The sequence below is a fragment of the Arachis hypogaea genome, chromosome 13, assembly GCF_003086295.3.
Source record: "Arachis hypogaea cultivar Tifrunner chromosome 13, arahy.Tifrunner.gnm2.J5K5, whole genome shotgun sequence".
Classification (NCBI taxonomy): Eukaryota; Viridiplantae; Streptophyta; class Magnoliopsida; order Fabales; family Fabaceae; genus Arachis; species Arachis hypogaea.
The window spans coordinates 22,483,124-22,555,212 of record NC_092048.1 but is presented as its reverse complement, the minus strand read 5'-3'; the positions used below and the strand labels follow the sequence as shown (position 1 = coordinate 22,555,212).

At 32.9% G+C, this 72,089-nt stretch overlaps 4 protein-coding genes, 1 non-coding gene and 1 pseudogene across 5 annotated transcripts; 5 read left to right on the top strand and 1 right to left on the bottom strand.

Annotated features, from left to right (window-relative positions):
- Window positions 1-13,657: 13,657 nt before the first annotated feature.
- On the bottom strand, window positions 13,658-19,743 carry LOC112732995 (probable serine/threonine-protein kinase At1g09600; annotated as a pseudogene).
- Window positions 19,744-31,455: 11,712 nt separating this feature from the next.
- LOC112737672 (uncharacterized) lies at window positions 31,456-32,550 on the top strand. Its single transcript, XM_025787662.3, has one exon. It carries the CDS (start codon window positions 31,635-31,637, stop codon window positions 32,184-32,186), a length of 552 nt encoding a protein of 183 aa, XP_025643447.1. The 5' UTR covers window positions 31,456-31,634; the 3' UTR covers window positions 32,187-32,550.
- A 21,578-nt stretch (window positions 32,551-54,128) lies between these two features.
- LOC112732994 (uncharacterized) lies at window positions 54,129-55,324 on the top strand. The gene is made up of 2 exons (XM_025781834.1): window positions 54,129-54,621; window positions 54,714-55,324. The coding sequence occupies exons 1-2, from the start codon at window positions 54,129-54,131 to the stop codon at window positions 55,322-55,324; spliced, it is 1,104 nt and encodes a 367-aa protein (XP_025637619.1).
- A 9-nt stretch (window positions 55,325-55,333) lies between these two features.
- LOC114924965 (uncharacterized) lies at window positions 55,334-56,005 on the top strand. The gene has a single exon (XM_029291205.2). It carries the CDS (start codon window positions 55,334-55,336, stop codon window positions 56,003-56,005), a length of 672 nt encoding a protein of 223 aa, XP_029147038.2.
- A 7,907-nt stretch (window positions 56,006-63,912) lies between these two features.
- On the top strand, window positions 63,913-67,939 carry LOC112737671 (mannan endo-1,4-beta-mannosidase 2). The gene is made up of 5 exons (XM_025787661.3): window positions 63,913-64,969; window positions 65,963-66,160; window positions 66,656-66,778; window positions 66,866-67,077; window positions 67,362-67,939. The coding sequence occupies exons 1-5, from the start codon at window positions 64,613-64,615 to the stop codon at window positions 67,753-67,755; spliced, it is 1,284 nt and encodes a 427-aa protein (XP_025643446.1). The 5' UTR covers window positions 63,913-64,612; the 3' UTR covers window positions 67,756-67,939.
- A 428-nt stretch (window positions 67,940-68,367) lies between these two features.
- Window positions 68,368-68,440, top strand: TRNAE-CUC (transfer RNA glutamic acid (anticodon CUC)). The gene has a single exon. It is a non-coding gene; the product is annotated as a tRNA-Glu (tRNA).
- The last annotated feature ends 3,649 nt before the right edge of the window (window positions 68,441-72,089 follow it).

Here is a 72,089-nt window from a genome sequence, read left to right as displayed (position 1 = left end):
ATAATAATTATAATAAATATATTTTTTCCTAAATTAGTATAATCATGTATTATTCATTAAATGTTAATTGTAATATAAATATAATAAAGATATTTTTCTAAAATAAATTTAGAAAAGAGAATAGTGCTTTTATTTTAGAAAAAAAAAATGAATTTATGAAAAATTGACACCTCACTTCAATTAATTAGAAAAAAATACAATTTTAGTATATTAAGTAGAAGTATATTATTATTATTATTATTATTATTATTATTATTATTATTATTATTATTATTATTATTATTATTATTATTATTATTATTATTATTATTACTAAAATAATTAAAAATATTTTCGATTGATAATTGATAAGTAGTTTAATAATGTATTAAATATGGATTTTATATAATTATAATGAAGATATTTTTCTAAATTAGTATAATTATGCATTATTCATTAAATGCATTCATTTTGGAGGGAAAATAAATTAATGAAGAATTCACACCTCACTCTCATTAGTTGAGAAAAAACCCAATTTTAATATATTAAGTAGATTATTATATAAATAGAAATACTTGCTAAGTATACATAAAAGAGGAGATATATAATTATATATAATATAATTGCTATATATATAACAAATATAAATTGTTATAATTATAGAGACTTACTATAATTATATTAAATTTAATTATGAATGTAAATAAATAAAAGTGATAATAATTAATTTATTTTTATTTTTTACATTTAATATTTACCGTAAATATAAAAAATATTGAGAAAAAAGTAGATACTGACTTTATTTTATTTTATTTTACGTTATGGATTTCTTTACTAAAATTAATAGAGGAAAAAAAATATTTATGATAATATATCAATCTCAATCACAATAAATAAGATGAATCGATTAAGCAACTAACAAATTTTATGGGTAAATATTATTTTCTATTTATGAAAAGAATGAGATAATAACCTGCATGCGTATATTAATATAGGAAGAATATATACTCACAGCTTTAAAATCTTCAAGAATCCTTCAAACCAAAAAATCCATCCTTTCATCCTCACGAGCATTGGACCACAGACAAGGTGATTGGTATGGCTTTGTCCTTAGAAAAGGAGCTCCGAAATATTTTTGAGTTGCAACGACTATCTATCCCCTCAACCATTAGTGGCTCTTGGATTCCCCCCTCAGTGGGTACCTTTAAGATTAATTGTGATGCTAGCTATCCTGGCAGTGGTGCTCGAGTTGGTTTTGCTTGTGTTAGCAGAGATTGGAAGGGAAGGTGGCAACGAGGCTGTCTGGGAACAATTGAGAGTCGTAGCATTTTGCAAGGAGAGTTGTTTGCTATTTGGAGAGGCTTTCTTTTAGCATGGGACTCGGGACAAAGAGACATTATATGTGAGACAGACTGTGTGGAGGCTTTTACTATTGTCAATAATTTACAAGATTGCTCTGGGTTTACTGATCCTTTGGTGTTAAAAATCCGAGATATCATGTCTTGGAAATGGCGTGCTGATCTTCGGTTGATATTGAGAGATGCAAATACAGTAGTAGACATCATGGCAAAGACTGCAATGAGGACTATTTCTCCCCAAGTGGAGCTTCCATTCCCTTGGAAGGAGTTTGAGAGTAGTATTCAGCGGGACTGCCTTTCTTAAGCAGTTTCTTGTTTTTTTTCTTTCTTAGTTTTTGTTTATTTTTCTTTTAAGTCACCAAAAAAAAAACCAAAAAATCCATCCTTTATTTTCATTAAATATTTATATTAATTCAATTAGACGAGTGTTTTAATAAAAAAAAATTATTATTATTATTATTATTATTGAATAATAACGATAATTATCGTTATTAATATTAAATTGGTTATTAATATATATATATATATATATATATATATATATATATATATATATTGAATTATCATTAATATTAAATTAGTTATTTATATATATTTATTGTTGCTTCTACAATCATACAATAATATTTCTTTTCATTTGTTAACTAATTATTAAACTTGGTTATTTATATTAAATATATTTAATGATTACTAAAAATTAATCATATAATTATCATTATTAATAACCAATTATTAATAACCAACTTATATTTTTCTAAAATATAATTTTCTATCTTTTTTATTATTATTATTATTATTATTATTATTATTATTATTATTATTATTATTATTATTATTATATAGGTCACCATTAAGATAATAATTTGTCACTAATAAAATTTTAGGATAATAAATAAAAAATAGAATTATATCAATATAATTAAAATCAATATAATTAAAATAGTTAAAAATATTTCTGATTGATAATTAGGTTACTAATGCATTAGTTATTGATTTTATATAATTATAATAGAGATATTTTTTAAATTAGTATAATTATAAATTATTCATTAAATGCTAAGTATAATATTGTTATATAATTATAATTAAGATAATTTTCTAAAATAAATTTAAAAGAGATTAGTATAATTATAATAAAGAGATTATCTTAAATTAGTATAATTATGTATCATTCATTAAATATTAATTATAATATAATTATATCAATTAAAGATAATTTTTAAAAATAAATTTAAAAGAGAGAAATAGTGCGATCATTTTGGAGGAAAAATGGATTCACGAGAAAATGACACATCACCATCATAAGTTAGGGGAAAACTCAGTTTTAGTAGATTAAGTAGATAGATTGATATAAATTATAATAAATTATATAACATTTAAAAAGAAAATAAAAATAAATAAAATAGATAGAAGACTACAATAAAATAAATTGAATGTGAGAGTTTTTTTTTTTACATTTCATATCACATCCGTTTCAATAATAATAAATAAATAAAAATACGTCAACTTGATATCTAAGAAAAAATGATGAGATAAAATCATAATACAGTTCTAAAGTAAAAGCTTAAATTAGAACATAATATCATTACACAACACATATTGAAAGTAATTTCACACTACAATATACCACAAACAGGTAAATAACTTAAATTTAAATACGAAATATTTTTTATTTATGCATACATGATAACACCATGGTCTATAAATACTTCATAGATAACATATCTTATATAGCTCCGAATGATGAGCACGAAAGTTAGAGAGTGTGGTAGTTTGTGTCCACGATAGTTGCCTTCTTGCAACGACGCCTCATAGGAAGAAAAAGAATTGTTGTAAAAGCTATCAAATGAAAGAGTAATTGGTAAACGAATGATATTTTCTTCTAGCATACATGGTCTTTTATAGTCTAAAATAAAAATGGAAGGAATTAAATTTTATATTTTTATATTAGGAATAGAATTTGATATTTATCCTAATAAAATTATTATTATTATCAATATAAATGGGTTAACAACTTGCTACTAATAAAATCATTGGATAATGAATAAGAATTAGAAGGATATCAATATAATTAAAATGAATATAATTAAAATGTTTAAAAATATTTTTGATTGATAATTAGTTTAATAATGTATTAAATATTGATTTTATATAATTATAATAAAAATATTTTTTTAAATTAGTATAATTATGTATTATTTATTAAAATAATTAAAAATATTTCTGATTAATAATTGATAGTAGTTTAATAATGCATTAAATATTAATTTTATATAATTATAATAAAGATATTTTTTAAAATTAGTATAATTATGCATTATTCATTAAATGCATTTATTTTGGAGGAAAAATGGGTTCACGAGAAGATGACACCTCACTTTCATTAGTTAAGGAAAAACTCAATTTTAGTATATTAAGTAGATTTTGTGAATGAAGAAAGCATTGTTAATTGTCGGGAAAAGTAATGTGATTAACACATCGACAAACAATAACCGGTTCATAACATGATTTATCTTTCGGGGTATAAGTTAGTACTTCTTTCAGTCCTTTGATATGCATTTGTTGAAATGTTTGAGGATAATTGAATTCTTTATATGTTTGACATTATTCTTGTATTTATATTTGATATATATAATTGCAATTTCAGTTGAGAGATAAAATATATATTTTAAATTTATTAAAAATTTAAAAAATATATATAAATTTTATTTTATTTTAATTTTATCATAAAAAAATTTTATTAATAACTAAATTTTTAAAAAATTTAAGTCTAGTTAAACAATAATGTTTGACAACTAAAAACCAATGATAAAATTTTGTGTCTAATTTATTTGTATTAAAAGTTATTTTTGTGAGATTATTGTTGAATTAATTTTAAATTTCTTGAAAAAATAGCTACCAAAAATATATGATACAAACTGAAAATTTGTGAGATAAAATTGAGTCTTCAAAATTATGATATGTTTTTATAAATTTGCAATTATTTTTAAAGTAAATAGACAAAAAGTACATATAAAAGAGTTTAGAGTGGACAAAAAGACACAAAAAAATTTGTAAATATTAAAGTACACATGAAAGATTATTTTTTAGGCTATATTTGTTTGTAAACACCGGACAATGAAACAAAGACATAAAGACACAAAATTATATTTGGCAAATGAGACATGAACATAGATATTGTGTCATAAGACACTAAATTAGTATATTTTATGTTATTCTTAACAGGAAAGACATAAAAATACTAATAAGAGATACAATTTATTTTTTCATTTTTCCTTTTTATTATTTCTAACAATTTTTCATAATTATATTTTTCTTCTTAATTTTTTTGTATGAAAAAAAAAGAGATATTAAACTTTTATAATTTATTCTTTTTTATATTTAGTTTATCATCAAATAAAATACAAAAATATTAATTTTTGTACTTTTATCTTTTATATTTTATTTTTAGATTCTTATCTTATTATGTTCTCAGAACCAAATACAATTTTATAGACAAAAATGTTATACCGTTAATAAATTTGTAAGACTTATGGTATATTTTTGTCCATTAAAAATAATTTTTAGAATAAACTTTGATATTTATTAATTTAAATGTGTACTTTGTCTACTCTAAATTTTTTTATTTATATTTTTGTCTATTTATTTTTTTTAAAGTAACCCCGAAATTTTTTACTAAATTTATGAGAATATGTGAGCATGATATATTTTAAGGGTTTTTCCCATATTAAATAATCAATTTTTATTTTTTTTTTATTGAAAGGTACAATGCATCATGGTATTATCCTATAAATTTTTGTGGTGTTAAATTTATTGCAACTTTTATAAATTTATGGCAACTTTTATACATTTTTGGTTAAAAAAAGTCGGAACAATTGTGAAAAAAAAAAGTTTCTATATTCCACAAAAGTATAAGTTCAATTGTGTAATAAAAATAATTTTTGTAAGTGATTTTCAATGAATATTCAATTATTTTTAAGTTGAACGTTTGTAGGAAGAAAGAAAAAACAAAATTTGTTTATGAACTTTTGCATTATAAATGATGGATTTAATTATGATGCATTGTCAATGTAAAATCATTTTAAATATATATCTAATCGCATAACGTTATATTAGAAAAAAAATTATTTTTTATATTGACCGAATGAATGGTCATCTAAAAAAACAATTGTGATTATACGAGTGTATAAAATATTTTATACTATCAGTGCATCAAAATTAAATTCTATAAATAATCTCTACTCTTTTTTCTAAAATTTCAACTTACAAACATTTCATAAGAGATTTAATCTCCATAAAGAATCAGTTGCTTGAATAAGTTGTACAGTTAGGTTATTATTTTTCACTATAAAAAAATATTGAATATTGTCGAATTTAGCGTCAGAAATTAGCGACAGATTTACCAGTGAATTTACTGACGAATTTGACAATAAATTTATCGGGTAAAAAAATTACTAACGGATTTAATTTTCTTATGGTAAATTCGCCGGTAATAATTGGAGGAAAAAATTGGCGCGATCATTACCATCGGATTTAGGGTAAAAAAAAATTCGATGGTAAGGTAATTAAATGAAACGCGCCGTTTTGGTCACAGACTGTACGTTACTGGTAAATTTTTCTACGGTAAATCTGCCGGTAAAATTGGCCCTTCGTATACATACATGTGATTCACCTAACCCTAGCCGTCACTCCCTCTCATTTTCAGTTCTTCCTAGTTTCATCTGATGAAACCTAAGGCAATAATTCTCTCCAGTAGTCCACCTCTTCTCTTACTGCCACCCGCCATCCGCCACCCTTCTCTCCCTTTGGCGTTCCATTCCCCTCGCCGTCTTCGTCGCGTCAGCGTTGTTGCCTTTGTCGCATCATGGTCGCCGTCTTCGTCATGTCAATGTTGTCGTCTTTGTCGCTCTTTATCTCCGTCCAGAAGGAGATTAGTCTTCGCCGTTGCAAATTTCAGGTGTGTATACGTATTGCTTTATTCCAACTTTCAAGTCCAAGATATTATGAATGTCTTGAACCCATTTGTCCGTTATAAATTATTCCTTCTTCTATACAGTATTGAAAATGTGTAGTATTGCTTGCTGTTCCTAATTGTTCAAATAGAAGATAGTTAATTACATAAGTTTGTTTTCCTTATTGCAGATGTTATGATGCTTTTCTTGTTGGGAATCAGTCATCTCTTTTCTCGTTGCAGTGAGTGGTATCATGGTGGTATCAGTCTAAAGGAATGTAATTATGTTCAAGATTTGTTTACTTCCAACAAGATGAAAGTAGTAAGATAAAAAATTTTATCCTAATTTTTAGTTTTGTTCTAATTTTCAGTTTGTTCTAATTTCCAGTTTGTTCTGATTTTCATCTTCTTATTTGTCGCAGAGAATCATGGTCCTTACTAGCGCTCTGTATCGAAAACTAGTTGATTTTTTCTTCTTTGATTATGTATTATAAATTTATAATGGAATTTGTATAGAAAAAAATCACGAGATTATGTTTTTAGATTATCATTAATATGTTTGGTATTTGGCTATGTTCGGTTGTTTTAAGAATGTTTGGTATTTGGCTATGTTTGGTTGTTTTTCATGGCTGCCATGTTGAACCTAGTCATATAATCTTTGAGGCTCTTATGTTGGCCTTGTTTGATGGTGCTAAGATAGCATGAGTTGTGCACATAAATCTTAGATGCTACAAAGTTGTTAACGAATAGGTCTGTGAACTCGTCAAAATTTCATATAGAACCTACAAGTAAACCAGAAAATCAGATCAAGGCAGCACCATCTAAAAAATAGAAAATGTACAACAAAGTACGGGATTGGATGCACCATTCATAAACATCATTGAATAAAACTTTGTGACATGGATGTTGGGGTCTCCAATTCCATCGTAGGGCTTCAATGTCGTCGGTAGAGTGATGTTTTGGGGCATCTGGAATTGCATTTTTTCTTTTGAGAAGGATTCATTCTTTTGATTATCCTTGAGGTAGTCACATTCTTAATCTCGGCGGCATGATTATCCTCATTGTCGTCTTCATCAGCATTCTTAGGGTCCTCCTCTTCACTTCTGCCATTTTGCTTTTCATTCAGCTGCTCGGTCACTCTTTGGACTTTGGCTTGGAGAGCCTCGTTGGTGGCTAACAACAATGATAGAGTGGGAGGAAGGGTAGGGAAATCTCGTGACTCTGCCATTTATTTTGACCCTACAAAAAAAAACGAAGAAAGGCAAGCAAGAAAGAAATATGTAGGGTCTAATCAAATTTTTTCGGGCCCACAGTGAGCACCAAATATTCCTGTATGGTAATCAAGGCCGAGGTATGTTGTCGACGAGTTGAATATTCTTCTTTGCGAGTGTTGGAGATGAGGTACACGTCGGCCACCGAAGGGAGTGAGTTCCTGCAAAGACACTTAGACGCACAAGTCAGAAAGGTATTCTTTTTTCGTGAAGATAACAAAAGAGTAAGCTAATATCCAGCCTAGAATTTTTTTATGCTTACTTTGTTTACCTAACAACCTTATATAAAATCATACCTGACTTGATGTTGGCCCACTTTCACTATTCAAAATTCGAGGTATGAAATGAGTACAGAAATCTCGCATGAAGTGGGTAAGTGGTTTGTTTTGAAGAGGTCTTGAGGATTGATTACACACAACGATCTTACTTGAATTTTCAACACATGGCCGAGTTATAGCAAATATACCCGATTTATAAGAATGGATCAGAGTCCATTGTACACAAGAGACAATTTTGATACAATATTGTTTTCTTAGTTTAGAATTGCATAGGGTAAGGTTTCCAACATTTTCCTATCAGCTAGTTATGTTGAATAAATTTATACATTTCTTATGAAAACATCAACTAATAAATGATTAAGAGCTCACTTTGGGCACCACAACCGTATATGGGTGTCACACAAATCCCTCTTGGTAGACACCAATAATTCTGACATCCAAAGTGATTTATATTTGTCCTTAATTTGTCACATTTTATATAACTGTGATTTTGCTATGGTTCATAATAAATTCATATTTTACGATAATTTTTGGCTTGAAATGAGTGAAAATTATCAATTTAACTTTCACTTATTCATTTAAAATACATGCTTTTGTGAATGGAAATAGATCATCTCCAGTTTTTTTAACACTTGAGAGAATAAAGTGTGATCTCTCACCTTTAATTCTATAAGTGGGACTAAAAATAAATAGGAGAGAGAGAGAGAGAGAGAGAGCAATAAAGGGTGAGATTAAACACTGGACATCATTCAGTTTTTTTTCACTGGAGAGGATCCACTCCCTTTGTGAATTCCTTCCTAATTGAGCTTAATTGTTAAAAGCATGCTTTGTATACCTTAAATTGTCAAATTTAATTCACTGTTATCCCATTCGATACCTTGATATGTTTATTATGTGATTTAAGGTTTAGGAGGTAAGAATAGCTCAAAGAAGTGGAGAGAAAGCATGCAAAAGTAGAAAATTCATAAAGAAAACGAGTTTTGAAAATCTGATAGTTGTACGTACGCATGAGTCGTGTATACGTATCTCCTCTGATTCATGCATACGCATGGTTCGTGCATATGCACGACTCGCAGCACGTGACTCACTTAAAAGAACACGTAGCTTGCGATTTCTAGCCCAATTTCGGCCCAATCCAACTCATTTATGAAGAATTTGAAGCATGGATCAAGGGGGATCAACCAAGTAGTGTAGAAGTAGGGTAGAGTAGTGTAGTATTATGGTTTAGGTGATTCTAGAGAGAGAAGCTTCAACTTTTCTCTAGAATTTTAGGGATTTTAGGGTTTATTAGTTTAATTTCTTTCTAGTTTTAGGTTTTGATCATGTTTTATTTTAGTTTCTTTATATTCTCTTGTTCTACCATCTTAGTTTACTTAAGTTTTTATTGTTAGTTACTTTTGCTATTTTTAGTTTATGAATAATTGTTGAATTCTCATTTTTATTTAATGCAATTTGATGTTTCTATGCTTAACTGATGCTTACTTGAGTTGTTATTATTGTTTTTTTGTATTTGGTAGTTATAGATTTTATTATTCTTGTAATTTATTATGTTTTACTTTTATACCTTCCAAGTGTTTGATAAAATGCCTTCCTTAGTTTTAGAGTAGAATTTTGCACTCTTGGCTTGAGATTGAGGACTTAAGTGATCTTGAGTCATTAATGTCCAATATTGATTGCTGATTTAGGATTGTTAGTTGATTTTGTTTCCACTACCGCTATCCTTTCACTAAACCTAATTAGTGAGTTGGTTAGAATTTGTGGATTAAGATCAATTATGCCTACTTGACATTCCCCCGATGTTTAAGGGTTCACTAAGTACGATTAACTCTTCATAATTGCTATGTTTGTGGTCAATGATAAGGATAGTGATCCTTGACTCTTAACCCTTGCCAAAATCCTTTTAGCACTTGAGTTTCCTTTCTTTTGTCGTAATTGCTTTTTGTTTAATTTCTTGCATGCTTCTTTAGTTTCTTTCTATTTAATTTCTTGTTTATTGTAATCCAAAACCCGGATCCCTCATAGCCAATGATACGCACACCCGGTTACAATTCTGTGGGAGAAAGACCCAGAATTTAAAATTCTCGATTATTTGATTTGAATTGTGACAATTTTCTAAACTTTGATAGTGCTATTTGTCAGTTTAGGACTATGTTTACAACAAATTTGAGTTTTTAAACTTGTGAAATTCTAAACCGGTATCTAGCCTGCATCAGTTCAACATATCATTCATCAATAATTTCAAATTAATTTATCTGTTTTCCTAGTTTGTCACAATTTTTTATAACTTTGTGAATTAGGTGTGGGTTGACTGTTAGAAACAAGAGACTAAACTGGAGGAAGAATTTGTGTATTATTGAGTGTATTTAAGTTGTCTATTCAAGTTGTTTGGAATGATACAATATGAAAGGGTATTTATAGGTACTAAGAGAATCGTAATAATAAAGACGTAATCTCCTATAATAAATATTCAGATATACTAAATAATACTAATTGATCCTAATTATATTCTAACATCCCCCCTCAAACTCAAGTGACAACTTGAGTTTGAAACTTATTTAAAACAACGAAATAAAGAGAAAAAAAACTGTATAAACTGATAAAACGGATGCAGACGGAACTGCTAGAAAGAAACGCAGACGAAACTGCCAGAAAGAAACGCAAAAGGAACTACCACAAGGAAATACAGACGAAACGCAGACAGAACTGCCACGAAAAAATGCAGACGGAACTGCCACGAGAGAACGCAGACGGAACTGCTACGAGAGAACGCAGACGGAACTGCCACGAGAGAACACAGACGGAACTGCCACGAGAGAATGCAAACGGAACTGCCACGAGAGAACACAGACGGAACTGCCGAAAGAGAGCAAAAACTATATGATTTCTTCATGAGAATAGGTAAGCAGCATATGACAATGGTGTTTGATCATTTGACTCAAAAAAACACAAAACAGAGAAAATAGGCTAGTCGGTGATGTGAAAAAGCATCAAAGGAGTGACAAAAGGGAAAGAAGAATGGCATAGAAAAAAAATACAAAAACTACGGTGATTTCACCACAAGGAAAACAACCTATCATCTTCAAGGAGGATACCATGGCTCTGATACCATGTTAGAAACAAGAGACTAAACTGGAGGAAGGATTTGTGTATTATTGAGTGTATTTAAGTTGTCTATTCAAGTTGTTTGGAATGATACAATATGAAAGGGTATTTATAGATACTAAGAGAATCGTAATAATAAAGACGTAATCTCCTATAATAAATATTCAGATATACTAAATAATACTAATTGATCCTAATTATATTCTAACATTGACATACCATATCATATGTGGTTGTGCTTAAATAGTAATCATTAATTGGTTACAAATTATAAAATGAGACCCTTTAAAAAGTCATTTCCAAATACTTAGAATTAATAACACAGAGAAAAAACAAGAAATAAAGAAGGAAAAAAATAACAACTAAAAAAAGAAATTAACTAGTGTTGACTTTTTAGTATGCCCTTTCTATTTTAGATGTGGTTGAGATCTGTAGTACGTTTTTGTGAGCGAACTAGTTTTCCTTCCCAAACTTTAGATTTGAGTCTTAGATGCTATTAGTCTAGATAGTTTCATATGGTCTATTTTATGTGAAATAAGAAGCTCATCATTAATGTTATTTCCATCTGTTACCCAACCAGAATTGATAGGAACCAATGGACTTATATGCAAAGGCCTCCAATAGATATGCCCAAAAAGATTGTTTCATGTTTCTTTGGCATCTTTTGAATGTTTGGGTGGGTAAACTAGTTGTTTAGACACATATTCTCTATGAGAGTTGGAGACTTCACTTCGGTTCTTTGTAAATGAATATCATTGTACTTGCTGCATCAAATAATATAATCAACTGAGAGACAAAAAAGAGACAACGAAAAAATAACTACAAAAGTAGTGTAACAAAAATTATTGTTGCAAATCATATCAATGGGTTAATAAAATGTTATATATGAAATAAGCAACCAACAATAGTCATACAAATCTACATCCTTTTTTGTGCTCATATATTATCTCTTTTTTACATCTCAAAATTAAATAAGAATAGGTGCCATATGACTAAAAAGTTAATTGCAATCATAACACAATTAGCATGTGTTACAAATATCTCAGGAGAAAAAGTATAAGGTAAATAATTTCGTTGACTTTAATAATAATATCAAGTAAATAATTGAATATCAAACAAATAAATTTCTTTATATTTCACAATGATTTATTTCCTATCTACAAATTTGCTAACTGAATCAATAAAAAGTCCAAAGAATGATAACCTCTTCTTTTTCCTAATTTCTTAATTACTACACTATACAATATTTTTATGATTCAAAAGGTATCTAATAAACAGTATTACAATAAAAATTGAATCTTTTTTTGAATTACCTGTATTGATATTCTTGAACCAACTTTATCTTTTGATGTGACATGTATCCTTGATACTTGTCTAACTTTTGAGTCATTTTTTTCTCCCTACCTTCAACATAACACTGTCTGAAAAGATATTAAAAAATGGATATGTATTAGTTATATTATCAATAATAGACTTATGTAACAAGGCATCCCTTTTTAAAAATGAATTGATCAAGTGACTCAAAAAGTATGACTAGCAATTGAATTATTCGAAGTAGGGGTGTTCATGGTTTGGTTAATCCAAAAACCAAACTAGTTTTTTGGTTAACCAAAAATATAGTATTGGTGAATTAATCAAATTGGTTTCATATGATAAAACCGGTTATTAACCGGTTAGTAAAATTCAGTAAAAACCAGTTTTGAAAAATTAACCGGTTTTTATATAGAAAAACCGATTTTTCTATCAAAAAATTGGTTTGAACACTGAAAACCGGTTTTTATATAAAAAAAATTGGTTTTTATACCAAAAAATTGGTTTTTACACCCAAAAACCAATTTTTATACAAAATTAATTTTTTTTACATATAAAAACCCAAATTTTTTACCTTTTTTCTTTTAAATTGTTTTTTTAATCTAAAAATTAATTTTTTTTTTCTTTCTAAATAATACAAGTAACATTTGTAAATAATAAAATTTCTTCCATTATAAATTATAATTACTTTTCTAAACTTTTGGTGGCAATACTTATCACATACACCTACTAAAGATAATGGAAGTGAAGATTAAATATTGGGTAGAAAAATAGTTGGTAAAGCAGGCTAATAGGGTGATAAAAGAAAAAAAATGGTCCCAAGAGCATTTTCTGTTTAATCTATCATGATTAATGATGAAAATCATTTCTGGGTCAACTTGCACAAAGTGCATACACAAAAGAAAATGCGAACAATACCTAAATTCAGGAATTACAGCTGGAAATGTGGACAAGACAAGGTGTATAACATCATAGATTAGTGGACATAAATTTTTGACAAGTTTATCATACATTGCAAGACTAAAAGAAGTAGCAAAGAATGAGCATCAAAGAAAAGAACCCAAAATTCTCATCTAGGAAAAGCTACCGCCATCAACAATTAACTTAGTAAGTCTAATCTCTTCACCACTTATAAAACAAACAATCAAGACTTTCTAGTCATCCTCAAGCGCAATTGAACCTGGACCCACTGAACAAGTAATGTCCTCTGATAAAATCAAATCTGCACACACAAAAAACTATAATTATAAATTTTAAAAAATTATAATTATAAGTTAAACTAAAACATTTTCTAAGTAAATCATATGATATATTTAAGAAACATTTAATATTCAATTTACCTTGCTCGACCTTTTCAAGCTCTTCGAAATTCTCAGGTGCAAGACAAGAGAAAAAGTCTCCTTTAAGCTAATCTTCGGTACATACAAGAGCTTCTACCATCTTAGGAGTCAATGAGCTACGATATTGATCAATGATTCTTCCCCCCATACTAAAAGCAGACTCAGAAGCCACTGTTGAAACTGGTATAGCCAATATGTCCCGTGCCATATTTGCTAGGATGGAAAACCGATTCGAGTTAACCTTCCACCATCCTAGAATATCCAAAGGCTTATCATCTGGCTCACAGTCTTCATTCAAATAACGATCAAGCTCAGATTTAAGATTGGATTTGCGATCGGTTGATCGGTGATATAACCCCATATCATAAATGTCTTTGGCTTTATCACTTGCACTCGGTTGGGAGAGGGTATCATCTTGGTTTCCTTCTTCTGCACCTTGATATAAATTATAAAGTGAATGAAGACAAGAATATTAGTCATAAATCACAATCAGACACTTTTTGTTCTCTAAACAAATTAAATATTAGTCATAAATCACACCAAAATACAATGAAGTATCTCTCCAAATAAAATAATTTGAAAAATGAATAAAAATGCATTCTCTGTTGCCTTTTTTCCATAGATAAAACAGAACCAACACAATTAAATATAACTATAGAGTTTAACAACAGTCAAAACAGAGGTCTGGAACCAAAATTACTTGCTTTTGCTTTCGATAGATTTTATATATAACTAATTATTGAGAATGATCGCATAAAAAAAGATAAAAGAATAGGAAATTGTTTTATCTTCACTTTGTATTAGAACTTTTAATTACAACAAAGTAACTGATTTAAGCATACAAATACTGATCCTTATTCCTAAAACAATTGCTAGAAGCACATCCAAAGTATATCATTATTAAGCAAAACAGAAGTAACATGTATTGTTCCTATAAGGATTAAAATCTAATAGCTGACCTAATCATGTTCTAATAGCTGACCTAATCAATAAGGATTAATACCTATTTATATTTAAAAATGAAAGCATATTAAAAGGAATGGATAAAAAATGAAAGCATATCAAGTGTTTTCCCCATGAATAGAAGTGTAGCTTATCATACCCAGCAGGAATTCAACTTTCTAGAATACTAGACCATTAGCAAAAGGTGTCAAAGTCTCCCACCAAACTAAAATGATGAAAATTTAGTAATGAAAATCTTAACCTGATCACAAATTATTTTTTATACAAGCTGATGGAAAATTTGTTGGAATTTTGAGCTAATTAACTTTAGATTAAGAAATTAGTATATCTGAAAGAACTTGAGTTCATTAGTTCTACTTTCTATACAATATTTTCTCTGTTATTAGAAAAGACCATTATATTCCAAGTTCTGTGAAATGAATGCTAAAAGTTTAGTTATTATGCTTCTAAGATTAGAATAAAAATTGTTGCCCAGTGAAAAAATTTGCAGCTGTAAAGTTGCAATAGAGTGAATAATGCATGATGAGACAGATAATTAGAACAATAATTCTCCATTCAATTTATAGTTTAATGGTGCAGAAACACAGCATAATGCAGCAGCCAGAACAACAATTCTCCATTCAATGAGACAGATAATTAGAACAACAATTCTCCATTCAATTCATACAAATTAATTAAGTTTTAACAAATCAAAAAGTGAACCACAATGAAGAAGAAACTTACAGTAGGATCCATTGAAATGAAGAGTTCAATAGTGAGAGATTTAAAATCTGCACATTTTCAATCCATTAGAATGAAGAAGTCAGAAGTATACTAATGAAGAAACAAAACAGAACAAATCAATAAAATAGAAAAAACCCAAATAACAAATCCAACTCAGAACTCAGAACCAAGGGCAAGGAGGGGGTTTACCTCAATTGATGAGCTCCGGCGAGCCACCGACGAAAGAAGAAGAGAACCGAAAAAGAGAGTTACTCAGGCGAATCAAAGTGAAGACAGAGTTGCGAATGGGAGGTCGAGGCAGAGAGATAGAGTCGCGAATCAAAGTGAAGACTCGAAGAGGTAGAGGTCCGACGAGCCACCAGCGAGCTCCGGCGAGAGGTGGAGGAGGAGAACTGTTGACGGCGGCGGACTGGAGAATTGGGTTTTGTCGAAGTATCGAAGACGAAGAGTGAATTTGAAATTAGGTTTTGATTTAGGTTTTAGTTTTAATTTGGTTTTGGTTTTGGTTAACCAATTTTAAAAAATATGGATATGGTTTTTAAATTGTTTTATTAAACTGGTTAACCAAAACGTGGTTATGATTTTTTAATCGGTTAACCACATTTTGGTTATTTTTTGAACACCCCTAATTCGAAGTATACAATTGTGGTTGCATTTGTAAAATTATTTAGGTTAACTAGCTACGATATAAAATAATATATTTAAGAAGCCACCAAAGTCATTTATTAATCTTCTCCTAATAGTTTAAGCATTGGAGAAAGTCTATTCATGAGATTAATTCAAAAATTAAATAACTACAAAGTTTAAATTCTTATATCAGTGAGCAGCAAGACTAGGAAAGAAGGAGGGATTATCATTTTTGCTACAAGTACATGCAAAATCCTATCAATAATTCTTTTGTTCATAGAAGAGGTTTAACATTCAAGTTAACAATAAATAAGAGATCAACTTAATTAACAAATAATTGTTTATGTTAAGAGGTGAAATTTCATACTAGTAGTTATAGAGAAAGCAAAAGAAAAAATCTACCATGTATTATAAAATGTAAAAAAAAAAAAAAAAGAAGAGAGTATACATAGTGCTGGAATAAAAGAATTACTACTAATAGTTATTATAATCCAAGAACTTTATTAGGGGGTGAAATATAGCTAATAATATAAAACACTAATAAAATAAAAGGATAACAAAAATTCACCGTTTTTGTCTCAATTTTGAGAAAATCAACTATTCAAGTACCTTTTGTTTGCTTCATCTTGCAATTTGGCGTTGATTTCTTTGTTGGGAGGATATTTTGATAAGCTTGATAGATCACAAGGCAGAGGTTCTAATATAAAGAACTGTCAGTAAATAGAAAATTTTTTAAAACAAAGAATCACATACCTCTAATACAAAAAGGTTCAAACAATATTACATATAACTCAAAAGTGTGAATACCAATTATTATTTTCTCATTTAGTACTTTCAACTATTATTATTTTGTGAAGTACTAAATGAAAAAATAATAATTATTCATAATATATATATATATATATATATATATATATATATATATATAGGTTATGTTTATTTGTACAAATTAAGCCTCGGTAAGTACTGGCTACTGTGGGTATCGCTTCTTGTACACCATAACAAAAAAGTGCTATTTAAACACATAAAAAATTTAAAAAAAAAATAAAAGATACCTTATAAAAACAAATTGAGAATAGTACATTGTTTAAAGGATGACAAAGTTATCATTACTCTTCTAGGTGTAGCATGCATGATCCACAACGGATAGGATGACATAAAACACATATAAAGAACACTCAAATTAAAATTCAATTGAAATTTTTCATTAACTAATTTTCATTGTATTTATTGTTTAACAAGAAATTATGGCAGAAACTACATGTAGAATTATGAAGATGTCTCTACATATCCGTCAAATATCTCATCAAATGAATGTCATTTGGATATTTTTATTATCAAGAAATTCTTTTATGCCAGGGCAAATGTTCTTGCACAGCTGTTGAAAATTCTAAAAACAAGCATTTATGAGTTAAATGAGCATAAAAAACACCAATTTCTCTATGTATACTGGAGAACCTTAAGTTAAATTATTTATCAAACAACACAATAGCATTGAGTGATTGAATACATTTTTTACAAAATTCATTGGCTTACTAGTTATAGTAAAGTTTTGTGATATGAATAAGATGATGACAGGAAACACCATGAATTTCTCATCATGCATGTTATAAAGATTAAGTAAATGATCCTCTAAATACCACTTAGATTAGAGAAGAGAATGATGAAGCTAGATAAATTATATTAGATAAATTACTTGCTAAAAAGAGAAACCCTCATACCTCACTTCTGAGAGCAGCGGCAACTGTCCCTCGATGTGTTGGATCAATAGATAGTAGAGTCTCTATGAGCTTCACAGCAGCACATAATCCTTAAATGTGTTTGCAATACATCTCCTATAATGGTGTGGAGACTTGAATACCATTGAAAGTGGCAACGACAATTTTAGCCAATAATCATCAGATGGGGAACCACAAAGTTTAAAAATCCGATGTATCTGCTCAACCTACATGAAAGAAGTACTAACCTTTAGTTACCTCTTATATACCATCAATAAGTCAATAACGTTGTACTTAAAATTAGGACTCACAGCCAACAATAGTAAATATGAATTTAAAAGCTAGGGTTGTACGTAAGAAAGTAGAGTTCACTAATATTTCAAAGAGGGTTAAAGTAATTCATTTTAATTAAATAAGATCGATTTCATAATGTAACAACACTAGGAAAATGCTTTTTCTTGGTAGTTCTATTGGTCATTTTAAAACTGTATGTATATGCAATTTTAATAGATATTAGTTTCTGAAATTGGTAGGCATGCCACAAAATATAAAGATATCGTATTAACTATTAACAAAGATAAATGTGCTAATGGAACAATCATAATAACCAAATGATGGACACTAGAACATTACACCTCTATTTTTCCTGGCAATATAGGTTTGCCACTATATAGTTCTAATATACAACCAGTGCTCCACAAATCCACAGCAACCCCATAATGATTTTCTCCAAGTAAAAGTTCTGGTGGTCTATACCAAAGAGTTACAACACGGCTTGTCAATGAAACACTATGATGGGGGTCAAAAAAACTTGTCAAACCAAAATCTGCAATCTTTAAGACATTATTATTGTCAATGAGAATATTTGATCCTTTTATATCACGATGGAGGACACCATGACTATGGCAATGATCCAATCCACTAAAAAGTTATTGCATGTAGCATTTTAGCTGACACAAAAAAGTATTGTTAGAAGTTTTTCTATCAAAAGTGATATAGAAATATAGTCAATAATCAAAGCTTTGAAAAAGGATAATACTTCCTATGTTCCTTCCTATGTTATTCAATACACGTATACATAAGGATCTCAATTTTAAGTAAAATAGAAGACAGAACGAAAAAAAAAAAACATGACTACCTGTGATTCAGAGAATTTAATGGCTGGATTTGATGCAAGTCCTTTAAGATCATATTCCATATACTCAAAAACAAGGTATAAGCTGTGGGATGTTTGTGATGTTATCAAGCTGTCCAACTTTATTATGTTTCGATGGTTGAGCCTACGCAGAATAAGGATTTTCCTTGCCATAAACTTAATGCTCTCATGGTTAAAACTGTCAAAATATACCTTCTTCAGTGCAACAATCTTTTGATTAGTTACATCACGTGCCTTATAAACAGTACTATAAGTTCCTTGCCCAATCTGCATAATAGAATGTCATTAAAAGATTCATTCAGTGCCATAGACTAATATCATCAATGATAAAAGCATTAATGTATAATTTATTTCGTAAGATTCAAAGTATACAATTTACAAAACCAATAACATTTTAACCATAATAGAAAAAGAAGGGTCTCTTTATCATGGTAGAATTAAAAAATGCTTTGTAAGAACCTTCATAAAATAGCATTAAGAATTACTTAATAGTTGAATCATAATGCCAACATAGACGGAAAAAGCAAAAAAAAAAGGGAATTAGCATCTTACTTTATGTAACCTTTCAAAAGTATTTGCGCTCCTTGGAATCCATCCTTTAATAGCTTCACCAGCAACAGAAGAAAGCCAATCCGGCCATCCTGCTGAAACTTGCTCTGCCTCTCCAGCCTTTGGAATCCTTCCAATAGCAGGATGTTCAATAATAATTAATTCAGGTTTCTCTATCTTCTTCCCAGTTTGATCATCATATGGCTGAATTGAATTATTGTCTTCCTTATCAATTGATGAAACTTTCACATCATAATCATCCAGTGACTTATCTGTAACCCGAACACCCCCAACCCTCTTCGAGGAATTCAAATGTGAAATATTTAGGTCTAATGTTCTGGTGCAACATGATAATTTGTTTGTGATCCATTCCCTACAGTCTTCTATGGTCGAACTCTTTGAACATGTACAACCCATGTTACAATAACAAAGTCTATATATAAAATTGATAAAATAATAACTAGGATTAACATCCACCAACTAATACTCCATCATTTTCCAACTGCAAACCAAAAAATATGAAGTCACAAATTAAATAAATTAATATTTTAATTTTATTCTAGATAAAATCAAAGTTAGAACTTTTTTCTTATGGGTATACAAACACTTTTTCCATCACAACACATACCATAAATCACAAATCCAAAAATCCTACAATTTTGGAGTCTAATTGAAGATTTTAATTTGACTCAATTAAATCAAACATATAATTCAAAACTCACACACCACGCCAGTAATAGTTAATTACCATAAAGGATAATACTTTTCATAAAGAAAAAAGTAAAATTTAATAAAGAAAAAAAATATTAGATAGCAACGACAACACCCAAAAAAAATTGGCCATCAAATTAGAAAATCAAAAATTGAAAACCAATTAATGAATAAAAAAGATACCTTGGATGGTAGGAACTTAGAATTAGGATTAAGATGTGGTTTAAGGATGGTATCAGTATCAGTATTGGTATCAGAAGCATAAATAATAGGTGTGAATTAAAGTTGAAAAATTTGTATTTGAAAAAATTAAAATAATAAAGAGAGAAAAGAGAAAAAGAATTTGATGATGAAGCATAAAACAACAACCTTATATGACTTTTATCAGCTATGTCTATACTCAATCAAAAGAAAGCACTTTTTTCTCTCTAGAATGAGTGGTGCTTTGGTCTGAGTAAATGAGTGAGAGTGATGACTTCATCTACAATGTTTTCGTTCTAACAAAGAACGATTGATGTTGAGTCTATGTTCAAAGTTCAAACTTCAAAGCAGGTCACCAAATTTTGTTGGGAAGATAAATATAATGTAAGGGTCACATTAAACGCATTTTTAATTGCATTTAATCTTTTTGACTAACTAGCAAATCGTTTATATTGTTCCTTTTTTTAACAAATTAATAGTTAATTAACTAATAAATGTCTAACAATAAACTTTCATGAAAATAATCAAGATAATAGATTATTGGTTTAATAAAAATTTTGAATTTCAATAAATAACAAAAAAATTAATGGTTATCCTAAAATTATTATTTTAGAAAGTCAAAATGATTTTTTAAAAATATTTAGTTCTAAATTATAAATAATTAGTAGGTATTCGTTTAAAATTATATTCTTAAAAATATTATATTTTGGGTATTGTAAAAAAATAACTTATTTATTTAGATGAACCTGTAAGAACCGGATTTTTAAGTAAAATGCTTAGTTAGAATATAATAATAATTTAATTGTCCAGAATAGGTTCGAAAATATAGAAATATTTTTTTAAATTTAGTGGTGAGATTTAAGTTCAGTAGATTTTTCTGAGTGGAAAAATATAATTTCCTGCGAAAAATTGTGTAAAAATGCATACCAATAGATTAGTCGACAGTACCGGCTTAGGTCTATTTGGTACTGTATAGGAGTAATAAAAACTGTAGAAGATGATTAAGCTGTTTATTTCTAATTTTCTGCAAATCTGTGATACTGTGAAGACTAATAGGGTGAATCCTGATGTCTACAAGCTACTTCTCTTCCCATTTGTTGTAAAGGATAGAGCAAACAGTGGATTGACACTCAGCGCAAGGAGAGCTTGGACACTTGGGATAAAGTGGTCAACAGGTTTCTGACCAAGTTTTTTTCCTCCTCAGAAGCTGATTAAGCTGAGGACAGATGTTCAGACCTTCCGGCAGAAAGAGGGAGAGTTTCTCTATGAAGCTTGGGAAAGGTATAAGCAGATGCCAGGACGTGTCCTCCTGATATGTTCTCAAACTAGATTCAAGTGCAGATATTCTATGATGGAGTCTCTAAGATTTCCAAGATGTCTCTAGATAATTTTGCAGGAGGGTCACTCCACATGAAAAAGACTCCTGATGAGGCCATGGAACTGATTGAAATGGTTGCTAACAACCAGTATTTATATTCTTCTGAGAGGACCTCTGATAAGAAGGGAGTCATGGAGTTGGATACATTGGATGCTATGTCTCAGCAAATCAATGCTATTACACAACACTTGAGTGGAATGCAAGTCTCAGCCGTCAGTACTCAAGATGCTTCTTATGATATGAGTGGTGGCTTCCCTCAAGGTGAGACTTATGACTATGGCCAATTTACTCCTAAACAGGTTAATTTCATCAGCAACTCCTCCAGAAATCCTAATAATGATCCCTATTCGAAGACATTTAATCAGGGATGGAAGAATCATCCTAACTTTGGATGGAGAGACCAATCTCAGAGGTAATCAAACTTCAATAACTCTCAGAACGGTTTTAATCAGAAGAATTTCAATAATCGCCAATTTCAAGCCTCTCAGCCACAACAAGTTCCCACTCAATCTTAGAGCACTCCTAACTTAGCCTCTACAGTTGCAGAACTCTCCAAGAATACTCACAATTTTATGTAGGAGACCAGAGCTTCACTTCGAAACTTGGAGATACAAGTAGGCCAGTTGAGTAAGCAAATACCTGAGAGACCCCCTAACACTCTTCCTACTGACACAGTGCCTAATCCAAGAGAAGAGTACAAGGCCATCACAATAGTAAGTGAACCAGTGGTAGAGGAGGAAGTACAGGTTGCTGAAGGGTCAGAGAAACCAGAAAAGACTGAGGGTACCAAAGTACACGTCCAGAAGCTCCAAAAGGAGACCAAGGACGAGCAATTCTCACAGTTCTTAAAAGTTTTTAAAAAGTTGCAAATCAGTATTCCTTTTGTTAAGGTTCTGGAGCAAATGCCTCCCTGTGTTAAGTTCATGAAAAGCTTACTTTCTAAGAAGAGAACCTTAAGGGGAGATAAAACAGTGGTCCTGACTAAGGAATGCAGTGTAATAATTCAAAAAATTTGCCAAGAAAAATGCCGGATCCAGAGAACTTTCAGATTCTATGCACTATCGGAAGTATCACCTTTGATAAAGCCCTATGTGATCTTAGTGCAAGCATTAATTTAATGCCCTTATCTGTGATGAAGAAATTGCAAATTCAAGAGGCACAACCAACAAGGATAGCCTTACAAATGGCAGACAAGTCTCTGAAACAGACACATGAAATAGTGGAGAATGTCTTGGTCAAGGTTGAAGAACTTTTTCTCCTTTTAGATTTTTTGATCCTTGACATGAGAGAGGATGAAAGTGACTCTATAATCGTAGGAAGACCATTCCTGGCCACTGGGAGAGCTTTGATTGATGTAAAAAAAGGTGAATTGGTTCTAAGGATGCATGAAGATTACTTGGTGTTCAAGGTTTTTAAACCTTTACATCACTTTAGTGAAAGAAGTACTTGCATGAGGAGTGAGCCCAGTAATCCAAGTCTCCAAGGGTCCTTGATTGAAGCAAAGCAGAGTTCACATCTCAAACTTTCTTTGGTGAGAACCAATACAATTCCCCCTGACATCAAACCTAAGTTTGGTATTGGGTGTGTATCATCCACCAAGGAGGGAAGAGGTCCCAAGAAGAATGTACCCAACGATTGGAAGAACAAGAAGATCTCCATTGATGATTTCTCACCAGGAATGAAGGTGGTATTCACTAAAAGTCCAATTTTGCCTCATACAGTGAACATGATCCTCTTTCTTGAGCATATAAAGTTAATCCATGAGAGCACAGAAAAACGATTCACAATGAGAGGTGAAGAGCTAAGTCTCTATGACCATCCCTCTCTTTAGCAGAGCTGACTGTCAAGCTAGTGACGGTAAAGAAGCGCTTGTTGGGAGGCAACCCAACCTTGAGTATCCTTTGGTTTTTATTTTAGCTTGATTTTTATTTATTTATTTATGATTTTTATTCATATTTTTCCTGGGTTTTATGATGTTTGTGGTCATGCAAAGTGTTTAGAATAGGAACAAGAGAATCTGGAAGAAGAATAGAACACCCTAGAGGGGATTTCCATTCAGGTGCTCTGGCGCTAAATGCCAGGCTAGGTATTTAGCGCTGAGGAGCACGCAAAACAAGGGAGTTTGGCGTCGTTTGGGGCACTAAACGCCAGGCTAGGCATTTAGCTTCTGGGTTGGCAAGAAGAGGCTGGCGTTAAATGTCAGAGAGAGCGTTTAACACCCACGAGGGCACAATTCTCAAGGCAACCTATGCCTCATAAGGCGCTAAATTCCAACTGGACATTTAGCGCCAAGGCTCATCCTCAAGATAAAAAAAAAAAGAAGAGAAGCCAATTCTAGCGTTAAATACCAGAGGTGGCGTTTAATGCCCAAAATGGCATGAGCATTCAAGCGTTGGGGCACTAAACGCTGGAGCTGGCGTTTAGCACCAGCAATGTAGTGCTGAATTTGAAGAAATAGAGTTAAACGTGGAGAACGGTAAAATCAATAGGTCCCACCCTATTTGATCGTTCCATTCACACTCCCCCACTCCCTCTCTCCTGCTACCCACATTTTCATCCCCATTCCATCCCACATTCACCAACCACACCTCCCATCATCCTATCATATCCCATCAATCCCATTATCTCTCTCGCTCCTTCCATTCCCCAACAGTCAATCACTCTTCCCCACTCCCCTATTTAATTTCAATTCACTAACTCTTCCTTATTTACCCATTGTGATCATAGACCCTCCCCATTCCCATCTTTATAAACCCCACTCTTTCATCCTTTTACCTCACCACACACATACCATTTTCACTTACTTCCTTCCTCCTTCCATTTTCACCACAACATATTCAACTTCCCCCTTTCTTCTAGTCCCTTTCTTAACCGAAGCTACACCCCTCTCTTCTTATATAAATTTCTTATTTTACCTCAAACCGAAGCCTCCCTTCTTAAACCGAACCCCCTCCCTTTCTCTCTTCCTCTTTCTTTTCCCTTCATACATCTGCTTTCATTCTACATTTCCACTACTTCTTTCGCTCCATTATTTCTATTTCACTTTGCTCGTAGACAAGCAAAAATTTAAGTTTAGTGTTGGGGCACTCCGTTTCTTGATTTCTATCATCCTATACATGGCACCCAAAATCGGTAAATCCTCTTCAAGGAAGAAAAAGGAAAAGGCTCCTGCATCCGGTCCATAAGATTTTATCCGGTTTTTTTTCCAAGCCCCACGAGGATCACTTCAATGAAATTGTGATAAAAAAGAAAGTGATCCCGGAGGACTGCTTTGATCTGCAGCCGGATGAATACCCGGAGATCCGGGAACAGATTCTAAGGAGGGGTTGGCAAGTTCTATGCAACCCCGTGACTGATGTGAGTGTGCTTATGGTCAGAGAATTCTACACCAATGCTTAGGTGACTTACAAGCATGTCAAGGGTGTGAACCCAGACCCGAAGAACTGGCACACTATGATCTGAGAAAAGATTATGGAGTTTGGTCCAGAGAGGGTGAGAGAGATACTACAGCTACCACCATCCGGAGATGACTCTCACTTTTACACTCAGAGGGTCAATACTGACCAGAGACTAGACCAGGTTCTCACTGACATATGCCTCTCCGGAGCACAATGGAGGAGGGACGCTAGAGGTTAGCCATACCAGCTAGACAGGCACGATCTGAGGCCAGTTGCTCGAGGATGGTTGGAGTTCATTCAGCGCTCCATCATTCCTACGAGTAACTGGTCCGAGGTTATTCTTGAATGAGTCGTGATGATTCACTGCATCATGCTCAGTAATGAGGTGGAGGTGCATCGGGTGATCCCTCAAGAGTTATACAGCATAGCAACGAAGGCCTCCACCTCTGCTAGATTGGCCTTCCCCCACCTCATCTTCTGCCTGTGTGAGGTCGCCCAAGTCCGCATTGATGGATATACCCCTATTGATGTTGATTGACCGATTACTAAGACGGGTATGGAGTACACCAAGGACCTTGGGTGAGCACCACTTCAAGAGCAAGTTCTCCCTCCTCAGCAGAAGCAGCCTAATATGCCTCAGGAATTTTATTTTCCTCCTCGTGATTGCTGGGATCAACTGACTACATCTATTGGGGAGCTGATATCTTCTGTTGATCAGTTGAGGCTGGAGCATCAAGACCACTCAGCTAGTGGAGGAGTAGAAGAGTCAGGAGAGAGACTTGGATGAGCTGAAGCACTGGAGAGGATTCCCAGGAGGGAGTAGCACCCACCAGGACTGAGGTGGTTGAGTTTTATTTTCTGCTATTTTATTTATTTTCTGTTTTTCTCTTTAAAGCTTTTGCATGATCATTAGTAGTATTTTATTGCTTTCTAGTTTAGTGATTTATTTTGATATTTTATGTTTATTTTGAAAAATGTCTCATGTATTGCTCACTGAACTTGAAAAATTAAAAGAAAAAAGAAAAGAAGTAGTAAAATGTATGAGACTTGAGTTATATATTATGAATTATTCTGGTTACCTTAATGTGGTGGTATTATCTATGATTCTGAATGTATGAACTGAACAGTGCATATTTGATATTGAAGTTAAAAAAATATTGATTCCTGAGGTACAGGAAGTTAGAGAAGTATTATGGATTCACTAACTTGAGTAAGACATTGGTCCTTGAAGCAAAACAAACAGCAAAAAGAAAAATAAAAAGCAAGGTCCAAGGCTCTGAACATCAATGGTTAGGAAAGTCAAACATGATTAAAAGCTCAAAGAGCTGTTTTTCTAACTATATGCTTGTGGTGTGAATGTGTCAAGTAACTCTTAAGATAGAGCACTAAGAGTCGAGACCAAGTGCAATTATAGAGTATGCCAAAGGCTCTGAGCACCACTGACTGGAAGAAATTAAAAGAAAAATTAGACTTCAAAGAGCTCTCTAGTTAAGCGCTTGTGATTTTTTGTCTCAAGCTAAGCTTGAAACAAAAATACTTAGAGTCACGGCTAGGCTCAAGGTGCAAAGCACCAAAAGAAAAGAAAGAAAAAGCTGTGTTCAAGGATCAATTAGAGCTTAAGAAAGAAAAGAATCCATAATATCATCCGAGTTCTAGTTCTGAAGGATATCAATATTTCTGAGCTTCAAAGGATAGTGAGATGCCAAACCTATTCAGAATCACAGTGCCATCAACCCCACTCAGTAATTGGACAAGAGCTTAAATGAACACTCAAGTCATAAGCATTTTCTCTTCTCAGTCCTATACTATTTTTAGTTGCTTGAGGACAAGCAATAGTTCAAGTTTGGTGTTGTGATGCGTGAGCATCTTTCCCCAATTTTCTGTTTATTGTAAGTTAGAATTTATGGAGTTTAATTCTATTTTAGTGTTAAAATCCTCTTTGGATGCTACTTTGAGTTGTTTTGGTGTTTTAATTATTTCAGGTGAAGTTCGGATCAATTTCGCAGAGTTTGTGAGCAAGAAAAGAAAAGAATTGGAAGCTGTCCGCATTTAGCTCTAGGAACTCAGAATTGAAAGGGAGCTTCCTGCCCACAAGGGCATTAAACGCTGCAACTGGCGTTTAGCGCCAGCAATCCGGATCACATTCTCACTAATGGATCATCTTTAATTGGATTTAACTTTTAATTGTTCTATTTTATTTTATTTTAGTTATTTTTAATTACAAATAAAATCTTTTAGGTTTAGAATTTATTATTTTATTTTAGTTTGAAATCAAATTAGGTTACATATAAAAGAGAAAAGATTCCTCCATCGGGGGATCTTCTCTCTTCTACACTTTCACATTTTCTGAACCCTAGTTTTCTCTCGAAAGCATGAGCCACTAAACATCCTTGATTAAGGTTAGGAGCTCTATTTATTTTCATGGATTAAGACTATTATTATTCTATTTTAATTAATGTATTGATTAAGTTTCAAGGATTACTTTCGTTCTTCGTCTTATAAATCTGGGTAGATCGAAAGAATAACCCTTATTCTATATGCGTTCTTGTGATTCGTGACAGAGTTATCTCGCTTGAGCACTAGCTTGAAAGTAAATTCCTCCTAAATTGCTAATTACTGAGACTTAAGGGGATATGTGACATATAATCATCTTATATCTGGGTAATTAGGGTTTTTGTGGCCAATAAACTAGAATTGAACCTAACCCTCTAATTGAAATTAAGTGACCAAGACATTGGCGATTAACTGGGTTAGAGGAGACTAAATCATTAAGACATTAGGGTTTAGTCACTGACTATTTGCCATTAAATAAATCTTGTATGATTAAAATAGTTGGTAAGAAAACTTAATTCGGAAAAGTAAATAACTCTGAAACCATAACTGCCTTCTCTAATATATTCTACACCAAATCCACTGTTTGTTTTTTTATTCTCTGAATCATTGTTTAATGCGATTTACAACTCTCAAATACAACTTTCTGCTTGCCTGACTAAGTGAATCATTCAACTATTGTTGCTCAGTCCATCAATCCTCGCGGAATCGACCCTCACTCACCTGAGGTATTACTTAGTACAACCCAGTGCACTTGTCTGTTAGTTTGTGGATCAAGCAATTCCGCATCACTTCTCATATCTCATCTCTGCCAACCTCCGCCACCGCCGTTCCTACAAACGCCACTGCCGCTGCTGCTGCAAACCCCTGCCGCTTCCGCTTCTGCCACCACTGCAACTCCACCTCTGTTCTCTATTTTTCACTTGGTATGCATTCAAGGTTTTTTGTTTGAACTGTGTTTCTTTCAAATTCTGTTACTTCAAGTTAATTAATTAGTTAGTAGAGTTTAGCTAGTTTAATTTTTTGATTTAGTGGACTTAGGTGGTTAGGATAGGTTAGATTAGGCTCTAAGATTGCTGGAAAGTGTTGAATTATTGAGCTATTTGATGATTCACCATCCTGAATTGTTTGGAAATTTCTTGACTGTATTGATGAGTCGCTATTTTACTGTTGATTTTGTTGAATTTTGATATTAGAATTATTTGGATAATTTTGATTGCGTTCATTCACTGCGTTAAGGTCGTTTTTGCTGAAAATTTGCTGTTGGACTTGTCTATATTATGCTTCGTTGTTACTTGTTGTGACTGGACATAACTTGATTAATCCTTGTTTTGAAATTGTCGCTTGTTAATTCCTAATTGAGTGCATCAATTTTGTATTAATTTTGCATACAATTTTCCATCTTCATCACATTTGTGAGTGATTTTTGCTTCCAATGTATGTTGACATGTGGAATCTGGCCACAAAATTGCTATTTTGAATGTGTATCTGTTGCATTGTATCTTCAGTTTCATGCAATAGCAGTAATTGCTGTGCAATGCCAATTTGGAAAACTTAAAGGAAAAGAATCATAGAATATATGAAGTGCAAAGATTTCTTGGACATTTTATGTCTACTCTTGATGCTATTGGTCTTGTAGTGTATGCTTTATAATTCTATCAATGTAATTAGCTTTAGATACATGGAAGCATACTCCTCTTGAGGGGACTATGATTTGGATTGTTGTAAAGGTGTGCTAATTTGAAAGAAGAGTGTAAGATGGGCCAGAGTTTTTGGAATTAGTGTGTCTTAGTTTGTAGTTTATTATTGTTAATAGAGTTCTCATACCATTAATCTGCTATTATGCTTTCTTGTGGTGTGATACATGTGTTGTCTACTTACCTGTTTTCTATTTGTTTGGTGATAATAGACAATCATTTGGAACGTGAAAGTATTTACCTATGTGGGTCTCATCATCTTAGTAAAGGACTCTCATTCGTTTTTCAATGGATTATGGTGGGTATGGTTGAGAAAGGTTAATAGATATTTGATTGTGATGGAACCCTTGAAGGATGGAGAAATCCGAATTTTATGGGAGACTCTATCAAAATTTTTATAAGTTTTTTAGTGAACTTTGAATCAATTGTTTAATTGTGTATTGACTGATGCTATGGATTGAGATTGATTTGAATTTGTGTTAATAATAATATATCCCGATTACTGTTAGTAATATATTCGCTGTGCAGACATGACGATAGGTAGAGGAGGTAGGTCAAGTGGGTCACATGATTCATATAGGATGCGGAGCATTATCTCATGATTCGGAAGATATACGACCACTGGGCAAACAAACGACTTCAACAGATGATGAGCGACGTTCGTCGGGGGTGCGACCACCTAACATCGTGGATCCGTTCAACCATCAAGAAGGAACTGGAGACTTATTTTGCTAATTATGAGGGGTTCAAGCATCGCCGTCTAAAGAACGTCATTAATAGGGCTTCGCCCAGGTCGTCGAAGTATACGGGTGAGTTGGCGACCTTCATGAAGACGAAGAGCAGACTCGTAGATTTTTTGTCATTGTTTAATATTTTAGTAGTTACTTGAATTAGTTGTTTAATTTGTTCATTTATTTTATTGGTTGATATATTAATTTGTAGTCTAAGTCATTGGACCGTGAGACGACACTAGCGGAGACCTTCAAGTATATCCATACTTTGAAGGCCAACAAGGAGGAATTTGCTGACGAGCGGTCAACGGCCTATTATGTGAGTTTAAATTAATCCTAAGTTTCAAATTTATTTGGTTTTAAGTCATTTATTTAACTGTTATCCTAAGCACGACGTGTGTTACACAAGAGGAGTACACTCAGAGGTTGGAGGCCGCGACCTAGCAATCAGCCGCCTAGTTGGGACGACGAAGCTGACTCCGAGACCTCAGTGGTAGATCCTGATAGGGTTTGGCGTGAGACTGCCGCTGAAACCCATAAGAATCACCACTTCGGGTTGGGATCGTTCTTCGCCAATGGCCTCCGCTCCTCCGCATTGGTGGCTTTCTCTGCCTCTGCCTCTTCCACCAGCCCTGCCGATCCCCATAAAGTTGTCGACTTAAGGGAGGAGGTGCAGAAGCTGACGCAAGAGCTTCACTAGCAAGCGGAGTAGTCTGAGCAAAGGTACAACGACCTTCTTGCACGCATGGAAGGAGCCGTTGCCATCAATTTGGACCTGATGAGAAGCTGGAGCAGCTCGATCGGTTATGAGAGCAAATGGAGCAGTACAACCAGCAAATGCACTCTGGAGGCAGCGGCATTGCTAGTTCCAGCGGTAACGCTGTTGCTGGGGCTCCTATGTCAACACCTTCACTGCCGCCTCAGCAGGGCGACGACGACGACGACGATTATCGGGATCTGTAACGGTTAGGGTTTTAATTTTTTTTTTGTTTGTCTACTTCGTTATATTCTATTTCTGTAACATTTTATTGTATTCAGACCATTTATTTTTAATAAAATAATTTGTTGATTTCTACTAATAGATTTCTGCAAATAATTTTGTTAACAAGAGTTCTAATTCAACTACTATTTGTGGTTTAACTGTGCCAAAAAAATATTTAAAAATACTACCGTCGAATTTACCGTCTGATTAATCCAACGGTAATTTGACGTCTAAACACGTGAAATGGTGTCCAAGTTACCGTTGAATTAATCATTAACTCAGTCTCATTAAATTCATTGAAAATATCGATGAAAAATCTACCGGTATATAGTTTTCGGCACTAATAATACTGTCAATTCTAGGACGACAATAAATCTAATAATAAACTAATTACTAGTAAATTTATTTGATTAATTTGATGATAAATTAAATAGTACTCAATATTTTTCTTGTAGTATTTATTCTTTGATACAAAGTTACCTTAGAACGATATATATAATGAAAGGATTTTTTGTATTTGATTTTTGTTAAGAGAAATCATGTAAAATTGGTTTCTTTTGTAATTTATTTGGGTAAAAAAGCCGAAGGTACAATATAGTAAAAACAAAAAATAAAACTTACTCTTGTGTGGATCGATATATTATTATTGTATTCTATTCTATGTGTGTATATATAGATAATCTTAAATCTTAAAAATATCTTAGTACACACGTATAAGGTAACCGGAGATTCAGACATGCGCAGTGACCAGATTGCGACACAGAAAAGAACCACAGAAGAATAACGAAAGGAAAAGGGGTTTTTTATTTAAAAAAAAAAAAAGAAAAAAGAAAAAGAAAAGTTGTCTGTTTGGTTCTGTTCTTTCTCTGAGTTTTGTCTATGGCAAAAGTAGAAGATGAACAACAACAACAACCCCCAAATTCTTCATCCATGGAGCCACCTTCCTCGTACATCTTCCTCCTCAACATCATGAGCAAAAGAAGAACATGGGCATGTCTCTTCTTGCTTGTTTATGGCACCCTCTTAACATCTTCATGGAACTTTCTCAAATCCATGCTCTCTTGGTACAATCTCCAAGCTCAATCTTCATCATCATCTTCTTCTTCCTCATCTGGGTGGCCAGCAATCTACACCTCAGTGATTCTTGGCACAGTTTTCGGGATCCTTTCAATGGTTGCAGCTTTGGTTGTGATGGTACCTGCGATTCTTGTGACATGGATAACCATAGTGGTGCTCCTTGCTTTCTTCGGTAAGCCGAAAAGAACTTTGGTTGTTGAAGGTAGGAAGATTACAAGGGAGATTTTTGGGTTTGTGGTTAAGATTCTTTTGAAGGAAGGGAATCTTGTTGCTGCTGTTTGTGCTGTTTTGGGGTATTTTGCTTTGGTTAGGAGGAATAATTATGATGGACAACCCTCTGCTGCTGTTGATTGATATTTTGGGGCTTCCAATTTGGTGATTTTTGGGGTTTGATCATGAAGATTCGTAGATTGGGGTTGTCCAAAATCATGGAAGGTTGGTGTTCATTTGGTAAAGTGACTTAATCTCTCTCTCTCTCTCTCTCGCTTTTGTTCTTTTTTTTCCCTTTTTGGGAAGGTATAGAGTAGGGAACTAGATTAGAATTAGAAAAGTTGGAAACTTTGACAATGTTACTGAAATGTATTAAGTGCTAAATATGCTTAATTATCTTGGTATATGATCTTGTTGATTCATTAATTCCAAAACTTAGAAGCTAGTTGTTGTGTTGGTCACCAAGATTGAGCTATTTATTGTTTCTATATACTTGATTCTGAACCAACCTGAAATTAGTTATTTGCAAATACTCTAATCTTTAACTAGAGAGTGAAAACTAAAGCACAGTTGTTTTCGTGTGAAATTAATAGTTGAATACCGTTTGACTAAATTATATCTAATTGTTCTCAGCCGTCAATTTTACACGAAGACAACTGCATAATTTCATGTGAGTCTCGGCCGAACTAGAAACCTCGATTTTGACTCTTGGTAATGTTTATGGATAGCTACCATTTCGTGGAATCTTAGTTAGGCCAAGTTAGTCAAATTATTGGTAAAAAGACTCGAATGATGTGTGGTTCGGTTTAGAACTTAGAACATGATAAAAGAGATGTGATTCAGTTGTTATTGTTCCGTCTCTGTTATTTTAGTAAATTGTATCTTTTAAAACCGCAACTTAGAATCCATAGAAATGAAAAAATTTTGGGTATCTTATTTTTTATGAAAGAATTATTTGATGACTATTCAAGTCAAATTAGGCTGTTGAGTGAAGATTAGGCCATACTTTTAATCTTATTTTATACTTGTTGAAATTGCAAGGATTAAGTGGTTCCCTACCTTTCATATTTAGCCATCAGAGATATCATCTTGTCTCAAGTCAAGTATAAATTATTTCAATATAAAAAGTATAAATTTATTCCGAAATAACTATAGTTACAGGTCTAGTTCTGGTTGAAGAAATTTCTTAGGAAAGGCAACATTAATCATTGAACTTCAGCAGATAACAACCTTTGGCACCACTGAAGTGACTTTGTACTTGGTGCTAGTGTCTTATGATCGATCCTATTGTATCTTTTTGGTTCATCTTAGAGTGTGAAATGACAAATATACCCATAAAAATAGATTATATCCGGATGGAATTATCTATAAAAGAACAAAAAATTATCTTCTAAAAGTTTGATTTGGAGAACAAATCTCCCAAAAAAAAGGTATTTTTCAGATTTGTACGAGTGGATTTCTCTTTCACATCAAGTTTTTGCGGATATCAAAAGAATTTATCTTTTTTTTCCTATTATTATACAGGTAAATTAGTTCGTACATAAATTTTCCTAAAGTTTTTCGTAAATAAGTTTGTTTTCTAAATGATTTTTTGACCGTATATCTGTCATTTCATTTTACACTTACACCTACGAAAGTATATTTGGATTGAATAGTGGCAATTGAAATTTAAAGATTATAAAGAAAATAGTAGTGATTAACTGATGATGTAATTGATTGGTGATTAACTGTATATGGTGTTATATAATCAATTCTCTTTTGGCCCATGCTTAAGTCAAAGGGACAATGAGGTTGCTTAGTATAATATCCCGGTGATGATAGTAAGGACTAGATTGAAACTACAATAGTACAAACTCTTGTTTTTCTTAACATAGTGTAAGTGTTCATGAAGCACGGATACTTTGTTGAGTTGTCGTGTCTCTGTGTACTTCTTTCCATAAAGGGTCAAGCTTCAAACAGATCAAATAACAATAACAATAATAATAATATAAATGAAATATTTCATTTGATCAATTATTAAGCTCGTTGAAGTTTATTTTGAAAGATATCAGCCACCTTATTGATATCTCCCAATAGTGGCAAACATTATGGAGAAAGACCTCCCATCTCTTCAAGTCATAATTTTCTTGGTTACCCTATTGCCTTAAAAATGGTGTTAAAGGAGAAGCTACTAACCAATAAGATAATTGGGAAATGATAGAAGATTTGAACACTTCTTCATTTTGGAATATTAATCTTGATTAAGAAGTGATGTCCCATGAATAGAGGACATTTTTGGAGAAATTCATGTGAAAGTGAACTAACACTTAATAATACATATTTGAATTTTGGAATGATGTCATGTTGCACATGCCAACTGATCCAAGTCTCTTTCAGATTTTCTTTCTCTTGAAAGATCCACTTGCTAGCTATAAACAGAACTCGGAATTAATCAATTACTTTTTTAAATGTATTTAATAATGTTAATAAAATTAATTATCTTTTAATTTGATATATATCTCTATAATTTTCACTATTTAATAATGTAAGGATTCAGTTTGTATATATTATAGGGGTGAAATTAAAATGTAACTTTGTAATATGAAGAGCGCTTAACAAACTAGATTGCATTAATGATTGATATAGTTTTTGAAAAAACAGTTTAATTAATATGATCTTTATATAATTCACATGAGTTCTTTTGTTATCTTTTCTCTTTGACAACTTGATTTCATCTAAAGAGCATCACGAATAAGTATTAGACGTTGAATCTTTTGAGATTAAATTGACTAAATTGTAATATTTCAAATGTCATTTTGAGTATTAAATTTAGCTATATAATATATTTTTAAAGGTAACTAATTTGGATTAGAAGAGATACACTCTTAAACGGAGCTCAGATTAGAGGCAGATTAGATTTTAACTTATTGGGTTAGAAATATTGTAGGTAACCAAAAAAAATTTTCAAATGGCATAGTCTCTCCATACTCAATTAAGAGGTTGCGAGTTCGAGTCTTCTATCTTTGGTAAAAAAAAAAAAAAAAAAACCTCTTCTATTTTTGGTATTCATAAATTATATTTTTTACAATTTTATATTTCTATTTCAGAGATAGAATATATGTGCAACTTAATAATATAAAACTGATCCATAAAATTTCGTAACAGAAAATGATTGTTACAAAAAAAAGTAAAATAAAATATAAAAATATTATATAAACATTAAAAATCAATTATCAAATCATTTATTATTTATTTATATATATTTATGCATATTGAATCATATATATTTCTAATTAGATAACCAGCCACCAAAATATTCAAACCTGCTATAATAGAATATTCAAACCTACGATAAACATGTAATCAAAATTTTTGCAGTAGCATAATAATTAAAAAAATTATAAATCACCAATAATAATAATAATAATAATAATAATAATAATAATAATAATAATAGAGATCTGATTGCGTTTTGTGTAAAAGTGGTAGGACTGATGCAACCAAAATGCAGTGAAATTAATATAATGGTATAGGGCTGAGAATCAATCATAGATGATATAAAATTATGGACAAGTGGTTGTATTCTTTCCTTAATCACCTACACATGTAGAAGAACCTTTACGCACATTTTTGTTTCTTCTTGCTTCTTTTTTCGGTAAACAGCTACTAAAGAAAAACAAGAACTTGTTTCTTCTTGCTTCGTTTTAGTGGAAAAGTGGCACAATACCTTTTGTGGCCAGCCACTATAATACTAACATTAATGGGACTCAGTTGAAAAGTGAGCATGTAGTGCCTAGACCTAGATCCACCCACCTTTCCCTTTCATTTTATTTATGCAATTTTCCTTTCTGGTTATATATATATATATATATTTGGTTGCGGAGGATATCCCTCAATCCGATAGGTCAAGGACTAATATGTCACGAATCTAAGTTTCATTTAAGAGTTTGACCAATGAATTGCTACATGCATAAGGCGGGATTCGAATCCCGGACACTTGCTTTGTGGTTATATTTATTAACAATAGATTTGGATTTGGGTTAGGAAATCAGGCCTAATGGAACTTGAAAAGTGATATATGGACTCATATATATAATTAGCCCATTTTCATGATTAAGTAAAGTTTGGATCTTTGTTTTTTGGTTGCTTGCATTCGGATTTGTAAAATTGCCCGTGGTTTCTGCTAGTAGAAAAAGCTATATTAGATTCAATTTGAGGAAAATCCACTTGGCTTGGTTGAGTAATTAACTTACTTAAGCTATATTAGTTTTTTGAACATCTGTTCTCTGTCGCTCGAGAATCCTATCCGAGATTTCCTCACTTGACTCATCCTGCAAGGCTATTTTTTCTGCGGGGCTACTACATCCACTCCATTTTTTTTGGGGTTAACGCTAATTAGTAATTACGCTCTTGTCCCCTATTCAGGAGTCAAGAGCTATTTTCAGAGTAATGTCATATGTGATTGTAGAAGGGTTGTCTTGGGTGTGACCAGAAGATTACAGGGACTGATTTGATTTATGGTCAACATATTATGTGCCAAAAAAATTAAAAGTGAGGTGGATAGTCTTGTTCTTTGCCATGCTATGGAGTGTGTGGACAATAACAAACGAGACAGTGTTTAATAAAAATGTCTTAAATGTGGAGATATTGAAAAGTTAGATTGACCGTTATAAAGAGAAGTGGCTTAAGGAATGGGATGAACGTAGATTGGTAGAGACAGGTGTTATGTATTTTTTATTGTTGATGTAATTGTAGTGCGTGTTTTAGTTTTTGTGTTTTTATTTTGGGTTGTTTGTCTTATTTTTGGGTGTGTTATTTTTGTTGATTCGGTTGTATCTCACTTCCTTTTCAGGAACTAGTGAGTTGTTAGTCATCGAAAAAAATTCAAAATCAAAGCAGATCGCACACATGAAGCTTAAAGTGTGTTGGAAAGAGACAAATTTTAAGGAGTTATTTTTAGACTAATGAAGAATATAGAATTTTTTCTCATTCTTTTGTCTTTGGTTCCTAAGGGTGCATTTAGCATTGTTTGAAAGAATATGTTAACTTAGCTTGACTTATCTTTTTTTTTTTTTTCTATTATTTCTTCCATTATCTTGCTCTCTCTCATTGGCCAATAACGGCAGACTCTTAAATAGAATTCAGTTTCGCAATGGATTAGTTCTTAACTTATCAGAAATTAACTAACAATTTGTGAACTATTTTTTTTTCTTTTTCTTTCCAAAATTATTTTATCCATTATGGGTAAACTATCAAAATCGTCTTAATTTTTTAAAATGTTGACAAAAATATCTTTCATTTTTATTAACGATAAAAATTTTTGCAAAATATTTTAAAATATAATAAAGCATACAACGTTACATATATATTCTTAAAGTTGCAAACTTGATTAGAAAAGTGAAACCGTTTTATTTTTAAAATTTGGTGAGTTTATGCTAACTAATTTTTTTGTGATTTTTTATTAATGACCAAAAGTTTTTTAAAAAATAAAAAATTCTAGAGGTTGAATTTTTATTCCCATTTTTTTATGTATTTTTTAAATAATATTTTTACAAAATTTTATATCAAATACATAAATAATTTGTCAAAATTAAAAATGGTTTAACACTTATAAAATAATAATATTATTTTTGTCGTATTTTATAATATTTTAAAAATATTTGTATCCTTATCAAAAGTGAGGTTTATTTTAGTAGTTTACGTATTATTATATTGTTTAGTACTTTTCAAGTGAAGACCTACACAAAGAAGAGCTATGCACCAAGGGAGTTGTAGATTATATAGGACATATTATGCATCTTTAAAAATATATTTAAATATTTCTATAATATGAAAGCCGATTAAATAAAATTACTTATAAAGAAAAACAAATAACACGAAAACCACGTACAAAAAAAAAATGGAGGGACCGGGGGGGGGGGAGCCAGCAAAGGATTACAAAAATAAAACAAAATGAAAATTTGTGGGGCTATTAGTAAAGAAAACTAAACGATGACAATCATATTAAATATATAATTATTTATATACTTCTTTATATTAACTTCAGTTTTTTTTTTTTAAATTTATGATATAGTATCAAAAATTTTATGAATAAGAAATTTAGAATTTAATCTTGATTAAACCTTAAAAAGCATAAACTAAAAACAAAAAAAATTATGTAAAAATTTATAAAAACCTAAAAATAATTTTGCATAAAAAAATATATTAGAAATATAACCAACTTAAACTTTTAAAAAATGTGATTTCATCATCACAAACCACATCAACAATAAGCAGAACAACATCTATACTACAAAGAAGAATGAGAGAAAAAGAAATCATTTTATCTAAATTTTACATATGCGCTTAATAAACATTACACGAGTGAGCCTCAACGCGAGTTGTTAGACCAAGAACTGTGTCAATCAAGTGTGAATGGAATAACAAATTTGTCTACTAAGTAACAAATTAAGGAGCAATTGGCTGCAGCGTTATTGTCATTCTAGGTTTGAATGCAAGAACAAACAAGTGAGCTTTCTTGACTGAAATGGAAGTGAACACTATAGTCAAGGCAATAGCCATGTCATCGTGTCTCTTGAAGATAATTGTTGAGATCACTATTTTTGTTTTTTTACGTAAATAAAATAAAAATCCAAATTATTACCAGAATTTATTATATACTATTTAAATTTGTACATAAATTATTGAAAGGTGTCATAATTTATATAGTAAATTTTTAATTTATTTTTCACGTAAACCGTAATGGAGTTTTGTGGGTCTAAATTGGCCATAAATCGTACAAGACTGCTGCGATTTATGCTAAAAAAAAAGTAAAAATGTTCGTCACCTAAGTATAATTTACAAACAAAGTTGACAAGCCATCATCACCATATATAACGTGGTAGGGTGTAGAATATCCAAAATTATTCATATTACCCACTACTTTATCACGATTTATATAGAAATTTCATCATGCAACAACTTAGAATGATTTACACACTAGATAATTCTATAAATATCGAACGAATGTCGATGTTGCTTTAGAACATTATAGAAAAAGAAAAATATGTATCATCTGTTGCTCCATCCGTTAAAGTCGCTATTTAGCTCTCACCTTCACTCCATCCTGAGAAAATATGTGTCTGATTGTCGGAATTAGAGACGGATTATAGATTTTGATGATAAGGTTTATTTTTTGGGAACAAATTTGACGGTATTCAATATTTTTCTTGTAGTACGAATGACTTTTTTTGCATATGGAATGTTATCAAGTTGGTTCACTCAGAGAAGAATGTCGTGTCCTATTTGTATGAAGGATACAAAGGTATTTTGGCTGACGAATGGGGGTAAGAATTCATTGTTTGATCGTCATCAAAGGATCTCCAATATTATCATCATTTTTGGCGCAACAAGCAGGACTTGTTTAGGTAGAATAAAACTGAACAGGAAGAGGCACCCGTTATGTGAGTAGTTTGCAAGTTTTGTATCGTGTCAGTAGAATCCCAAAGATCGTCGATAACGGGCAGGTTTGAGACCTCCGGGATATGGCAGGGAGCATAATTGGACGAAATTGAGTATATTTTGGTAGTTTTCTTATTGGAAAGACAACTTAGTTTGTCATTATCTTGACGTAATCCACATTAAAAAAAACGTGTTTGATAATATCATACACATAGTAATGGACGATGAGCGAACCAAGGAAAACGATGGGCAGGCAGCCAGATCTGAACTGAAAGAGACTTGAGAATGGCCGGTGGGCTAAATCAAAGGTGGTGTTCACTCTAATGAAGGACCAGAGACAAAATATTTATAGGTAGATTAGGAGATTGAGATTTTTCGATGGTTATGTCTCTAATTTGGGTAGGCTTGCCGGGTTGAAGAGTCATGATTGTCATGTTTTTATGGAGTCATTGCTTCCTGTCGCGTTCAAAGAACTTCCTACCAATATTTGGAACCCCTCATAGAAATAAGTGAGTTGTTTAATGAGTTATCTGCAACGAAACCTAGTATTGAGTCTCATAGTCATAGAGAAGAACATTCGTATCATATTTTGTAAGCTAGATAGGATATTTCCTATAGAATTTTTTGATATTATGGAACACTTAACAATTCACCTGCCATACGAAGCAAGAGTGTGTAGGCCGGTCCAATTCAGGTAGATGTACCCTTTTGAGAAGTTGATTGGGTCATTCAAGTGCACCGTGAATAACCAAGCTCGGATCGATGGTAGCATATGCTAAGCATTTCTAACTAAAGAAATATTCCTAGCTAAATCTTGATACATCACTCAATAATTTTTCACATTGATTCAGAAAATATGTCAAAGTGAATCTAATTGACACAATAGAATGAGAACTAGTTGCACTTAGTTGGGGCCTAATGAATAAGAGCACAAGTTACCCAATATACAGTGTTAGTGAATATAGGTTTCATTCTTTATAAAGGTTAGTGGAAAATAAAACAGATAACACTGGAGTTTGGGTTCCTGGGGATGCAGGCAGTGGTCATTCTTATTGGTATGGTGTATTGTACAATATCATTCAATTAAAGTATTTTTGTCGCACTATGTACAAGGTGTGTGTGTTTAAATGTGAATTGTATGATCCAAGTTCGCGACTAGGAACACGAAAGAATAAAGAGTGCAATATCATTGAAGTAAATGTGACCAAAAAATATAGGTACTACGATCTTTTTATTCTACCTCAAAATGCACGACACTATTTGCCATAACCGGGTTCATGCAAGTCTAGTTGGATGGTTGTAGTTAAGACTAAGCCAAGAGATCGCATTAAATCTGATGGGAAAGAAGATCAAGAATCTTACTAAATTGATGACCCAACTCTTTCAAAAATGGTGGTTGATACCGGTAATCCAATTACCCTTAAGTCAACTGTTATGGATGATGACATCATTAACCTTAGGGTAGATGACGAGATAGGGGTGTTCATAGATCGGATCCAATCCGCATATCTGCGTGTTTATCCGAATTCGATCTGAAAATTGCAGATATGTTCAAGGAGAAGAGGGGGTCGATAGAGACGAAGAAGAAGAAGAAGACGAGTTTGATGATCAGAAAATTAATTACCTCAGAAGAGGAGGAGGATGAACTAGAGAAAGAAGATGATAATGAATTTGAATAAGGTTAACCTAAAAATATCTTAACTAGCTTGTTGTATGTTTAAACTTTATTTAGTAAGATCATATAATTATAACGAACACTAGCCTTAGTTCTATCTTATATATTTGTTTATCAAACTTTGATTAGATTGTAATATAATTACATTGTTTCGGGTAGGGATGACGACATATTAACGTGTCACAAGCAAACCTTGTTTTGAATATGACAACAATGGCTATCAGGCTCCATAGTCATTAGAGCTTTGGTTAGGGATTTGTTTTTATTATGTATATTTCATATATAAATCATATTTTTTAGATAAATTATTAATTTATTTTTTATTAATTGGGAGTTGATTATCAATTTTTAACTATCAGAATTAAACCTGTTGTTGGATTTATCATCGGAATTACTCGACGATAACGATCATCTAATTTAATAAAATAAAAAATAAAGCCACCGTCAGATTTACCGTCAAATTTTTCTAACGGTAACTCGACGCGAAGTCACAACGTCTGGCACCAAATTTACTGTTGAAAAATTATCCAATGGTAACTGGCATTAGATTTTCATAACCTTAACATCATATTTCAATGCTAATTTCGCTGCAAATTACCGTCGAAAAAATAAATCCATCGATAATCAATTACTGGTGAGGTTTATACTGTCGAATTGTATTCGATGCAAAATTCGACGATAATTGATTTACCGACGAATTATTTTCGTTATTCTGTCAATAAATCTGACTTAGCATTTTTTTTTGTAGTATCTCTAAATGTCACAGAAAATATGCAACATATCAAAATTGAGTTAGAGTCAAATTTAAAATAAAAAATAGGGACACTAAAAATATCAAAAAACTTAACTAATTAAAAAATTAAATCAATTAAAATAATTAAAAAAATTCACCACGAATCCAATAACAATACTGAAATCTAGATATGAGATATGAGGAGGGAGAAATTTTAAAGAGAAGGCCTGGGTAGAGTGAAAAATAGAAAGATTAGACAAAAGAATGGAAATGAGAAATGAGGAAGGAGAGGGCATGTGAGAAATAGAAAGGTTAGACAAAGGAATGGAAATGAGAAATGGAGAGGGAGAGGGAGTGGGAGGCTGCGTTATAAATATACAGCGATGACACAAAATACAATATTTCATTAATCCATTTTTATCGACAACTCACCGACGACTTGGGTAAAATCTGGTCAAACCGTAATTAATTAAATAATAAACTAGATATTAGCGAATATGGTTTGGAAATTGAGCAATCGGAATTTGATAATTTAAATATGATATTTGGATTCAGTGAATTTTTCTGAGTCGGAAAACATAGTTTTTTGCGTAAAAACACGCAGTGGAATTTTGGCCGGCAGTACCGGCTGAGATCTGTCTGGTACTGCAGCTGAGAAAATTAATTATAAGTGAATAAGCCTAAGAAATTAGGATTTATAATTAGGGAAGGCAGAAATATTTAAGGTGCGATTTAGAGCGCTAATCTTAAAGGTTTTGGCCCAAAATTGGGCAAATGGACAAAAATAAGTAAACCGGGCCTAAGTGGGCCAAAGACTCAACATATATAAATATTAGTTATGAGTATTTCAGCTCATTTTACCCTAAGGGAAGGGTTTTGGGTGCAGCTTGGAGAAGAGAGAAGAGAAGAGAGAAACCCTAATTCTCTTTGATCTTCAAATCACCATAACTTGAGCTACGGAACTCCGGTTAACGAGCCGTTTGTGGCCACGCATCGTTCTTCTCATTCTCTACAATTCTATCTAAGTTTGTGGTGAGTATTCCATTCATCTCTGCCCAGTTTTCAAAACTCTCCACTGTTACACGTTTTTGGGTAGTTAGTGTTAAAATCTTGTGATTTTGGTTATTTAAGGATACTCTAACATGGATTTTAAGTGGGTTCTATCCCTATTTCATATGGACTGAGGTAAGAAGTACTCAAACCCTTGTGATTTATCATTTTCATGAGCCCTATGTTGATGTATATATGTGAAATTGGTTATGTTAGTGTATTTGGTGATTTTGGTGTACAATTGGGAGGTTGGTGTTGCTTGTGGAGCTTTGGTGAGGCTTGAAGTTAAGGGTTGGTGGAGACTTCCAAAGAAGAAGCTCAATTGGTTTGGCTACAAGAGGTATGGTTTAAGTTTCATTTAAGTACCGTGTGGTGTGATGAGAATTCCTAGGCTAGATGCCCCTAGGATTAAGTTTGGATTGTGTGAATGGTTGATATTAATATGCATAGTTGATATGTAATGTAAATTAATGATTGGATTGAGAATTGTGTGAATTTGTATGTATGGTGTGTTGAGAATTTGATGAATTGAATAATGAATATTGTTTTGAGGACTATGCATTTAAATTGTGAATTTGGGCTGAAGGCCGTGAATTTTGGACCGGAGGCCGGAAAGAGATAAGGAAGGTAAGTTGATTTGCGTATTGTGTGATTATATGAGATATTGGATGGATTTAGATATTGAATGTGTGAATAATTGGTTTGGTTATTGAATAATAAGGTTTGAGGAATTGAGGTGTGGAATGTGGATAGTTTTGGATGAAATTGTGTAGAGGAGGTAGGTTTAGTTTGGTTGAGTGTAATTATGTGAATGTGGTTGAGTTGTGGTCATTTGGATAAGTAGAAATGAATTTGGCTTGTGAACATTGAAAAAATTGGTGATTTATATGTTTGAGCAAAAACTAATTTTTGACCAACTTTGGCGGGCCGTTTCTCGGTCCAAAAGTTTGGAATTCTTCAAAATTGAATTTTTATGAAAGTTTATTCAACGATCTTTCCAACGATTCAGAAATGGTTTAAAAAGGAGTTTTTTAGAAGAAGTTATATGTGTTGGAAGTTTGGGGTTTGAAATAGTAAATTCTGCAGCTTTTTAACTTAGTAAAATTTTTGGCAGAACGCTCACCCACGCTTAGGCGTGACCGACGCGCACGCGTCGTTTTCGAAAATGCACTATCCACGCGTGCGCATGGCTCACGCGTACGCGTCGATGAGCTAAATCAGTTGCCCAGCCAAAGTTCCTGAGAGTTATGCCTGAGTTGTGCTGGTTTTGTGCCTGGGGCACAAAACGCACCCACGCATACGCGTGGCTGACGCGCAGGCGTCACTTGGCTTGTCTCCCATCCATGCGTGCGCCTGGGGGACGCGTACGCGTCACTGTATCTTGCTGCCTTCCACACGTGCGCGTGGGCGACGCGCACGCGTGATCTTGTTTTCATCTCAAAGTTGATTTTTGAGTTTTTAAAGCCAAATTTCAGACTCCTAAGTCTCCAATCTCACCCTTTATGTCCTCAATACTTATAGTATGCCTAGTAATGAAAAGAAGCTAGGACATGTGGTAACTTGTGGATGAAGAAAAGTGAGAATCAATGATGAATGATGATTAATGATGATTGTATGAATTATTGAGGATGATGGTGCAAATGCTGTGTATGTTATGAGCCGAATGGCTGTGATAAGCATTGAATTATGGCTGAGTATGTATATGTAGATGATTAATGAAATGATTATGATTGATTGAGGAATCTTGAACATGTGGCGAGTATGCCAGAGATGCATATATGATTAATGAATGAATGTGTAAATGAATAAAGATGGAAAATATTGAATATGACGTGTGACCCCGGGTAGTAGGTAGTGTCGTTGTCCACTTGCTCCGGGTATGAGATGGGGAAGGAGAATTATGATAGTTTAATTATGGAGTTTTGAATGAATATATGTCTGTAATACCTGGGTAGTAGCAAGGGTCGTGGTTCGTCCCGCTTGCTCCGGATCATTGTCTGAGAATTGATAATAATGAAGGGTGATTATGAATAAATGTGTGTTTGTGATACCTGGGTAGTAGCAAGGGTGGTGGTTCGTCCCGCTTGCTCCAGGTCAATGTTTGAGATTTGATAACAATGAAGATTGATAATATGAATTGAGATTGAATGAATATATGTTTGAGATACCTGGGCAGTAGCAAGGGTTGTGGTTCGTCCCACTTGCTCCGGGTCAATGCTTGAGATACCTGGGTAGTAGCAAGGGTTGTGGTTCGTCCCACTTGCTCCAGGTCAGAGATTGGGTCGCCTGGGTAGTAGTGGCAGTAGTGGTGATTCCACTCGCTCCAGGTTGAGCTTTTAAACACCCGCCTGGGTAGTAGCCGCAGTAGTGGTTATTCCACTGGCTCTGGGTTGAGCGGGTAGTAGCAATGGGGTTGTATTTCAAACCTACTTGCTCCGCAATGAATGTTTCTGTCCAATGGTTAGCTACCAGGACGTGTCGGGTTGGCTATATAACCGAGAGATGATATCATCAGCCATAAGGTAGGCATACATCATTTGCATATGTTTGAATTATTTGGGTTTGCCTATTTGTTTTGGATTGTTATATCGTATATGCTATGTTACCTGATTATGTGCTACTTGTCCTACTTGTACCTTAATTGTGTATTACTTGTCTGTATTGCTTGTGTTGTACAACTGAGAGGCCCCTCATGCTGGTGTCGGTGGATGCTGAGGACTGTTTTTGATGAGATGAATTGATTATGAGATTGAATAATGATGATAACTATTGAATGAGATAATTCGAGCTCCCTGGGTAGGGTGATTTCACTAGCTCCAAGTGAGGATATGATGTATTGACATAGCATTGCTGAGACAGAATAACTGGTGATGGTTTTGTTATGACTCTGATTCTGATTCGTGGGAGAGTTAGAAAGAGTTGAGAAGCATGAAGAACAAGATTTAGACTTAGCATTCCCTTATGACAGTTGCTTATTTATGGATTAGCGAGAACATAGGGTGAATGTTTAGTGAAAGGAAGTTTAGGATGCTTAGTGAGTTTTTGTTGCAGTGCATTATATTTATTTGGCACTTTTACCGTACTGGAAACCCATGGGTCGGGGGTTCTCATTCCGTATATATCTCTTATTTTTCAGATATAGGTCCAGGTGCTCAGAAGTGAGCTGTGGTTCATCTGAGAGATGGCGAAGATCTTTATAATTGGCTTAGAATCTCTCCACCTTTACTTTGAAAAGCTTACATTATGTATTGAACTCTTTTGAACTTGCCTATAGAGGCTCTTATGTTTCTTTTGGGAGAGATTAGGATATATTGCTGACATCTACTTTCATACTGTATCCTAGCCGACCTAAACTTCGTGGGTCGCAACTAGTGGCTATTTTAATTATGTTTTATATATATATATATATATATATATATATATATATATATATATATATATATATATATATATATATATATATATATATATATATGTTGTTTATTTCTTAATCTCCTTTATGCCTTTATTCGTATATCGCTTTCGACTTCACGGTTTATCTTTTGTTGTCGATGCGCTCTGATACGTATTCGCGATTTTAATTTACTCTTTTCAGGCTCCTCGATTAATACTCCTTTCAATTATTCTTATATTTATATATTAAAGATCCACTTAAGAGTCGTACCACCGTAATATCATTGACTTATGACTCGAGTATAAGGATTTGAATATTAGAGTGTTACAATTTAAATATATAAACACTCAAAATATCAAAATTTAAATTATTAATTTACCAAATGTTAATGTTATATCAAATTAATTATAAAATAAAATAAATATTTAATTATCTTTACTGATGGCCGAGTTATCAGTGATGACCAACGTTTAATTAATTTTTAATAAAAGGGTAAAGTATATTTTTTGTCCCTGAAGTTTAACAAATATTTCAAAAATATCCCTAAGTTTTATTTTGTTTCAATTTTGTCCCAAAAGTTTTCGATTTGCATCAAATATACCCCTACCAGCTAAATTTTCAAAACATTTAAGACTAATTCAACAACAATTTCATAAGAACAACCATCAACACAAGCAAATCAAGCATAATTTTTATACATTATTGTTATATTGGTCTTAATTTTTTTGAAAATTTAGCCGGTAGGGGTATATTTGATGCAAATCGAAAACTTTTGGGACAAAATTGAAACAAAATAAAACTTAGGGATATTTTTGAAATTTTTGTTAAACTTCAGGGACAAAAAGTATACTTTACCCTTAATAAAATTATTTTACACGTTAAAGCTTACCATAAGCTAAACCGTCGAAAAGTTATAAAGTTTTTTTTTATATAAAATTTAATTTATATTATTGATGGCTAAGTTGTCAATAAATAATTAACTTATTTATAATTAATTTCTAAAGGATAAATACTTACCAAGAACTAAGTCATTAATAAGGGCTACACGTTGATAATAATATTAGAAAAGTACAGGTAAAGAATAAAAATACTAAACAATGTGAACAATGGATATAGCGTATGTTCAATTTATTAGGTGTGTGGATGGTTATCCTAATATTAAGATTTAGGTAAATAATTTGAGGGTATAGTGTGTTTTTACTTTATTAGGCCAATTTTAGAACCTATTGTTCACATTGTTCACAAAAACTATTATCTACCTAACAAAGTTCAATAATATTACACGTCAAAATTCACCGATGACATTGACCACGCTGTCAATTTATAAATTCCTCGAAAATTTTTTTGACTTATTTTAGCGACGTTATTTATAAATTCTGCCTTAGGATGAGCGTCGAAACGCCTGTTGTCGGTAATGAGATTTACCGTAATAGTGAATATTTTAAAACATAAATGTATTCAAAAAATTAAAGAAATACAGAAACAAAAGTAATTAAGATACTATATTTATTCAAGTAAAAATTAAAAAATTTGGAGTTACCTTATATGATGTTTTTTACTAGGGTTTATATGTTTATAGTAAGATAAAAACGAAAAGAGTAATAAGATGACAAGGAAGAAAATGAAAAAAAAATCATGAAATTGGTGAGAGTGAGATTCTGAATTTATGTATTAAAGTTTGTGGGTTGAATTATGAAAACTAGGAATAAAAAATTTGAGAGAATAATGAAAGTGACGGGGGAGAGGATGAGAAAGTGAGGATAACCATTTTGATCGAGAAGATGAAGAGTGCAAAAGTAAAATTAAAAGAGAGCGGTTTCCTGTATATTAGAGTATTCTATTTTGTGGGTGAGAAATTTTAGACCAATAAATTATTAGGCCAATTTAAATAAATAACAGACTTAATCATGTATAGTAGCTAACAGATTATAGGATTATGTTTTATTGCGCAGGCATGGACTAAAGCCACAGCTTCTCCTACAAAATAATAATCCAAACATTGAATAATTGATGCTAAAAGCTAATCGTCATATAAAGCTTTATGTACAAATTAAAGGAGTAAATAAAATGGGAAGGATGTATGTATAAAATCATAATGATGATAAGGTTTGATTCTAATGTACATGATTAACATTGTAGCGTAAATGATACACATGCACATGCATGTATAATATGAGATAAAAGATTATTCATTCTTCTTTTGGTCAACGGCAAAATGATTTCCCATCCTCCTTTGCCTTTCTCTACTATAGCAATTAAAAAGACATCAACCATATATATTCTACCTAGCACTATTATTGATAATCAGATGTGTTCATGATGCAAAATTGGTGGTTCATTCATTTTTGTTTATATTATTTTAGTGACTATCTATAATACTATATATACAAATTACGATAGAGATATCATAGTTATTGCATTGTATGCATACAATCATGATAAAAAGAAATTAATTAGATAATGTTAGCATATCAATATTTTTAATAAAAGATAAAAATTTTACTAATGTTAGCTCAAATACAAACCACAGGTAAGAAAAAAAATATTAGTAATTTAATATTTTCTAAAACTGCTATATAATATTTTCCCCCTTAATTAAATTGATATTAGTGTTGATTGTGATTGATAGTTAAAACAAATATAAAGATAAAGATTAGTAAACTCACATCCCAAAAATAAGTGAAAATTATTTTCGGTATATTTTTTACATAAAATACAAAAATTAGCACTTTGATCAATAATATTAAATTTTTTCAATCTGTCCTTAGTATTTACTCTTTTAATTAACACAAATTAAGTAAATAACTCAATTCTTGGTAGTGTCAACCCTTTTAAATAGAACTAGTGAAACTATAATTTATAATAATGTCCTTCAAGAGTGTTTCTGCCTGCAATACTTGAACAAATGAGTTAGTAGAATAAATGCTTGACTTATCAAATTTTTATACTATCATGTTCTCTCTATCATTTGTTAATTTGACAGATTGTATAACCCCATGAAGTTGGTTAACTAATTCCAACTCCCATTGAAATAGAGTTCTTCTCCAATGAAAATTCCAAATCTACTCAAGCTCATCCCATAACCCACAATCTCCTATGACAGATCCGACTTGATTTAAAACTGAGAAAAGTCTTGAAATGATGTCTTTCAACACACCATATGGTAATCAGTTATCCTCTGATAACCGAATTCTTCTTCCATCTCCTACCTCCAACAGCAACCCACTAACCATCTTATCTCTTACCTGCTGCTCTTTTATCTGTAGCTGACAGATATCCTTCCATGAGCTTCTTATTTTAAGTATAGGCTGACAAGACAGTAGGACATTATGATTTAAGTCATTATAAGAGCACACAATTTTTTTTCATAGTGGCCATTCTTCTTTTGAAAACTGCTACCACCATTTGAACAATAACGCTGTATTTCGAATCACTGCATCACCCACTCCTAAACTTCTCAATCGTTTTGGAACTTACACTATTTTCCACCTTATCAATGATATTCTATATTTGTCATCCTCTTTATTCCACATAAACTTTTTCTGCAAAAACATTCTCCAACTTGATAAGCTAAAAATTAATCTGCCGTGATCCTGAGCTCTATTTAAGAATTTATCATTAACAAATAAATTATTACACACACAAAACAGAATTTAAATCTCCTACACTTACTTAATCATCATATTATATATATACACAACATAATTAGTTTAAGACGTGTAATTAAGATTCATTCATTTTCACACACATATATATGAAGAATGAATGAACTAATTAAAATAATCAAATTAGAAAAAGTGATAACGGTCATGAGGCAAGGGAACCATCTTATTTTGGTTGCTTTGATTTGGATTGCAGTCGGTTAACAACTAATTCCTGTGCGCACGTAGTTGATTATTGAGTTTGTTGGATAATGAAAAAAAAAAAAGGCACAAATTGAATAATATCATAAATTATATACAACTCTTAGAAGAAATTATATTATTATTATAAGTCTCGCACCTATATATCAAAGATAATATGATTTCGATCTAAGTGTTGATAAATAGGATTTAATTCAAAATAATTATTAAAATTAATTAAAAAATTTAATAAAAAATATTTTATATAATTATTTAATTATATATTTTTTTAGATAATCATTTACGCTGTAAATATAAAATATAACTATTTTTGTTAACGTATTTTTATATCATTAAATGTATATATAAAATTATTTTATATTAAAAATATATTAAAGTTAATTTTTTTAATATTATTAATATTACATTTTTATAAATTATATTGATACAGTATCACTGTTATATATATATATAATATTTTGTTGCACAATGGCTTATTTATCTCATTAAACATTATTTTCTTTAAGCTAAAAGTTTAAATTAAATCTTTGGTATAAATAAAACTTTAAATTAATTAACTTTTAGATTTTACTATACTTGTATATTTTTTATTATGGACAAATATACACATAAAAAATTATACAATAAATAAAATTATATATAAATCATTTAACGAGTCAAGTGTATATATATATTTTATGTTCTGTTAATCACATCTATCATTCTATTAATAAAAATGCGTTGCCAGTAGAATTGCATAAATGTTATATTTTCTTCCCCTCTAAGTCTCTAATACTATATAATAATTAATAGGTGATTTCTTTCATACCTAATTAATTTAAAATTATTACATACTCTTCTTATTATATGTTCTAATTAATTAATGACATGTGTATTTATTAATTTCAATCAACAAATAAATTTTTTATTTTTAAAAATAAAAATTAATAAATTTAATATATATATATATATATATATTAATACACTATACATATATTTAAGTCGAGTTAAATCAAACCACCATATGTGATAAATCTTAAATAAAATATTTAAAAAAAATTAGAATTGGACTGTTGTATATGCTGCTGGAGAGAGAAGGAATAACATAGAACCCTAATCCTTTTTTTTATCTAATTTCGTTTTTTTTTCTCTTTTTTATATTCACAGAAAAAATTCATTTTCGACTTTAAATGGAAGAACAGTAAAAAGAACGATCGATTGTTCTGGGTTTCAACAATAAAGTCGGCGACTTTGAATTGAAAAACAGTGAAAAGAACGATGGATTGCTCTGGATTACAGCAACAAGATCGAGGACTTTAGAAGATTAGAAAGAAAAAAAAGAAGATATATCCTGAGAGTGAGAAGAGGGAAGAAGAAGAAGAAACGAATTTTTTCTGTGAAAATAGAAAAGAGGAGAAGACGAAATTAGATGAAAATGATTAGGGTTCTATGTTCTTCCCTTTTTCTTCAATAGCATTACAACGGTCCAATTCTAATTCTTTTTCTTTTTTTTTTCTTTTAAATAATTTATTTAAGGTTTACCACATATGGTGGTTTGATTTAACCAAACTTAAATGTATGTATAGTATATTAAGATATGTATATATAAAGTATTTTATACATGTATTAAATTTATTAATTTTTATTTTTAAAAATTAAAAATTCATTTACTGATTGGAATTAATGAATATACATATCATCAATTAATTGGAACATATAAAAAGAGTATGTAATACCCTCAAATTAATTAGGTACGAAAAAAATCACCTAATTAATAAGTGATATATCTATTTGATAATTAGGTAGCTATTTAATTAATATATTTAAATTAAAGTTGAAATTAAAATTCTTTTACCTCCATCTTCCCTCCGATCCCTCTTTCTATTATCAGAAATTAGAGAAATTGTGAAACTCTAATTAAAAAAAAAAAAAAAAAATCTTACTACTCCAAATTTTACTTTTCAATAATTATCATAAGTAATAACAAGGTACAAAATTTTAATCCTAAATAAATATTCTGTATTAACTTTTTAAGTGTTCTTTAGTTTTTCATTAGCCCGAGTAATTGTGGATAACAATTTTTTTTTCATACATTTTCATCCTTCTTTGATGCACCAATAATAAATTATGTTTTTTGAGACATGAATTTTTTCATAAATTTTTTTAATTCCTTTACAGAATTTCCAAATTTTTTTTACAATTCTCCAATTTCATTAGCACATACAAAATTTTCACATTTATACTTAACTCTTTGCGTAATTTAAAAAAGGAGCAGAAGAAAAAGATTAATCATAGAACAAAACCAAATTACAACAGCAACGCAGTGCTACAACATATCTCCCATAAACATCAAAAAATAATCTTTTAAGATTTTATTCCGTTCTAGACTCTAGTATTACTGTATCAAGTCGTATAAATACTTGTCATTGTTGTAGTCAATAATTTTTTTTTTGTTTTTTAGTAACAAAGAGGAGCCATTGAAAATACTGATACAATTAAAGAATATGAATCTCTTTTTTTATTGAGTTGTAGTCATTTCTTCTTCCGTAAGTTCCACAATTTTTTCCCAATTTTCGATTATAGAATGAGGGTGGGAGGATGAAAATAAAAGAATTTTTAATTTTCAATTTTAATTTAAAATATTAATCAAATATTCACCTAATTACTAAATAGTCACGTTACTCATTGCACAGTATTAGGATAGAAAAAAACGTGACACATATGCAATTTTACTAATAGAAACACACCTTCATTGAGGCTTTTTTATCTAAATAAGCATGGGAGAAACATTTATTCCAAGAATACGCATGGCTTGCTTTAATGCCTCAAATACGCATGCCCAACTCAATGCCACCAACCACGAAATAGAGATCCACACCAACTCGCAGAAGGCGCCCACGAAATGGGGGGGGGGGGACAGCAGCAGAGTCCATCTCAGCTGCGCCGACCACGAAATGAGAGAGTAGCCATTTAGTGGCTGGCGCCCACGAGATGGGGATTTCATGGCAGGCGGTCACGAATTGGTGGACTTCTTGTGTACCGGCCACGAAATGGTAAAATAGTTTTCCTATATAAACGCTTGTGGATCAACGGCGAAAGAAAACATTGTCACTCTCGTCTCACACTCCAAACTTCCCTCAACCTCTGCACCCTCTTTCTTTTTTTAAAATTTCTAGGTAGTGAATTTGGATCTGAGATTTGTATGGTGGGGGAAAACGTTTACGTGATTATATATCCTAATGGAGAAATTTCTCACACGGCAGAAGGTATTACCTTTGTTTACGACGATCCACTGTGGATAATGATTCCACCACAAACATCGTTGCAAGATTTGAAGAATCTGATTCTGATGCATACCGGAATGGTTGGAAAAAAGGAAATTACGAAACTGACCTACAGAATGCCGGTTGCGGTGGCCAACTCGTTTTCCTATAAAAAAATGCAGATAAAAGCTGATCAGCATGTGTCGATGATGTTTTCTTATCATCGCAGCATAGGAAGCATCTATTCATTGGAGCTTTGTCTGAATGTTCAGGACATTGGTGGAAGCTCGTCCAGTTCGAATAATGTGGAGGGTGTCGGAAACCGCGGAGCAGGTGATTTTGTTCCAGATCGGGACACCAGTAGGGCCCCAAGTCCAAGCTTCAATGCATTTGTCCCGCGGGTACAAAATTTAGTTATTTGTGAAGCACGCCCCGCCCCTTCTACACATGTGGGGGTCGATAGGCTTCCAGAGGTTGCTATTGCAGATATGTCTGACGAGGATGAGATTGAAGATTTTAGCGGTGATGAGGCAGATGTCGTTCCAGAGACGTAGCCTCTACATGGCAATGATTTTCCTCCAACACGGGTCGAACCTGGAGGTGGTGGTGGTTCTTCCTCGACACCGGCACACTACCTATCCTTAAATTTGGGAGCAATGCATTCGACTAACGCAGAGGACGGACGGAGCACGTATCCTGTGTCAGGCGAGATGGAGCTTGAGATTGGGTTGAAGTTTTTTACCCGGGAATCAGCAATGCTAGCGGTAAAAAACTACAACATCCGTAGGAGTGCAGAATATAAGGTTGTAGAGTTAGACCAAAGTAGGTACGTATGTCGATGTAAGCAGTTCGGGGATCAATGTCGTTGGATGGTGCGGGTTGCGAAGACAAGGTCCTGTAGATTTTGGAAAATCCGAAAGTATGAAGGTCCTCATACTTGCTTGGCAAGTACAATGTCTCAAGACCACGCCCAACTCGATAGCAACGTCATCTGCCAGCACATATTTTCCATGGTGCATGCTGATGCGACGATTTGTGTAAAGGTGTTGCAAGGATCAGTAGAGTCAGCGTACGGTTACAAGGTATCTTACAAGAAGGTTTGGCACGCGAAGCAGAAGGCAATCGCAAGGATCTATGGTGATTGGGACGAATCATATGACCAGCTGCGTAGATACCTCAGTGCTCTCCAAGCTTTCGTCCCAGGTATTACTTGTATATCATTATGCAAAGGTCTTTGGTCTTTACTATCCGTTTAGTCGTTAACATGTTTAACTAAGTAAGCTTTTTCGCAACAGGGACAATTGTTGACCTCCAAACTCTGCTGTACTATGTCGGGAACAGACTAGACCGTGGTAGTGTCATGTTTCACCAGGTTTTCTGGTCGTTCCCTTCATGTATTGAAGCTTTTAGGCACTGTAAACCGCTAGTCTCAGTGGACGGGACACACCTGTATGGTAAGTACGCAGGCACCCTTCTCATGGGCATTGCACAGGACGAGAATAACAATATTCTACCGGTTGCTTTCGCACTTGTCGAAAGAGAGAATACAGATTCATGGTACTTCTTCCTAACCAATTTGAGGAGGCATGTCGTAACTCGGCCGGGAGTTCTGCTTATATCCGACAGGCATGCGGCAATAAAGGCCGCATTGGAACGTGAGGGGTGTGGCTGGGAACACAATGTGTACTGTGTTCGACATATTGCCTCCAACTTTGCTACCAGTTTCAAGAGTAAGGAAGCCAAGAGACACCTAGTTAACGCTGCATATTCGAAGACGCAAGAGCAGTCGCAGTACTACCTGGAGCTAATCAGTAGCGAGGATCCGGTAACATCTCCGCAGATGATGGAGTGGATCCGAGGGCTAGAGCCACCTAAATGGTTACAGCACCTAGATGAGGGCCGATGATACGGCCACATGACGACGAACCTCTCTGAGTGTATAAACTCCGTCCTGAATGGCACCAGAAATTTACCAGTGTGTGCAATTGTCAAGTCTACCTACCATCGCCTGAATGAGTTATTCGTCATGAAGGGTCGGCAAGCACAGGCGCAGGTTGCAAGTGGTCAGGTGTTCTCACAGTTCTTGCAGAAAGCCATACTAGCGAACCGTGAGGGCATTCCCCAGATGTTGGTGACGTCATACGATAGAGCTACCACTATATTCACAGTCGACGAGATAGCTACTGCAGGTGTGCAGTCATGGTTCCGGGTTAATCTTCGGTACCGCAGATGTGATTGTGGTTACTTTCAGGCGTTACATTATCCTTGTGCACATGCTCTGGCCGCGTGTGCATATGCGAGGTTGGACTGGCAAGAGTATGTTGATTTAGTGTACCGTGTTGAGAGTGTGTTTCGGGTCTATCAGATGGAATTCCAACCTGTGCCGGATGAGGAGATGTGGCCCCCAAATGAAGGACCACATATCCGGCCCAACCCCCTTCTACGACGTACAATGGAAGGGCGTCCGGTATCTACTAGGATTCGGAATGAAATGGACGATGTTGAGCCGGGACCAGGTAAGAGGTGCGGCATTTGCAGGCAACCCGGACATACCAGGCGACATTGTCCGCATGCCTCTGCAACCTAAGTTTTAACTAATGTAATTTAATGTAAACTTTTTCCTTTTCCTCAAATGTTTCGTTGTAATGGAGAAGACCCAAATGTTTCGTTTATTGTTTTTGATTCTGTTGTTTCTTTCACATTTGCATTCTCGGTTTGGTATAACGATAATAAAATGCGAGGCTATCGTTACTAACAATAGTCGTCAACAAAGACAAGACGTAAAGTAAATGCATGCTTAATAAAAGAACCGAAACAGCACATCAACTTCAAACAAGAAACAGTACAGGAAATAAAGTCTACATGACATACGAAACAGCAAATGGTAAAAAGGAGAAATAAGTAACACCACGAAAGAACAGTAAAACGAACAACATCAACAAACTAAAACAAGACTAACGGTGCTCGTGACCCAATCTGCCGCCTGTGCCACACGAAGGGGCTCTAGTGTCCCGGCGGGGATGAGCAGCTGGTACCTCAACCTCGTCTGCTGTAGCATCAGCTCCTGTGTAAGAAAGACGTCGGCCTGGTATCTGCATGGCATCATAGGGTCGAAGTGCAGATCTAGCTGTGTCACCAAGAGAAACGGATCTCATCCCCGCATAGGCAGGCTGCGTGAATGTGTCTGAGCGAGGCAGGGCGAGTGCAAGATCAGTGGGGGTGTGCGGGGATGACTGCTGAGGAATAAAATGGTCCAACCTGTCGAATAATGAAGAGAAATTTGTCCACCCAACTCTGTCCATTGAATCAATCAAGTCCTGCGTACCTCCCTGGGATGAACCGCCAATCTCGTAGCTATTCTGATATAGCATAAACTGCTGTATGGAAAATGGATGGTGGGGTTCCGTTGGTCCAGCAGGTTGCGGGTAGTAGCAGTCCCCTGCAACTGGAGGAGCCTCTCGGGGAATATGGTGTCCGAAATCTGGCTCAAAACTGGGTCGGTCTTGTTCTGGCAACTCTTGGTCATCCTCCCCATGGTCAGCATGGCCCTCAACTCTGGCTCTGCGGGGACGGCGCCGCCGATGGTCTCGGGGAACGGGAGGCAAATTAACCACAGGGCCTCGTCCATACTCTGCGGGAGCATCTGCAGGGACAGCGTCACCCCGCGGGTCATGCAGTGCGTCAGGGGCAGACAGAAACCTCCTTGTTCTCTCACAGTACCACCTATAATAATCATGGCTGGGACGCAATGTATCTGCACGATCAATCCGCAGCAGGTATGCATCCGTGCGCCGGTTGCCCCATACCTCAAACTATTCTGATAGTCGAACCGGCCACCAACCGTCGTCATTACGGGATGATTGTCGATGGAAGGTATCAATGTTAAGCGGCGGATTTGGATGTCCTTGCTTTCCCCCAAACTGTCGTAACACCCGGTCAATATTTAGGATCTCAATCCACCTGAAAAATATAAGAGGCACAACGGCGCTATAGAAATCTCCATGCGGGTGGCCGAAGAATTCTGCGGGAACTCTAGACAGAATTTGGGGTTCCATGTACGGTTGCCAAACAAACTGCAAATATAAAGGAACGCCGTCACTACAGCCACATAGGCAGGTATTGAGTACATAATAAACACAACGGCCACCAACCTCATCAACTTGCAGATTGTCCAAGCGCAGGCGGTGCCTAAGTAGGCGCTGCTCAGCATAGTCATTCTGTCCTTTTTTTTCCTGCCCACCTGTTGGACAACCATAAACTTAATCACAAATATACATTTCCAAGATTAAAGAAAACTTCATAAAAGTCACTAAGTGTGAAGCATAAAGTAAATACCTCGTGGCCAAAGGAAAACTAAAGGGTGTTGTAACATTCGGGGCCCAGAAGGGTAATCTGTAGTAAATCCACGACATGAGCAAGGTATGACACCCAGCCATACCCTCAACACTGTAGTCTGTTGCTAGGCACATAGAACGCTATAACCAACAGAGGACGGCACTACCCCAACTGTAGGTGCCAATGGCATCAAAGTCAGCCAATAATGGCAGATATCGTACATGGACTGTGTTGTTGGCCTTGTCCGGGAGAAGCACGCCTCCCAACAAGTAAAGTATGTAACATCGTGCATACTGCATGAGACCATTATCATCTAACTCAAGCGGCATCTGCTGAAGACGAGTTCTCAGCCACTTCAACTTGATGTTGTACTTCGTTGTGCCTACGTGGCCGGGGGGAACCTCACCTAGAAGTTCATGACACCATTCCCAAATATCTCTCTGATGAAACTTACTCCATGACCTCAAAGTACCGCTAACAGGCTGTCCATCTATAGGTAGACCTAGCTGCATGGCTACATCCTCCAGAGTTATAGTACACTCACCCCAAGGGAGATGAAAAGTATGCGTCTCTGGACGCCACCGTTCCACAAAGGCACTAATAAGCGGATTATCGTACTCGAAACGCTTGATCAAAGAGGCATGATAAAATCCGGTGCGTCTCAAATAAGGGTCGAGCCTCTCCCGCCTAATTTCCATGGTTGGATCCCCAGGCTCTAACATGAATACATCTACGAGCGTGCCATGAGGAGTAAGAACACGTGTGGGCTACAACATAGAAAACCAAGAACGACAACAGTTAGAAATACTCTATAAAAAAAGGTTTATATCATAAAAATATTACTAACAATCCCTAACAATAGCAAATTGATTAATGGTGTAAACGAACCTTAAGGAATAAGTGTGCCGCTATATGATGTTCGTCCAGCCGGTTCAAGTTCTCCTCCACGTTCACCCCACCCCCACTCATATTAAGTTATTTTTTAAATTGAAAAAATCACTACCAGAAGCTCACCTCCTCTCAGGTTACATTTACCATGCTAACCACTTTTTTTTCCTACCCCACTTGGAATTTAACCGTGCATGAAAGCTCTCCCCACCCCCCCTTTTATACAACTCTTGGCTCCCTTTCCAAGTGTCCCCTGCCACCAGACACAGCCAATGCATGTGACCTTGCTGCTGCTGCCGTTCAGAACGCCCAACTCGTGGGCGCTAGGAACGAATCCACCCACTTCGTTGGCGCCGCCAGCTAATTGGCCATTTCGTGGGCGCTGGTCTTGACATTGACCATTTTGTGAGCGCCGTAATTGATGTGTTCCACCTCCTATGTGGCAGCCACGAAGTTGAAAAGCTGCTCCTGCTCCTCCCATTTCGTGGGCGCCTTCTGCGAGTTGGTGTGGATCTCCATTTCGTGGCCGGTGGCATTGAGTTGGGCATGCGTATTTGAGGCATTAAAGCAAGCCATGCATATTCCTGGAATAAATGTTTCCCCCATGCATATTTATATAAAAAAGCTCCTTCATTGACAGAATAGTAGATGTGACCAACAAAATATAAAATGTATGTATACACTTGACTCATTAAATAATTCGTGAGTAATTTTATCTATCGTATAATTTTTTGTGTATATTTGTCAATTTTTTTTAACAAATACTACTTCAAACCAAATACAGAAATTAAACCTACGATAAAAAAATACTCATTTCAGTTTCTGATAATTTTTTTGAAGGACTACGATGCCAATAAAAAAAAAACTATTTCGACTTCTAGTAATTAATTTTGTGAGATTGATTAATCTTTCTGACAATGATTTCTCTAAAAAACATGCTTATGTGATTTGTTAATTACTAATATATCTTCTATTTAATTTTTATAAGTAAAAATAATTTAAAAATTACTAATATTTTTTAATTTTACACAACAAATTTAATCAATTTATTTAAAAAAGATAATCACAAAAAAAAACTAACAATTATTATTAAAAGACAACGAAATTTTAAAAAAAAAATTTGTCAATTCTAATTGATTTTTAATAGATAAATAAATAATTTAACATATTATGTAGGTTTATTCCATTAATACAAAAAAAGTTATTAATAGAAAGACTCATCAACCTTACAAAAATAAAATTTAAGAACCAAAAAAGTTTTTTTTAATTAAAATTTTCGTTATCTTTTAAAGTAACTGTGTTTAAAATTAAAAAAAAAAAAAAAATGCGCTCAACTGCTCAAGTATTTGATCGTATATTATAATCTGTAACCATGGTTATGTTGTTCATTTTATACTCATTGTTTGCTTGCATTTTTTTCTCCCCTGAAGTGACATAGCTACATAATAGAAGAGCAATTGATTGCGTGTATAAATCAACTTCAAAGCGTGATGAAAATATTTGTTTGTGCCTTTGACGCTCACAAAAAGGGTTAATGTTAATCATTACAAATTAGATGAATTGGAACAGGTTCACAGCAATTATAATTTGAACTACTAAGTCTAAAGGTAACCATGATTAAGATGTATTGACCTTAGAATTCGAGTAGATTGATTATCTCGAACGCTAGAATATATAATTAAATTATAATTATTCTAATTATAAAACCTACACTGAGATCCAGCGAATTAATATATTGATTCTGATCTCTTTCTATAAGCAAAGACTATTATTTTTATAAACAAATCACCAAAATGCATTTTATTTTTCAAAAAAATAAAAGTAAAAATAAAAAATCTCATGCTAGTTGTGGCTTCCACGTGAAATATCAAATATGCCAACATTCGTAAACTGCAGAATATATAATTATATATCATATCACTTTTGTAATTGGTGGGGGAATCTGGACCTGTTATATATGCACATACCTAGCCTATATACTGATAAGTAATTTTAATTTCATTTTCTTCTCTCTTATACTTTATTTATTTTATTCAATTCAAATGAAATGCAGAAGAATTATCCCCGAAACTAAGCTGTGAACTTGACTGCTTTTATCTGTTATAATATATAATATATATTAATTGATAGATTTTTTGCATAAAAATTTAGAGGATACTATATGATTCAATTATATTTATTAAAGTTTACAACTATGAAAATACTTATTAATTTTATTGTAAAATTTTTGTATCGGAGACTTATTTAGATGATTAATCTAGTTTGCAGTCAAGTAACCGTAGGAGAACTTTTATAACAATTTTAAATTTTTGTTTTCATAAAATCCAACAAACTCAATATTTTACTTGAACGTCAAATCAATCAATTTGATATAAATATTTGGGTAAAACACACAATAATCAAACCTAAACCTAATTTAATATTATACAATTTATCCAAATAAAAAAAAAGTTATATAATTTTTTCAATCATTTCTCTATGTAAATTAAATGAGCCAAACTCGATTTAGCTATTCTTTATGTACATCGAAACACACTGATTTGATTTATGCATGCATCCTATCCTAATAAATCTAATTATATCGTTTCGATTTAGCCATACCTAATAATTCGAAACAAGTCGTTTCGATTTAGCTTATATAATTCGAATAGTACTAATTAGATTTATCATGTATACATAAATCGAACTAGACAAATTTGATTTACTATGAGGTCAATCTATATAATTATGATATGAATGTAAATTCTGTATGAGAGTAAAACACAATGACCAGTGAGAATAGTTTTCTAGTATTGGTGCATTATAGAGGGTCCATTAAAAAAAAACACGTTCTGGAATTAAGTTTACTGATAAGGATCCTTTAGTGTTTTTCTGAAACCTTCAACAAGTTTCACTGAGTTCCTGAATTCTATAATCCAAAAACTAAGATTGTAAAGCGTGAAACGAGTTGAGAAGTTATTCTATAAAATTCCGATTTCAGTTTTGCGGGATGACGTGAAGTACGATTCGTTCATCATAGGGAGTAATGAAGATTTGGAAGTTTTATTCCATTGTCGTCGGCAGTTTTCAGAGGTCATCAGGACCCCTGAGCTGTTGGCCAAGCTTGTAGATGTGGTCTCCAACTTAGGTAGGTGATTCGAACCGAAATTCCCGAACTCCAGCAACGGCAACCTATTCTAGTTCGAGGCCTAGTGGTGCCTCTTCATCCGTGCCTGTGATTGCACCTGAGGCAATGTTGGTTGCCTCTTCGTCCTTCGCAGCTGATCTAAACCGCAGTAGTGACAGAGAAGCAGGTATTACTAATACGACGCTAGCTTCATTACAGGGTGGAACACCAAATGATATAGAGGATGTACTGCGGGATGATGATGACGATGATGATGTTGAGCCAGACATCATTGCCGATGATGATGGTGATGACATAGCAGGCAGCGCCGGGTGGTGTAACGTCTAGTTTAGAGACTCAACAGTACCCCCGCACTTTTTAAATTTGAATTTGGATGCCATGAGATAGCAGGAGATTCCTGGTGAACCTGTTGGATTTGGTGCAATAGATACACAGGATACTGGAGGACTAGTAGAGTTTTAGGTTGGTCAGCAGTTTCAGAATAAAAAGGAGGCCGTGTTAAGCGTGAAGACATATAGCATCCGATAGGGCTGGCAATGGGTAGGGTAGGGTAGGGTTTGGACTCTACCCTAACCCTACCCGTGGGTTGAAAACTTTTTTAAAATTCTACCCTACCTTATTTGCGGGTTGAGAATTTCTCAACTCTAACTTTACCTGCACCCTAAAGTTCTAAACCCGACCTTACTGCAGAAAAATAAAAAAATTCAAGTAAATATAAAATTCAATCATTCCAAATTTCATATATATTAATAAAATAGAAAATAAAAAACTAAGTTCAAATTAAAATTAAAAATAATAAAATCTTAAAGAAATCTAACATAAAATTACAAATAATATGTTCATCAACTAACTTAGTGATTATTTCAAGTTTTTATAAAAGAAAGATTGTGGGTTCAATACTCACTTTCTTCACTCTATACTAATATACATAACTTATATATATATAAAATATTAGGGGTGCGGGTAGGGTAGGGTACGGGTTACCCTACCCTACCCGCAGGCGAATTCGTACCGCACCCTACCCTACTCGCAGCAGGTCGAGTAGACAACCCTACCCGAACGTGTTGGTCCGGGTTTGGTACCCGCGGGTAGGGTATAAATTGCCAGCCCTAGCATCCGACGCGGGGTTCAGTACAAAGTGGTAGAGTGTTTGAGCTGAAGTTTCTCTAAAATTTGGTGGGACAGGGTTTTAGATTTGTGATTCGAATAAGTTCAATTCGAATTCTATTTATAGGAATCCTCTTAGTAAATCTAATGAGTCTCTTTTGAATTACCATGGGCAAAAAACTGTGTGTAATTCGAAACAGCCATAATCAAATTACTATGGGCAGCACACTAGGAGTAAATCAAAACAGGTTGTTTTGAATTACTGTGGGCTCACGTGCATGGCTAAATTGAAACAATGTGATTAGATTTATTAGGATAGGATGCATGTATGCATAAATCAAACCAGTGTGTTTCGATTTACATAGAAAATAGCCAAATTGAGTCTGACTCATTTAATTTATATATAGAGAGGTAATTAAAAAAATTCATGTAATATTTTTTTATTTAGATAAATCGTATAATATTGAATTGAATTTAGTTGAATCGTTTGTTTTATCATAAATATTTTATCAATTTATTGTTTCATTTGTAACAACCATATACTAAACTCTTATTAGAAATTACACGTGAATAAATTTTTTTATTTTTAATTATTTTTTATAATATTTTTTAATTATTTAAAAAAGTGTGATATTTTATTTTATATTTTTAAGTAAAATAAAAAAATATGAAAAAATTATTAAATAATAAACATAATATTTTATCAAATAGTTAAAAAAATATTGAGAAAATCTACTTCTCAATACATAAGATAACTATTAATGGTGCATTACAATTGCATTTATTTTGCATAATTAATAAATAATTTAGTTATTAATTTTCCTAATTATATATATATATATATATATATATATATATATATATTGTCTTAAAAGTTTTATAAATACAAGCATCTAATCTTTTGCATTATCAAGCACACAACATGTTTTAAATTATACCCACAATATGTATTAAAATAAAAAATTCAATTATTATTTTTTTCTCTCTATACCTTTTAGTTGATTTGGTAGAACATGAATAAGACTGTTCAATAAATCAAGGCCCACAGACAAGAGTTTATTGAAAATTAAAGACAAGTTCCTTAAAATATTAGAACTGAACAATGGTTTCCACACTTGCCAGATCTAATTGATATTCCGATACAAACATCTCACCCCACCACACACACACTCACCATCTTCTTCTTCACTTTTCTCCTCTTTTTTCCTTCTTTTGTCCTCAACCCTAGTCACACAAACCCTATTAATTTTCCATTTTTTTTAACTTTTACTATTCTGTATAAGAGAAAAGCATGTGAGTCTTTTTCAGTTTTCATGTGGGGGGTTTTGAACCTTGTAAGCAACAAGCATTCCCCATTTTCATGAACAGCTACACAAAGCACTTACCCTATAAAATCTCCTTTGTTACTTGCACCAACCTTCATCAAAGTTTCAATCTTTATGCACTCAGATTGTTCAAGTTCACGCCTTTGATTGCCATTAATAATCTTCCCAAAGAGAAAGAGAGAGATCTAAGCATTCTAAGAACACTCACATTCACATTCAAATTCACATCTGGGCTTGAAAGGTGAGTGAGGTTCAGATATTCTTCATCTTTGGTATACAAAAAAAAAAAAAAAAAAAGAGTGACCCTTTTAATATAGAGCTAAAAGGGTAACTGGGGATCTCTTCAAGCCATTGAATTTCATTAGTTTTCACATAGCAAAAAAGAATCTTGTACAGAATAATAAGAGAAGCAATGGTGGCTGGGAATGGTTTATTTTATCCCATTTTCGGCTTTGCATCGTTGGTTCTATTCATTTACATGTCTTTTGGGGACATGAGGTTGGGTTTTGAGGAAGGGCCAGAAGTGTCTTTTGTGGGTAGAAACGGTACACAGTTTGTGTTGGATGGAAAACCTTTCTACATCAATGGTTGGAACTCTTACTGGTTAATGGTGCAATCTGTGGATGATTATTCAAGGCCAAGGGTGCGTGAGATGCTGAGAGCTGGGGCCAAGATGGGACTCACTGTCTGCAGAACTTGGGCTTTCAATGATGGTGACTACAATGCCCTTCAAACTTCACCTGGTGTCTTCAATGAGCAAGCTTTCAGGGTATTCATTCTATTTGTAGTAGGTTTAGCTTGTTGTGGCTTTTAACTTTTTAATGCTCTTTTTGTTTCATGCAGTTCTCCCTAGAATTCATCATTTCTATTTTTTGGAATATATATTTTAAATTTTAGGTTTTCTATGGTTGATTAAGGATACCGACATAGTTAGACTTGGATCAGTGTCTAGTAATGGTGGTAATACGGAAGCTATTTTGGTTTTGTTTTCTTTATGAGTGGTTTATGAGTCACTTGTTATTTTTTCCCCAGGAAATTGGGTTTTATGTTTAGACTAGGGTTACAGAATTGGATTTGTATAATTTGATGGAAAATCTGGCTTTGGATATGTGTAATTGCTGAGATTCATTAGGGCAGAGAGCAGGGATACACTGATAGTGGTTAAATATGACGAGCCGCAGCATGCTTGTTGGTGCTGGGATGAATTTTCTGGCTATGTTTACCATTGTTCTTCGGTATGATGATCTGTAACTTGTGTTTGCGAGGTGTCTATGTCCTATCCCATTGTCTCTAGTTTTTGGGTGGATAGATCCCTAGACATACTGACATAGATAGTAGATACATATATCTGTTTTCTTCTCCAGAAAATAAGTTTGTGTTTCCAAGTGTGTTTGCACATCTATCATAAAACAATTACGAAATGGACCCTTAGTGTAGGATACAAGTGGTCCCTCTCTCTTGGTTCAATCAATAGTCTAAGGTGAAGATCGCCTTTATGTTATTAATTGAAAAGTTTATGTGTGATTATTAAGTTTTTGAAACTTTTATTACATGCTTTTTGAAATATATTCTTGTAGAAGTTTACGAGGGTTGTCTTGGAAATTTGCATCTTGCTGTATCTATCCCTCTGAACTCTGATCATGCTTGATAGAATTAAAAACAGCTTTATGTCGAATTACTGATGAAGTGAACTAGTTACTTTATTAATTAGCATTGGCTGGTGAACGATGAAAACTTTTCTGAGCTTTTGATTGGGTGACAGGCTTTGGATTACGTTATAGCAGAAGCAAGGCGCCATGGAGTTAGGCTGCTCCTAAGCTTAGTGAATAACTTGCACGCATATGGTGGGAAGACTCAGTATGTTGAATGGGCATGGCAAGAAGGGGTCGGACTAAGCTCATCTAATGATTCTTTTTTCTATGATCCATCAATTCGTAGTTATTTCAAGAATTATGTAAAGGTATGATAGGTCAATTGCAGCTTCTCAGTACTTTTTCCCTTCTTTCTCTCTCTAAAATTATCCTGGATGGGATATTGATGAGCCATTCTGCTAAATCTTTTAATGTTTTAACAGATTGAATCATCATTGTATCAGTTTAGCTTTGTTTAGAAACAAAGAGCAAGATGATCTAATGCAAAACTTTTCTTTTCTTAAAATGTGTAAGCCTTAATTCTGAAGCTTCATTGAGTTTGTTTCCTTTTGCATACTAAATTTGAAACATATGGATATGGGAATGATAGACATGATACCATGATCCCGACTTAAACAGCACCATTAGGCTCTATCGAAAAATGAAATTTCATTAATTAGAGAATAAATTTCAATACGTGAAACTTTTGCTTACTGACTATATCTTTGCATGGTTAAACCTCCGTCTTTATTTTTTATGACATTTCAAATTTTCAATTTAGCAGCAACTATTGTTTGATAACTTAGCTGTTTAATTTTCCGCAGACTATTCTGACAAGGAAAAATACTATTACTGGAATCGAATATAGAAATGACCCCATCATTTTTGGTTGGGAGTTAATTAACGAACCTAGGTGCATGACGGATCCTTCTGGAGACACTCTCCAAGTAAGTCCTGTATTCAAATATGGTGATGTTACTGCTTCTTTTGTATATTCCGAGTATTCGATGTACTTAATGGGAGTTTATTTGCAGGATTGGATAGAAGAAATGTCAGCTTTTGTCAAAGTGATCGACAAGAACCATCTTGTGACTGTTGGTCTTGAAGGCTTTTATGGTCCTAATGACCCAAAGCGTTTGACGGTCAACCCTGAGGCTTGGGCATCCAGACTTGGATCTGATTTTATTAGGAATTCCAAAACTGTGAATGTCGATTTCACCTCTGTTCATATATACCCTGACCACTGGTATGCATTGGATGACTTCTATCTATTGTTTTAGATCTTCATCGCACAAGGAACTAAAATTTAGAAATTCACAAGAACTCCACTTGCAGAGTGAAATATTATCTGCTTTACATGGTTTACTATCTAGAATAATTCGGTTGAAATTTCATCATGCTCTTTAAGATCTGCCTTCTGATTCCATATTCAGGGAATTCGACAAGTCTGAAATCTTCTTTTCAGATTTTGCTTTCTCTTTTGTACTTTGTCCTTTATTTAATCATATTTTACTTTATACTCCTGCATAGGTTTCGCGAGGAAGTATATGAAGACTATATGAAATTCGTCTCTAAGTGGATGCTTTCGCACATCGAAGACGGAGACAAGATTTTGAATAAGCCGGTCTTGTTCTCTGAATATGGATTATCAGACACAATCAAGAACTTCTCGCTCTCTAACCGAGAAAACATGTACAGAGTGATTTTAAACATTATCTACAAATCTGCTAAGAAAAGAAGGTCAGGAGCCGGCGCGCTAGTCTGGCAATTCTTAGCCGGAGGAATGACCGAGTTCCTTGACGATTTTGGGATGGTCCCATGGGAGAGGTCGTCGACATATTCGCTTTTTGTCGAACAAGCCTGCAGATTGGCCAAACTCAATGGATGGACTCAAAGGGACATGAGCTTCAAAGAATTTTGTTAACAAAATTTGTGAGGAAGGAAAGAAAAAAAAGGACTAGTAAATGGGTTCAAATGGTTGGTTTTGTATAATATTCCTTACTTTGCATCACCAGTGTTTGAGTTATTAATAGAGTATATAATGTTGTAGCATAGATTATATACTAATAACAATGTTACTTTAAAGCATGCAATTTTTTCTTAAATCATTGCTAGTTTGCCTTCTTATAGCTACTATTTGTTAGTTAGATTCATTAAATATTATGGATGGATTTGCATATAGTCCACATGAAATCTCAACCACCATCAACAACTTTGAATTTGAGGACCACTCATGATGCTAGCAGAGTAGCAGTTGTCTTGGTGAGCCCATGAAAAAATGCAACTACCAAACCAACACACAGAAAACCACACGTTGGTTGATTAGTATTAGTATTATTCTATCATTTACTGACAATATTTTCTCATTTCATTACTCCACGTTGGTCCTTTTCTAGTTCCAGCATCTTCTTCAAGCAATTGGTGCAAAACTTATCGTCAAATTTAACAACCTCTTATTGGTTAAAATTTGTTAAGATATATGAGAACGTAGAAGAGTTTTTGCTTTTTATTATTTTATTGCAAGCCTTAACAACAATCCGTTGTAGTCTAGGTGGTTAGGATACTCGGCTCTCACCCGAGAGACCCGGGTTCAAGTCCCGGCAACGGAAAGTCTTTTTAACCTTTTTCTCTTTTTTTTTCTTTTCTTATTTTTGTCTTAGCCTTCCTCGGATTGGGCCTTTCGCTTCTTGGGCCCTTACAACAATAACATAATACCCAGTGAGAATATAGAAAACATATGACAATACCAGGACTTGTTCCTCTGACCCAAAAAAAAAAAAAAAAGGACTTGTGCCAAGAATTATGACAAAACATAAATAAAATAGAAAGAAAGAAATCACGTGTTCCCTGAAAATTGAGGTTATGATGTCTCCTGCAAATAATAATAATTAGGGCAAATGATGCATATAAATCAAGTAGAGAGTGGTTTTACACAATTCCACCAAAGATAAAAATGTTACAAGGTTCTACCAACAGCACATTTCTATATAGTTCGAATTAGAGCCGCTCGAATTACACATATATACTAATACGAATCACCCTGATTCAAATTACACACACTAACATAAACTAATTCGAATCACCCTGATTCAAATTACATATACTAACACACACTAATTCGAAACAGCTCCATTTGAACTAGCCATTTTGTCATCCCCTGTTTCAAATTACTCCTTGTTTTTCCTATATAAGGAGTTCGAACTAACCTCATTCAAACCACTATTCTAAATCCATGCCCCACCAAATCCCAAAGAAAATGACCCAGTACAACTCCAACAAAGGCTTGAGCGGAATATTTAGCCGATGGGGGATAATCCGGACCGACTTTATCGTTTGGATGTAGTAGCCCATATAGCTGGTGTTATCAATGAAAAGGTTAGTGCGAACTTGTTCTTTTAAAATAGGAGTGAATAATTTTTTTTTTTTTTTTATATTTTTACTTTTGATGTGTTAGAATGGTAGTCATTATGTACGGTTGCTAAGTTAGATAGGAGTGCCATACAAGTGATTTTGTTAGTGGTTTTGTTAGTGAATGATGTTAGCGGCTTTGTTAGTGGCTTTGTTAGTGGTTTTGTTAGTGAATGATGTTAGTGGTTTTGTTAGTGAATGATGTTAGCGAATGATGTTAGTGATTTTGTTAGTGGTATTGTTAGTGGTTTTGTTAGTGAATGATGCTTTGTTAGTGAATGAAGTTAGTGGTTTTTATATTCTAGTACATTATGTTTGCAGCCCCAGCGATGTACATTTGAGATTAATATCCAACTGTCTACATTTCAGAAAAACACCATTATTAATCCAATATAAAAAATAAAAAGTGATAATATGTGTTTTTGAAAAAAATAATAAAATAAAATTGCCGAGGAAAATTTCTATGGCTCATTTTTTATATAGAAAATTTGGGGTTTTTTTTTTGGTTAGAAATGGACCTATTTTGTGTAATTGCAGGTAGAGCAGACCCAACACGCAGAGGATGTGTTGAGTCAGCAAGCAGGATGCGTGTTAGACACGTTTCCACTAGATTGAGGCCAACACGCAAAGTGCGTGTTGGACACGTGTGAATTGTTGATTCGGTGCGATTTCAACACGTGACCTGCGTCGATACGAAACGCAATTCAGAGTAAGATGGAAAATTAAAGAAAGGAACTCCTCTACCTCAATTTGATTTCGTGATACAACAGTTAAGTAAATCACTCTACCTCTTCTGTTCACACCCAAGTTTATCAAAAAAACTCAAAGAAATCTTCATTTATCAAATTTAATCTAGAAAGAGTACGTAATAAAAAGTCTTTAAATAGGCTCCTAACAAATCAACCTAAGAATGAGCCAAATATTCCTAGATATCTCATTTGAATTTAAATCTTCAAAGATAATTTAATTTAAATCAAATTTGATCTTTATTGGATTAGATCAAATTTTATTTAAATTTAAACTTTCTAAAAATACTACTAAATAAATCAGAACTAAATCAAATCTTCTAATAAATCCAACAACAAACCAAACTAAACATAGACTAAAAAGTCCTCATGAACAAATATCATGCGTGGTGGGTGCTTTGCCTATAAAAACTGAGCTCGTTACCATTTTACTTCATTGCAAGAAAGGTGTTTTAGTGTATTGATGGTGTGGTGGAGGATACTGCAAATATAATAGTGTATCACAACAGTAAGATTATAGGAAATACACATGAGGGGGTGAGTTTTGCGTGTGAGAATCTGTTTTCGTTTGTGGTTCTATGCACTATGACTTTTATGGAATTACAGTATGGTCTCTGTCAAATATTAGACAGTGATATTTTAAAAAGTGAGTAATATTGTATATAGGAGTCCAGTTATCGTATTTGGCAGCCTAATACAATTTGATATTATATACGAAACAAGTATTCAACATATGTTTCGTATTCACCAGCAGACTCAGGTGCAACAATCAAAGATTGAGTTGTATATTGAGTTTGAACATATAGTTGCAGATGAGATTCAACATGACTCAAACATGGAAGATGACAAAGTTGAAGTGTATGAAGGAATGAACATTGAAAAATATGTGCGACATCTTCAAGTGTCACCATAACCTCGCCCACCGACAATACGAAAATGTAAGTCTCTGACCTTCATATTTTCACAAAAATAGTTAGCAACACGGTATGTTCTCTAACTTCCGTAATTCTTAAGATCTAGTAAAATTTGTTGTCTATAAGATGTCATCAACCATCAGATGGTATAAGATTTCTGTTTACCTTATATGACCAAAATATATTTATTAATTTTTGAATATAATAATATTGTAACGGAAAATAAACAAATTATTTATTACCAAAAGATAATCATATTAAAATAGAAAATTCTAAATATTTATTAATAATTAATTTTTGAATAACAATATTATAACAGAAAATAAAAAATATTTATTACCTTTAACAATTACAAATTATAATATATTATTATTATCGAAAAAGTGCCATGTTAAAACAGAAATAAAAAATGTCACTTATTAATATTTATATTATTTATTAATTTTAATAATTACAAAATTCAACTAAATGATATTATTTTTGAAAATAATTATATTATAACAGTAAATCAAGAAAAAATTTATTTATCAATAGTTATATTATTCATTAATTTTAATAATTACAAATAAAAATAAAAATATTATTATATTAACAAATAATCATATTAAAACAACAAATCTTAAAAAAAATTATTTATTAATATTGATATTATTTATTAATTTTAAAAATTACAAACTAAATTAAAATAATGTAATTTTTAATAATAATATAACAGAATATCTAAAAAAATATTTATTAATAATTAAATTATTTATTAATTTAATTATTTACAAATTAAAATAAAAAATTATTAAAAAAGAAAATAAAATATAATAACAAAAATTCAGAAAAAATATTTATTAATTTTGATAATTATAAATTTAAATAAATAATATTATTATAACAAAAAATAAACAAATATTAACAAAAAATAAAAAGAACATATTAATATTATCATAGAAAATCCAAAAAATTATTCAAATAATTAATTTCACTAATACTACTAATAATAATATTAATCAAAATAATTACATTAAAAAAAAATACTTGTTAAATACTAAGTTCTAAATTAGCAAAAATAATAAACTTACATAATTAGGTTGTCCTAAATAATTGACAATATGTTTTGTTATTGACATATTATCACGTACCATTTTTGCTAGCATACATTTATTTATTTATTTATTTATTGGTGTGTATTAAGGGAATAA

Bases quoted from the DNA above. Each gene is read 5' to 3' on its own strand.
- LOC112737672 (XM_025787662.3), top strand. From the start codon at position 31,635: ATGGCAAAAGTAGAAGATGAACAACAACAACAACCCCCAAATTCTTCA.
- LOC112732994 (XM_025781834.1), top strand. From the start codon at position 54,129: ATGGAGCTTGAGATTGGGTTGAAGTTTTTTACCCGGGAATCAGCAATG. The intron at 54,622-54,713 runs GTATTACTTGTA...TTTTCGCAACAG, and splicing joins TCTCCAAGCTTTCGTCCCAG to GGACAATTGTTGACCTCCAA.
- LOC114924965 (XM_029291205.2), top strand. From the start codon at position 55,334: ATGACGACGAACCTCTCTGAGTGTATAAACTCCGTCCTGAATGGCACC.
- LOC112737671 (XM_025787661.3), top strand. From the start codon at position 64,613: ATGGTGGCTGGGAATGGTTTATTTTATCCCATTTTCGGCTTTGCATCG. The intron at 64,970-65,962 runs GTATTCATTCTA...ATTGGGTGACAG, and splicing joins TCAATGAGCAAGCTTTCAGG to GCTTTGGATTACGTTATAGC. The intron at 67,078-67,361 runs GTATGCATTGGA...ACTCCTGCATAG, and splicing joins CATATATACCCTGACCACTG to GTTTCGCGAGGAAGTATATG.